A 72,089-nucleotide genomic window follows, 5' to 3' on the forward strand; every position below is an offset into this window, starting at 1 on the left:
ATCTGAAGGACAAAATAGAGCTTCACTCAACTTTGGTGTCACCCCCTCACCTACTCCCTCCAAAGAAAAGCTTATCTAACTGTACAGAAGGAAAATTGACAATCTCTCCAGGTTGACCTTTACCTTTCGACAAGTTTCTTTGTAGTGGTGGGGTGTTCCTCCAAGGTCTCAAGAGGTTGTTTTCAAGGAGGTATTAGTTGATTTTGGAGAGGCACAGAGATTTACTTTCTAACATTCCCTCTGGATTAAATGTATTCAAATGCATTATCTCCTTTGAAATATGTTTTTGAAAAGCTTTGCGGCCACCCTGCATTCATCTGTCCTGAAGCAGAAATTAAGTACACACTCCTCCATGCATTCGGAATATCTGTAGATATCCTTCTTATAAGTTCTTTGTATTATTATATTTCAAAGAATATATCAGAGTGGCTTCGCTGAGATATGTTAAAAATGATTATTCAGTTATGTTATTTAACTAGATGGTATTTTATTGAAACTTTCTAGTGGAGTTTTCAAAGAATTTCAGAGTACTTTAAAATACCTTCCACATTTGAGATAATCCTTCTTCAAAACAGAGAGCAGAGAACAAAAAGCACCTTCTTTGGATGTTCCATTTCTTGCAAATAAACGGGGCCTTTGCTTTACGCACTCTTGAGGCAGTTCTTGGAACTATGTATTCATCAGCAATTCAATAAATATCTATTAAATAGCTTCTATGTACAAAGTATTGTACTCTGCCACTACATTTTTATATTTTATTATGCTTCTTCCCTAGAAAACAAGGCCTATCTGGGTAACTTGGTATTATATATTTTATGTCAATTGTGTTGATCGGAAATCATTGAATTTTGGAGATTTATTTATCTCAACACCTTTAATTCCCTAATTTTCAGGAACTCTTTCTGAGATATATAAGTCCTTCATGTCACTTTACTACTGATACAAAAAAAAAAAAAAGTGGTTTTCTATTATATTCCTGTTAAAGTCTGACCTCCTTACCAAGACTGAAATTCCTTCAGAATCTTTTTTTCAGCCTCATGTCATTTTCCTTCCCAAACATATATGTTTGTGTGTGTATATGTGTGTATCAGATACATATACGTACACACATATATACATAAATGTATATATATCTCCATCCCTGTTCTTTGGCTTTATCTTGTTTTTATAACTAGTCATCAGGTGGGCATTACTTCTTTTAAAAGGTCTTATTTCCTTACTTGTACAACAGAGTGAGGCACTTAATCCACTGGTCTCCTCTACCAAATCTTCATTAGAAGGCTCTGGAAATCTGAAGGATAAAATAGAGCTTCACTCAACTTTGGTGTCATCCCCTCACCTACTCCCTCCAAAGAAAATCTTATCTAACTGTACAGAAGGAAAATTGACAGTCTTTCCAGGTTGACCTTTACCTTTAGACAAGTTTCCTTACAGTGGTGGGGTGTTGTTCCTCCAAGGTCCCAAGAGGTTATTTTCAAGGAGGTATTAGTTGATTTTGGAGAGGCACAGAGATTTACTTTCTAACATTCATTGCATCATTGCATCATTTTGTACATTTTTATTTATTTATTTTTATTTTTTTTAACGTTTATTTATTTTTGAGACAGAGAGAGACAGAGCATGAACGGGGGAGGGTCAGAGAGAGAGGGAGACACAGAATCTGAAACAGGATCCAGGCTCTGAGTGGTCAGCACAGAGCCTGACGCGGGGCTCGAACTCACAGACCGTGAGATCGTGACCTGAGCCGAAGTCGGACGCTCAACCGACTGAGCCACCCAGGTGTCCCTTTATTTATTTTTTTAATGCTATGTTACTTTGTGATGTCCATGAAGTTCTTGAATGTAGACGGTTTTCCTGGGGCTATTTGTAAACTGATTGGAGCTTGGCATATAGCTGCCACTCAATGCATACCGGAATGGATGAAAAAATGATGAAATGAATAGAGAAACTGAGACCTTGAAAAATCAGGTGATTTACTCAAATTCAGGGGCAAAATCAGAATTGGGATTCAAGTTTTGCTAGTTTTTGTACAGGGTTCATATTTTTACTTCCTACTACCTAAGTAATGATGGGTGGCATTTTCTAGATTCATGCAGAGTAGAAAAAAATACAGTATCCATACCTTTGGGCCAATAGCTTAAAAACGAAGATAAAAATAAGACAGATAATAAAAATGGCAATAATTTTTCCTCCCAGCAGTAATTTGACTGAGAGCCATACACCTGCTTTTGAGGCCATTCATTGGCACATTCCAGATTTCTCCCCCTTGGAGGAGAAGCTGGCTTAACTCCAGAAGAACTACTGAGGAGGGCACATTGCCCATCTAAGAACACAGTGCCACTTTACTGCAGCTTATGAATCAGGGAGGGGCCCACTTTCCTGAGGATATGGTAGTAGGGGAAGGTATGACATCAGTTACTAAAAAATAATAATAATAAAAAAAAATACCCCACTAAATCTACTGTGATTTTTTACTACTGTATAGACAATTATATGCCCATAATTGCCAAGGCTCTAGCTCTAAGCTAAAGTTTGATTAAGCAGAGAATCAGACCGAAGAAGGAAGGAAAGGAAGGAGGGAGGGCTGAAGGGGGGGGGGGGGGGAGGAAGGAACTAAAAAAGAAAGAGAAAGAAAGACTATTCACTATATTTCTGAGGGCATAACCCTATACGATCTGGAGAGAAAAGAGATGAATATGACAATAACTAAACAAAACAGGGTGTCTGTCAATATGCCATTTATTTCAAATTTATCCTGAAGAATTACTTGTCTATGGTTAGGATTTTAGAATATATACATTTGTTATATGTATATGATATACATATTATGTATTATGAAATAATCTTCATTAGAGAGGGAAGAGGTAAGATGTCAGAAACCCATGAACAAAGGCATGAAAGTGTGGTGGAGACTGGATACAGTCTGGTACTAATAATATCACTCAATATTTATTTAATCAAAAATAGAGTGATCAAGGAGAACCTGCCTAAGTCGGTATCGGCCCGGGGGAGGGAGTGGGAGGGGTGGAGCAGAGCCTAGGGATGGGTCAGGAAAGGCAGGATCCCAAGGCAGAGGTTTGGCCCCCTGTGCTGGGTACTGTTTGGGGACGCACCTGTACTCTGTATGGTACAAGTCTAGGGGCATTGCCTGCTGGTCTAGGACAGCAACAGGTGCCTCGCTGTCAGTCTCAGGGGCCGGAAAAAAAAAAGCAATGATCTAAATTTAAATTATACTTTAAATAGCCATAGCCTCAAAGTTAAGAAATAACAAGACAATTTTGTTCTGGTCTCTATGGCATAATCTTTTCTCAGTCAACTCAGTTGGATCTACTCAGTTGGATTGAGTAGATAAAGTGACCTAATTTTACCCAGTTTTTTTTTTTTTTTTTTTTGGTGGGGGGGGAATTCAATATTAAATCACTTACACACAAGACATATATTAAACTTTTATTTGTTTTTGGGGTTTTCCAAAACACATGGGGAGAATCTTCTGACACTATCATCATTACAAACCTTAGGAATGACACCTGTTTGCAACTAGTAGAACTTTATTTAATCAATAGATTAAAAAAAAAAAAAAGCTGTTTAGCGGTAATTGAATACTTAGTCGCAGACAGTAGTCTGGGCAATTTGCACATATTGTTTAAAGGTCGAAACAACCTTAAAATAGATTCTAGTATTATTTTCAGTTTATAGATTTAAAAACTGAGACATGAAGACGTGTTCTCAGAGTCACAAAGTGTGTCTTCGATGTCGTCTAGATAGGGCGATGCCAGAAGCTTGGCTCTTTGCGGACCATTAGACCATGGTCTCTTTCATCTGGTATGGTCATTGAGGACATTTTATTTTTTTTTAATTTTTTTTTCAACGTTTATTTATTTTTGGGACAGAGAGAGACAGAGCATGAACGGGGGAGGGGCAGAGAGAGAGGGAGACACAGAATCGGAAACAGGCTCCAGGCTCCGAGCCATCAGCCCAGAGCCTGACGCGGGGCTCGAACTCACGGACCGCGAGATCGTGACCTGGCTGAAGTCGGACGCTTAACCGACTGCGCCACCCAGGCGCCCCAAGGGGACATTTTAAATGAGCATTTCTGGGCATGTCTGTTGAGATTATTATTGGTGAACCTTTACACCCATACAAATAGCTTTCAGATAATTAAGAATACTTGCATTATGCTTTGCTTCCAAAGGGAAACTTTGAACAAAGAAATTCAAAAAACTAGAATCATTAGCTATTATACCATTCATTCAACTTCATGCCAACTATTCTCTACCTCTATGTGGAGTAAAAAATACTGTGACTTTAAATATCATTTCCTAAATACTAATCTAAAGCAGAATCTTGTACCTTTTCAAGCATCTATAGTGTGATGTATCCTGTGGGGTTATTCTGAAGTTGGAGTGGGAAAATATTTTTTGCAAAATAGCGAAATGTATTTATATTAGTTTTGATGGTGGCAAAATTCTTTGAGTTTATCAAACAAAAACTTTCAAGGATAAAAAGATATCCCTTAAGTCCTGTCCAGGGTAAATGCAAAGTGAGACAAAAAAAACCTAAATTGCTCTGCATAATAAAAGATGCATCCATAGCATTTTCTTGTCACAAAAAAGAGGTGTGGTAAATGGCCTGGCAAGGAAAGAAGCTGGATCTGGATGTGCATCATTAAGAACAGGGGAGGAATGACGAACAATGTAGGATGGGGTTTTGTGGAGGGAAGAGCATTCCAGTAACAAAAGCAGCAGGTTTATTTTCGGTCAAAATTGTCTACAATTCAATTTTATTTATTTATTTATTTATTTATTTAGGTAATAAGCGATAAAGAAAAGTTTCCTAGTGTAGCAGGAAATGTTTACCTCAATACCTAGGGACTGCTGTCTCACCATTTTGAAGAACGATGTGGACACAAAATGAACAGCAGGCAAAAGTTTGTTAGAGTCAAGATCAGAAAGGAATAATAGTATGAAAGCTCTCTTTACAGAGGGGGGGCATTTGAAAGTGAATGCCCTTGACAGTAGGCAAGGGTCCCTGTTTTATAAGGTTCTAGTCAGCCCCCTTTCCTTCCCCCTGGTTCCTTCTCAGAGGTTTTACCCTTATTGGCTTGATTGCTCTAGATGTTGGATTGTCCATTCCTGCTTGGCTTGATTCCATTGTATGAGGAGGTTAGTTAGGTATTTGGTCAAATTCCTGAGGGAAGCCTGAGGGGGAATATGTGGTGTCTGTCACATTCTTAAGAGGAACCTTATGTCTGAGGGGGTTTGCTGTGGTGAGACACTCCCCGCACTGTTCCAAAATATGTGTTTTTCCACATCCAGGGACCTCAGGTCCTAATCTTTCCCTCTCTGCCTACTGAATCCTATCTTTTCCTATCATATTGGCACTCCCCAAATTTAGTCAAAGGTTTGTATACACACAGTCCTATCTTGTTCATATTTTGTATGGGCCCAACAGGGCAAGCATGATGCAGAATACAGCCAACATTCTCAGAAGGCCAGACCAAAAGCGAGATGGAGAATTCCCTGGAAGCAGAATTCCGGTTCAGAGGTTACAAAATGGAATGGATGTTCCTGTTCCTTTTCCGAGACAACTCCATGCCAGGTTTCTGGGCCTCTGAGGGACTACAGAGGGAAGAGAAATGTTACTAAGTTTTGCCCTCAGCATTGATGAGGGAGCATAAGGCAAGCTGAGGGCAAAGTATAGGCTAACAGCATCCCCCTTCCCCCAAGTGGGACATTTATGATATTCCTTGGACACTCCTGGCTAGCCCAAAATAGGAAAGGACAAAAAAACAGATGGTTCAACTGGTAAGAGTCTCCACCAGTTTGCAAGAAAAAGGCAAATCCATCAGTGGCCTAAAGTACAGGAACTCCCTACTGTCTTAATGCTAATGTTTTGCTAGAGGGAAAAACAGCCTTAGCTTGTCAATAGCTAGGCCTTCAGGAAGTCTTTAGTAGGTAAAAGTCTCTTTGGAAACTTCCTCTTGACTTTCTCTCCACTCTCAAAAAAAAGTCCACATCCCTCCCCCACCCCTTGTAGTGCAGCTCTTCCTGCCCACAGGTCCTGTCCCTGTGCTTTAAGAATTTCACCTTTTTGCACCAAAGATGTCTTCGAGAATTCTTTCTTGGCCATCAGCTCTGAACCCCATGAACCCACCATCACCCCAAAACTTCCTCAGTACCACATTTTTAAGGGTTTTCTATGGTTCCCTGTATAGAATGGGTACTTAAAAGAGACAGTCCATCTTTCTTCTCTTTCACAAGGATAGGGAAGCAAAAATTTCACTATTTGTCCATCCTTTTCTCTTGTTACCTTTTTTGGTTTTGTTGAAATTTAATGCTAGGCAAAGCTGGCAGAAAGAAGGATTTTTCCTTGGTGAACACTGGATGTTTAAATCCATGGTCAGGAATGGCCTAAGTTGTCACTACTCCCCGTATCATGGAATTTCCCAAATTGACCATTATCTCCTCCTATTAACTTTAAATCCTCAGGCAAGAAACACTGCTGAAGAATAAGTCAGTTGCAAATCTCACTGCACAGTTCTTCAAGAGTCATGTCTTCACTCACCTACCGAAGCAGTGTGCCAGGTTATCTGCCCAACTTTGGGCACGACATCTGAAGGCACAGGAGAGGGCTGGGACAAGGTCTTTGGTTTTGCCAGGGTCATAGACCCAGTGGCGGGGGTAAGAGTAGAAACAGCATATTCATGATGGGGACGCTATGCCATAGATTTCTTGTTTTATGTTATACTATATAATATTGTATGCTATATAATTTATATAATGGTACTACAATGGTAAACTCACTATTATTTTGTCATTTATTCATTCAAGAAACATTTATTGAATAAACTCCATGTCCCAGGTACTTTTCTAGTACTTGGCAATGTGACACACACCCAACATGTAAACACACACACACACACACACACACACACACACATACACACACACACAGAATTCCTGCCTTCAGAGAGGTTACATTGTACTTGAGGGATAATAAATATAAAAGTAGATGGTAGTGCTGATATTAGGTAGATAGATAGATAGATAGATAGACAGATAGAATGATGGATAGCTAGGAAGTCTCAGGTAGTTTTTAGTTTACAAAGAAATTTAGGTGACAGAAATTAGGTCAGGGTGAGAAATTCAGGAAGCTCTCCTGAGAAGGTAATGTTTCAGCTGAGAACTAAGAAATGTGAGTCAGGCACCTTTGATATCTGGCCAAAGAGGGATCAGGCTGTGTAGTGACCCTGTTCCTCTGTTTCCTGATATATGTGTAAACATATGTGCATACTTTATGCATAGGCACGTATATTTAGTATGTATGGAACACACAGACACAAATGTATAAATGCTTGTGTGTGTAAATTTTAAAGTGGTAAAATCTCCATAAGGACTTAACTGTTAATTGATTCATGATCATTTCCAAAGTGAAGATTAAAGACTAATTCAAGTTTGAGATGAATATAAAATACAGCATAGCATATTGTTTTTCATCTTAACAAAGAGCATATTTCATATTAGAACTTAATCATAGTATAAGTCTCCTTAATATGCATAAAAACTTATAGTAACAACGAGTTTAAAAGCAGATGAATTGTGGATGAATTCAATTGTTGAATGCAAAATTCCAAGTGAGGATTACATTCATGTTTTTTTTTTTTTTTGCATTTATTTCATTAAAATTTCTTCAAACTGGACTTGTTCTTATTTTCTAAAAATCATGTTCCCACTTCACCAATAGAATTAATGTATATGATTTTTGTCTTTGTAACAAAGTTACAGAAATTAGTCCATTAAACTAATTGCTTAAATTTATATTGAATACACTATGTGTCTAAGCTTTATATACATAACAACAGCAATGGGCCATCAAATGAGAAAAAGTCGTCCAATATAAAGTAGTTTGTATAGAAAAGAGGATAAAGCAAACAGATAAAGCATCTGAAAATGACTCTATGCAGCTTTGAGTGTGAGGACAGGAGAACCATAGACATGACTGCTGTGAGTCTGATATAAACTGGGAAATTTATAATTCGTGTATAATTCGAAGAAAGCACTGGAGAATTTTTCACCTTTTAGCTGCAGATGACATTGAGGGAAGGATGGATAAGTACTGATTTAGCTTTGGTCAAGATGTTTGTCTGCCTGGATATATTACTACATGTGAGACATCTCTCTCTCTCTCTTTCTCTGTCTCTCACTCAGAGAAAAAGTGTGTACATATGCATGTCAAGAGGGCAGGGCAGAGGGAGGGGAGAGAGAGAATCTTAAGTAGGCTCCATGCTCAGCCGTGTAGACTGACCGATATTGGGCTCCCACAACCATGAAATCATGACCTGAACCGAAATCAAGAGTGGGACACTCAACCAACTGAGCCACCTAGGTGCCCAAAATTTCTATCTTACTCTTAAAAAAAAATGAGTGAGGAGAAACTTTTGGAAAAAGTCTATTCCAGAAATTTCCATTAGCACACACAAAAAAATTGGTATCATCAATATCAAGATTGGAAATTATTTAAAAGTTCATTTCCATCCACAAATGGATATCCAAAGGAAATATTAACTTTTATAAAGGAGGGACATTCATAACCTTTCAGAGACAATTAGGCAGGCAAACTTAAATTCACTTCATTACTTCAATCTCAAACTCTATTAATTGTGGATTCTTCAGTAAAATAGTAGCTGTAATATCAAAATATATATTTATCATAATGAATATAAAGGATTTTAGTAATTTTAACTATATTAAAATATTTTTTAGACACTTTGACAGTCAATTATTTTCCTTATTAAAAAAATACGTTTAACCCAAAACCGGTAAAGCTTATAGCAAATTCTCAGTCTTCTGCACTGGTAGAGAGGTGTAAATAATTCTGCTAATTGACTATGTGCTTGGATGATTTTTTTTTTTAATATAGGCAAGATGCTTATTGAAACACATATACAGAGTTCATTTGATTTTAAATCATACAATTCTATACAATTTAAAATGTTCCAAATGAATATTGAGGTGATTTCTGCAGTTAAAATATTTAGATTTTTCTGGGGTACCCGCCTTTTAGAACTTCAATGCAAATATAAGGCTTTTGGCTCCATAGTTCTATATGTATCTTCAGTAAGACAAAATTTAACCCAAGATATTAACTGTTCACGTGAGTTAATACTTGATTATTCCTTTGTAATTTGAGGTTCTTTTCAGTTGGTGATGTAGATCCAACCATTCTGCATGTAGCATCACAAAGTACTACCTGCAAAATGCCAGGGAGTCAAGGCAAACTTTTGAATATGAGATCTTTTGAAAATGTGTTAGAAAGAATTAAAAGATTCAAAACAAGTTCAAGCAAGCAGAGCTCAGGTGTTCTCACAATATGATGACGTCTCTGAGAGACTGGAATCCCTGCCAGTTTTCACTCTTTATTTCATTATTTCAGCAATAGGTTTATTGTCCTCACCAAACTTACAAGCAAAATGATTGAGTGCTTCAGATAATGCACTTCCTGATTTGACACGGGTTTATAGAAATATCAGAATCTTTTCTTCTCGCTCAAAGCTAGTTATCGGAACTCTCAGCATTCTGTCTGATAGACAAATCATAATAGGTTAAGAATGTTAGATAGACAAAATCATAATAGGTTAAGTCTTAGTTGAAGCAAAAATAAATTATGTATTTATGGGGAAGCTAAAGAAACTGCTTTTATGTTTTAAATATACCTTTACATAGTGTGATTCAAAAAAAATATTTATTGAAAATCAAGTGGGACCTATAAATTTTGCTAGGTGCTGGTATTTTAAAGATGAATTAAGACAATGCTTCCTACTCTCAAGATGCTTCAGTTCCAGCCGGGGTTACTTACAGTAAGCCCGCACTCTAATACGGTATATATAGGAGTCTCACCGTGGCTTACTATTTAGCTCTCTGAGAAGTACAGTCCCAAAAGCATTCTCTAATGTCCCAATTAACACATACATACTTCACAGAGTTGCTTTGGGGTATGTTTAAATTCTGAAAGAGGAATACTATGATCTCTAATGAAACTGTCAAACTTGTTTGACTGTATTTTTTTAGATGTATGTGCCTTTGAAGAAGCTAATTAAATCAGTTAAAAATTAAAAATTGGATCATTAAGGCTCAACAAAAAATATTTTTTTGTAAACTCTAATGAAAAGTGTGTGTCTCCCACAAGCTTTGGAGAAGTAATAATTAGCATCTCCCTTAGGGAGCACAAAAAAGTTTCTTTAAAAGAAAAAAAAAGTATTTTGAAAACATGAGGATGTTTATTGGAGTTAATTTATTTAGTATGAATATCAATCTGTACCTCTTACTTATTCTTACATTTAAAACACAGACAATATTCGGGTTAGAAACATTAGGGAGTTCATCCTGTTTCCATTATTTGGAGAGAAGACTTTGTGTTTTATTTTGTGAATCATTAACAGGTTTGGTGAAACATAAACAGCTTTTGCTATGTTTACAACAAAACTTTGCAGAGAGCAACTCTATGGTACATCCGGGACCCTGGGTGGGGGAGGGGTCCCCAAGGGACAAGGGATACGAAGGTGTAGGACAAGAGGAACAGGAGTTCTCCCTGAGGGGAGTTTGGGATTCCCTCGGCTCTCTCCTGTCTTTCAGGGAGCTAAAATCCTTTCTTTTTTTCCCCTTACCATCCATGAGAACCTCATAAGCAAGAGGGTGGTAGCTCCAAAATAAATAACTTAAAATACAAACACTAAGGTAGGAAGGCATCCAGATCCTTGGGCTCCTTCAGCAGTTTCAGGGAAGAGGGATCATCCCTGGTAGGGAATGAGTTCCCTCCCTGCCATTCAGAAGGAAAACTCAGGAATTCTCTACCTTTCCGCTTTTGTTTTGTTTGTTTGTTTTTTAACAAAAACTTAACACAGTGACTAGGCAGGGCAGAATCGTGGGTACCCGGGAGGGGAGTTTCTGGTATAGGATGGGGAGGAACAGAGCTGTTCCAACTCCTACAAAGCCTCATGCGTTGTGAAATTGTCTCATCTCTCTTCGGGCCTCTTCCAACATCAGCGTGAGCCTATTGGGCAGGTTGCAAATAGGAGAAGTGTGACTTTGGGTAGCATCCCTCTTCCTGCTGCTCCCATTCAGAGCTTATGGCTGGGCATGTCGCCCAGCCTGTCCCCAACTCCCCTAGGAAAGGAGAAAGGGAGCAAGTAGGCACTAGAATCCTTTCTCCCTCACCTCCCCACTCCAGACTGGAGAGGGAGACTCAACGGGTCACTAGCACTCCAGAGGTGTTCCAAAATAGTTCTGGCGATCAGTGGCCTTTGCGGTGGGCATCTGTGCCCACTGCTGCCTCAGCTTTTCCATGCTGCTGACCAGTTTGTTAAACGTGGACTTACACTTCTCATTGAAGGTCACTATATCCAGGCGGTCCTTGCCCAGAGCAGTCATTGTCAGGAATAAGATCTCATGAGAGATGTCCCTCTGTAGGTGCAGCCAGCCGGAAGTGGCTCCAGAGTTTCCAGCAGGAGCCTACAGTCTTATGTGTCTCATGGAGACTGACATGGCACAGGACTGACTCCAGCAACTCCAGGCTAAGGGATGCAGGTTCTGGGCCCGGCTGTACCAACTCCTAGGAGATCTGACTGCGGCCCCTCCAGATTACAGAGATAAGTGGGCAGCTACCGGCATCAGGGATCAGGATATCCCACAGCAGCCACACCTGCACAGACTCCGGATCAGGTATTAGCCAAGGAGATGGGACCTGGGGGACAGGGGGTTTGGGGGGGGGACCAGGGGCCTATCGCAGGGAGCCAGCAGCAGGTATGTCAAAACACTGGGCAGGCACAGTCGCCGGAAATAGCACAGAAGTTTCCAGAAGGTGATGGGGTGGGCGACAGGCAGTTCAGGCAATGCCAGCCACTCACTGCCCTCATTCTCTACCAGTGGCTCCAGCTCCCTACACAGCACCAGGGGTTCAGGTATACCCAGGTCCCGCCCCACCAGGAGGTGCCCCCCATGTGCCCATTGCAGCGCTGAGGTTCACTGAGGGCAAGGCAGAGCACAGGGCCTCTGTACCCAGGGACAAGTGCGTCTTTGAGGACGCTGGCAGCAGCAGGGGCAGGCTTGGAGCTGGGGTCAGCAATCAAGGGGTCTGGGCACCGAGCAGGGGCACAGAAGGGCAGGCACAGAAGGAGAGACATCTCTTAGCTCTTCAAAGAATTATCTATGTGGATAGCTGATCGTGTTCTGGAGAGAGTAAAATACTAGTTTTATTCGGAACTGGGCAACTTGTGTACATTTAAATGCACTAAGAAGATTATAAGATGAGATATTAGTGGTCATATTAAGATCGTTCTGGACTAGAGGAGCCAGGAATCTCCTAATTGTGGCTTTAATCCAATCACACCTCTTTCCTGACATTCCGAGGAGATGTCTGTGCAAAGAAGCACAAGAAATAGACAGAGGAAACTGTGCTCCATTAATAGGTTCACAGCACTGGCCAACTAGACTGGACCAAAGTGAAAGTGCTCTGCCTGCACTCAAGGTTCTAACTAGAAAGAGTAATTGAAAGTGACACATTGCAGTAGAGGAAAAAATATTAACCAGAAGGACAGGGAAAGGATGCACAGATGCCTAATGCAATTTCCCCTCCATCAGGTCTACTCAGGCTGGGGCTGAGGAAGATGGAGATGCCCAAAAGGAAGACAAAGACTGTGGATTTGACTCCAGGAATCAGGAGCTACTCCGTCTTCTTTCTCCAAGCTTATGGAGGGGACAAAAGACGAGGTACAAAGCCTCATGCATTGTGAAATTGTTAAGAGTCTAGACAAGAACAAAAAACTAGTTGTTGACACCACTTAACACAAAGGGTCCCCCATGTTAAGCAAGTGATGTGCAGGCAAGAATAACAAAAGACGGAATGAAACGGGTCTTCCGTCGAATCCAATGTGGCTTGATTCTCATGCTGTTCCCCACGTACATACAAGCTTGAAATTAAGAAAACCTGAACAGAAAAGGAACATAGTCAATGATGTTGTGATAATGTTGCACGGTGACAGATGGTAGCCGCATTTATGGGGAGCATAAGGTATAAACGTGTCGAATCACACGTGAAACTAATATCACGTTGTGTGTCAACGATATTCCAATCAACAAAATTAAAAGAAAGAAAGAGAAAATCTGATTAAAAAATGGAATCTTTGTCTGTAACGTCCTTTGAGAGTGTTACACTGTGTTAACTTTAAATCATCACTTATGTCACATAGATCCTAAGCAAATTTTACCGATGCTTCTATTTTGCTCTAGAGATTATCATTTTCACTAGCAGAGAATATATTTGATGGCCCGATTGTATAGTTTACTCAATTAAATTAACATTTATTGTGCCTAGTACAATGAAGAAAACAGGAGTATTAATATCGTTTTCGTGGAGCTTACCAGGGAGGAAGTAACTCAGACACATATACATATGTATATATGTATATGTGATATACGTAGTAACATAACTATAGTTATATTAGTAATTATAGTAATAGTAGTAATATAACTGTATAATTAAAACTAAGGTTAAAATGAAAGAGTTGTCAAATTTGGCATCTTTCCTTTTCTCTCTCTCTTTCTTTCTCTGATCTGACCTGCCTTCTTAGGGAAGGACCTGGAAAGCTGGAGACAGCAAGGCTCTTCTCAGGAGCCTGTGTGAGAAGCAGCAGAAACGTGAACAAGTCTTGGGCAGCTGTGCTCACTGGGGGCAAGGGAAACAAAAGCCTGTCCTGTCTTCCCGATTAAGGATATTTGGGATCCAAGAGAAACTGACACATTAAGGACACTTCCTACTTCTCCTATTATTCTTTTCTCAGTTTGCAGGTTTCTGAATAAATCCAGGTATCTTTTTGCCGTATATTTCACCTCCCCTTTTGATCTTTAGTTCAACATGTTGCCATTAAAAATTCCTGGTATTTGGTGTAAATACTCTAAAGATGACCCCCTTTTTGCTTAGATCCACCATACATGATTGCTCTCTCCTCAGGAATTGATACCTTTTTATAAAACATGAACTGTTGTGGGGCACCTCGGTGGCTGAGTCATTTAAGTGTTCGACTCTCGGTTTCGGCTCAGGTCATGACCTCATGGTTCATGAGTCTGAGCCCCACATCAAGCTCCTCTCTGGGCGTAGAGCCTGCTTGGGATTCTCTCGGTACCTTTCTCTCTCTACTCCTGCCCAACTATCTCTCTCTCTCTCAAAATAAATAAATAAACATTAAAAACAAAACAAAACAAAACATAGGGGGACTGGGTGGCTTAGTCAGTTAAACATCCGGCTTTGGCTCAGGTCATGATCTCACGGTCCGTGAGTACAAGCCCCAAATCGGGCTCTCTGACTTCAGCACAAAGCCTGCTTTGGATCTTTTATCCCCCTCCCTTTCTGCCCCTCCCCCATTGGATCTCTGGATGTCTCTCTCTCTTTCTGTCAAAATAAATAAATAAATTAAAAAAAAAAGAAACAAACAAAAAAACCATGAACTGTTGTTTCTGGAACATTTACCTATTGGCCATTGGGAATAAACCTGTAAAACTTGACTGCAGAGCTTACTGTCCTAAATACAAGCCCTGTGCCTACTGGCTCCTTCATCTTCCTGGGAAATTTACCCAGTGCTTCCATTTGGCTTTGTATCTACACTGGTCAATATACAAATGGTTTGCTTTGATGTGAATGGACTGGATTCTAACTTACGATCAGCGGGACGGATCAACTCCCACCCAAATTTTCTGTCATTTGTTTCATTTATGTCTAATTAATCAGAGCCAGGTTCTTAAGCCCTGAATATCTCAGTTTTTTTTTTTTAAACATGTTTCCTTGCTCTGTTTACATAAACAACTCAAAAGATGACTTTCCTTTTAGCTCTTCAGTATGCTTCTTTAAATTTTTTATTTATTTTTTTACCTTTATTTATTTTTGACAGGAAGAGAGAGACAGAGCGCAAGTGGGGGAGGGGCAGAGACAGAAGGAGACACAGAATCCGAAGCGGGCTCCAGGCTCTGAGCTGTGGGCACAGATCCCGACACAGGGCTCGAACTCACAAACCACGAGATAATGACCAGAGCCGAAGTCAGAGGCTTAACTGACTGAGCCACCCAGGCACCCCTCTTCATTATGCTTCTTTGAAACTTTGTAGACATTTAAGATCATTTTTTTAATTTTTATGTTTCTTCTAATTTTCTCAATACTCTTTCTCTGAGCATACATGCTTCATATTCATTATTTTATTTTGAGTAAAGCACTAACAGATGCTAAATTGCTATATTTTAACATTCCTTTTCTAACCTCTCTTCCTATTACCTGCACCCTAATGCCCTATACCTGAGATACCTTGAGATAGGTAGTTGTCCACCAACATTTATTAACTTCTTCCATAGTACAGATTTATCACTCAAAATACGGTTGGTTTTCCAGCCACGCAATGTATTTCTTAGTCCTTACTCCGTCTTGGTTTAACCATGTGACCAGGTGCTGAATGAATGAACATATAGATAGGTATCCCCTTTCTGGCTCAAGCCTTTGAAACAGAAATCTGCCCTCTCCGTGCTTTCGTACTACTTCTACTAGCTGTGTAAATGATAAATAAGATTATTTTGGGGATATTATATATTATAGATACTATTATTATCACCACACACTTGCCTTGAAGAACGATGCAAATCTTTTTGGCCTGAATAACTTTGATGTTTTTCTTTTGATAAATCTTTTGTGGCCTTTTCTATATTAGGTTGGATGTTCCTGCTATGTGTTCCTCTAGTCTGTGTTACAGCAGGTATCACATTCTTCATTAAGCCAGACTTCCTTGTTTTACTTTAACTTCTGCAGGTAGACTGTGTTTGTATTTGCTCACAAAATAGGAACAGTTAGTTTCTGCCTTGTTTCAGATAACGTCACCAGTACCTAGCCTTGTGACTTGGAACATATAAAATGCTAAATAAATATGTACTCAAACGATAAATGATTGAACACAAAGGATTGGAAAGTCACATTAAGATTCAAGGGCTCCAGTGACACCTTAGGAAGTCAACAGATACACTAATTTGAAAAGTGTTTTCTCCTGGTTTATTTATTTAATTTCTTTTTAAATAAGGTCTTTCAACTTCATCAAAAGTATTTCCATTTGCAAGTTTATGTGAGTTTTTTTTAATTCAATGATATATTTTTAGAATGTGAATACAGTCAATAATATGCATAACACGATGTGAGAATTAAAAGAAAACAAACGTAATGAATGACCGTGCTAATTTTTCTTACTTGCTACAAAATGGTAGTCAATATTTGTGTCATGCACATCAATATGCCTCATATACCAATTTAGCATTGATATATGTTAAATATAAATCAATATTAAAAGTGTTAGTGGCTGTGCATATCTGCATTCAGTATGATTAATTTCCAAAAGAAAAAAAAATTATCAGCAGCCGAAACACTTCAAAAGTGTAGTTCAGAAATGCAAAGAAGCTTTTACTATATTAACCAACCATGTGAAAGTAGCATCTTTGAACTATAGATATTTTTGCTTAATATGACAGCTAACTAAGCTTTTTTTAAGTACAATTTTTCTACAGAAACTGAAAAGCTTTTCCAACTCATTTATAGATTGGACATTTTTATATATTCAAAGGGAGATGATGCTCGCTTCCTTACCTCTTCAATTTTAGGTACTTGTACTCCTAAATAAAATGGATTTTATTCAGGTTAATCGCCTTTAGCCAGATCTGAACTGTTTCCTGTTAAATTCTTTTGCTCTAAGGCTTAAACTACTTCTTAGATGTCCCCTTTCATAATTAAGATAAAATCCTCAATTAAAATCCCTTCTGAAAGAGTTCTGGTTTATTGTTACACTGCCAAGACTATAGAATGTAACCTAATTCACTTTTAGATCTCTAGACTTTATGGTGTAACTGAAAAATGTGCAGTAATTCACGTTCATCTGAGTACATTTACCAGTTACAAGTTGAACATTTCTTTGAGATTTAATAAGTGTGTCCTTTCTTTTAAGCCTCTTACTTCCAAGTTGTTAATCATTTTCTAGTTTTCCTAACTTATGAATTCTAAAAGCATCAACAATTTACCATTAATTCTCTTGAGGTTTTTATTTTTGAATTATCCTTAAGAAGAAAAGAAGATAGATTCGATTAGATTTTGTATCCAAGCTCTGTCCGACATATCTGGTCAGCCTTTGAAATAAATGACATCACTCTTGATTCTTACTGCTCGGTACAACTAAATAGAAATATAGAACTCTAAGTATCACTTTTGTAATCAAACACTTACTCGTGTTTCTCATGCTTGTACACATGTATCTGAGTTTATCCTATTACCAATGAACGCTTTCTTCATTTGTGGCAAGTTTATTTGTTGAGCTTTGAAAGCAAGGCATAGGGACATAAATCATTAGTTATGATTCAGAGAGATCTAAACAAGAGAATCCTTTTGAAAATTAAATTATAATATTGTCCTTATGATATTTGTCTCAGTACTTTGGAATATCTAAAAGTTGTAGAAGAGTTTACAAAGTGTCAATAGTACAAACATTAAGATAAATCCAGACAATACGTAATCCCAACAGTAAAACTAAATCAAAATGAAATAGAAGGCAATTTTTACCAACAAATGTAAACTGACTTTGTAAAAGCTCAGGGTGTTAATTATCTTACTTTTCTTTGCATATTTCCTTCATAATAGAAAAAACAATGTTTTAATTTTATCCTTTTGGAGTATTGTATTGTGTCTGTAAACAGCATGCATGAAGTGATTAACAGTATTTTTGAACAAAAGGAAAAAGCATACAAGTCTGTATATGCTGTTGAAGTGTTATTCTCTCTATCTAATCATGTGTAGATGGCTTTTCCACCATCTTACCTCTTCTTTCTTATTTAACTATTTTTGGTCTTTTCCAATATCTTGAGAATCAATATGGAGTTTTCATTATTTCACTTTTCCAATAGTGAATCTGTTTTTTGTTTTTGTTTTTTCTCTAAGGATCTGTGTGGTTCTGTGCATGAAGATAAAATAGATTACATATGCATTGGTTTAATAAATAAACTGCTTATCCAAAAGTAATCCAGAGAATACCATGTAACAAAATATGGTAAGGGAAGGCCATTGTTATAGATTAGGCTTCCCGAGCAACAGTCTTGGAAATGGAGGTTAGTATGGCGGAATTTAGTTGGTGTAGAAGTTGAGAAGAAGTTGGCCTATGACAGTCATTACAAAAAAAAAAGAAGAAAAGAAAAAAAAAAAGAAAAAGAAAACACTTTAGTTTATCCAATGGGATATGCTAAAGAGGAAATGACCCTTCAGAAGTTTTCTAAGTTGGCAAAGAAGCCTTGTCTTTATACCCAAGCTTCTGTCTGTCATTAGTTGACCTTTCCAGGAACCAGTTTGTCCTTCCTAAGGTGATCATTTTCAGGAGAGGCAATTGCCAAAGTGAGCTCCCAGGGAAAAAGTGTCAGCCGACAGTCCTTCCCAGGAACTGAGGGAATAAATCCTCTAAAACTGAAGATGATATCTGGGCAGCACAGCATCCACAATAGACAGTATGCATAAACTGATCGTCTTGACATAAAACTGAAAGTTATTTAATCTTCACATATAACTAAAATCATAAACTCAAAGTTTACAGTTATTCATATTTAAAGACAGTATTGTCACCTAAACAGATTTTATGTTTCTCCCCTTCTTCCATTTTTTCCTGGACCCAACTCTCCCTTATCAGTAATTTCTCTCTCTCTCTCTCTCTCTCTCTCTCTCTCTCTCTCTTTCCCTCTCTCCCTCTCTTTCTCTCCATCTTTCTGATAGATATCTACTTTCATCACATTGCGTCTCTGAATTCATAATCCCTCCTCCTTCACACTTCAACTATCTTTTCTTCAAGGTCTTGATTTCAATTAGCAGCCTTGGAGTAAATAATTCTGAAAGGTATGTAATATAAAGAAAGGTATGCAATATAATGTGTACATCTTCCACAACAGTAATTGAAAACAACTCTCACAAAACGGTTTCCCCTTAAAATGAATATGGTGCATCTCTATTTGTGCCACCTGAACTCCTCTGTCTATCTTATCCTTTACATCTTCTGATTGAAAAGACATCCCAGTAGTGATTATTTTCCTAATCTCACATGCATCTCATAACCTCTGATTTTACAGACATGTGGGATGAATGAGCTTAAGTCACTTTTCCGAGGCTGCAAAACTAGTTACTGATCTTTTTACTGTATCGTGATTTTTAGTTAGTATCCCCATGGCTCTCACAGCGGCTAGAGCATAAGCAGTATTTGAGAACTATTTACTGTTGAAAGTAGAGAGAGAGACAGACAGACAGACAGACAGAAAATAAACAAAACATGACTTTCGGTAATGGAATGCCAGGCAACAAAATCAGTAGAAAAGGGGGCTATTCTGTGGTCAAGATTTTAGAACGCGTATACTATTATAACATTCACAATGTATAAACACCTACGCCAACGTATATGTAAAAGTTATGCAGTAGTCGCCGCTTACCCGTGCTTTGTGTCACTCTGCTCAGTCCTGGTCAGAAGCAGATGACCCTCCTTCTGTTGTATGGTCAGAAGGTCAGGAGTAGCTAGATGTTACCTCCTAATGCCTACGCCATTGACTCACCTCATCTCCTCATGTAGGCATTGTATCATCTCACGTGATCACAAGAAGAGGAGTGAGTACAGTACGAGAAGGTATTTTGAGCAAGAAAGACCTTACGCACATGACTTTTATTACAGCATATTATTACAATTGATTGCTTATTAGTTATTGCTGTTAATATCTCACTGTGCCTTGTTTACAAATTCAACTTTTACACATATAAATTAAACATATGTAGGGTTGTGTGTATAGCAATACACATGGAATGGATCATGTTTGGTACCATCCCCAGTTTCGGGCCTTCATTAGGGGTATTAGAACATACCCTGCAACAGCAAGGGGGGACTACTATATATTCTGGATCATAAGTACCCTTAGCAGCTGTCAAGAACTTGTAAGGAAGTTAATTGGGCTCCTGGCCATCACAATATTAAGCTTAAGTTGATTTTAAGACAAATAAAACAAGTAAATTAGGTAGCAAGTGGGAAACATTTACTGATTTTACCTTTCCCTTTTGAGTTATTGTTCTAGGAAAGTGAGAAACAGAGGGTATCTCTGGTCGTGTAAACAGGACTAGGTGATTTTGATAATGACTCTGGTAATCTCCCAACATCGGTTTGCCTTAGAACTATATCCGTCAGGTCTTGAAATACCTCTGAGGTTCAGTTTCTTCCAGCAGGAAACTGAAGGACTTTCTCTATGGTCTCTGAGGTTTTTCCCAAGTACTACAACTCCAATTTAATTTCTCTCAATCTATGAATACCCCTTGCACATTTCCACGTGCATCAATTGTCATATATGTGTCTTGCTTTCTTTATACATGCTTTTAAGTTTGCCAGTTTTTCATACAGTATTTTCTACAACCTTTCACATTTCCTCTGGGCAGATTTGATCATACATGAAACCTATTGGTAACTAAAATAGCAGAATTCTGCTTTTGAGACTACCTGTATGTTTAGCTTCTGAAATTTTAAAATATGTTGATGATAAGATGTTGAGTCAAACTCTGCAAATAATATTATATAAGTCATATATATTGTGTTAACTTTCTATAATCAATAAAACAAAACTAAACTATTCTGAGTACCAAAACACTCTGATTCTTTTTTTAGGAATTCACATAAATATGCACCTGGATAGATATCTTACAAAATAAAGATTTTGCTATTCTTATGACATAGATATGGACTTTTAGTTAGGGTGGCCTTTACTGATTTTCCTAAAATTGCCAGCATAAGACTTTTTTTTCGGTGTTTATTCATTTTTGAGAGAGACAGAGAGACAGAGCGCAAGCAGGAGAGGGGCAGAGCGAGAGGGAAACACAGACTCTGAAGCAGGCTCCAGGGTCTGACCTGTCAGCACAGAGCCCAACGCGAGGCTTGAACCCACGAACCATGAGATCATGATGTGAGGTGAAGTCAAATGCTTAACCGAATGAGTCACCCAGGCATCCTAAATGAACAAGATTTTATTGTTCCATCGGCTAAATCATTACTTTTATAACCCCATATCCCTATTACTTTTTGCCTTTAATTCTCTGTAGGCTAATCAGATATCGCAACTTATTATTCTAGTATATAATGCCGAAGCAAACATTTATCTTCCACTTATCCACCATATTGTACATTTAATTCTCGATTTAAAAGTAAACACTAGGATAAATAGACTTTGCAAAGCTTTTCTGATTGCTTAAGTTAGTTCTGGGTTTCAGTCTTTGGATATTTTCCCGTTGTTGCTATGATCCTTCAGAATTTTTTCTGCTCAGTCCAATGAGGTTTCCAGTTTGAGAACTAGTGTTAAGTTCTGGAACCAGATCCCAGAGAGTGAAGAAAGGGCACTTATTGTTACAGAGCAGAAAGCCTTGAAATGTTCCGCAGTCTTACATGCTTGCTATGCTAGCAAATGTTCATCTTCCAGGGTGCACGTTTTGGCATAGTTATGCTAAAAATATGAAGTGCTTCTGAATAAATCTATGATATATTCTTTAAGGAATAATTCTCCCAAAGTAGCCCATGAGGAGAAGTACAACAAACAAACAAGACACTCACTGAAAAGGATGGTCTGAAATGTAGCTCGAAATTGTTGTACTGCAGAGAGTTTATAATTAATTCTCCAGATTACTGCTATGATTATTCAAGTTGTAACATATTCTAGCAAAAGTCCTTCCAGTATAATTATAAGATATTTGAAAATAAGTGTCTGTTGTATTTTTTAAACTCTAAAATTTTGTTAATTTTGTGGTACAAAATCATGCAAGTGATATTACCATTTATTGAATAGGCTCCCACTGCTTTCCAAAACTTAAATACTTTCAAATCGTTCAAATCTTTCAACCCATTACAAATCTCCCAACTTGCTCTTTTTTGTAGAAGGAGGGAAAGTAAAGATCAAGAATATAGAAACTTCTATAGACTTGATAGTGTCTTACAACAGATTGAGTCCTTCTCTGAGTTACAATGTTTATCTTCCTTTGTATGATTTTTGTGGTTTAGAAAAGACACCTGAACTTTGAAGTCAGATGGACTTGGCTTTAAATCTCAAATCCTAACAGTGTAACTTCAGAAAAGGTGTCAGTTTCCCTCATGTGTATAAAGGGGAATACTTGGACCTCTCCCATAATACGGCTCTGACCAATACCTGAATTCATGCTCAGGGAGCATACTTGCTTCCTGGTACATCTCAGGAAATGTTAGTTTTCTTTTTCATTAAGTGGAAGAGGAAGCTATGTCTGAGATTTGTGATCTAAACTCTGAGGTTTGTGAAAAAAAAAAAAAAGTCTTAAATCTTACCAAATAGTTCAGACACAAGTTTTGAAGAAAAAAAATAAAAAGTGGACTTCACACCCAGCACTGAGCCCAATGTGGGACTTGAACTCACGACCCTGAGATCAAGACCTGAGCTAAGATCAAGAGTATGCTTAATCGACTGAGCCACCCAGGTGCCCCAGTTGTGAAATTCTTTAATAAGAATAAGAAGCATACATTAAATACTTACTATTTTCCAGGCACCACAGAATCGGAGATGAGTGCAAAATCCTTTCCCTCAAGTATTTCAGAGTCTGTTAGGGAAGATTATATATACGCATATTTTCTAATATATATAACATACTATATATATCCAATTATAATATGTGTTGTGTTAGAGATAAACTCTAATTAAAATACACCTTATCTTTTAGGTTCACTTGTTCATTCTAGTTTTATTAGTATTGACAGGTATCTTAGATTCCATGTATCTAAAGGATAAAGGATACCTCTTCTTGGTAATTAATGATTTTCCATCTTTACTGAGAGTTATCACAAAGACCTGAGATTACTGATTTGCAGACCATACACCTATCACGGGGGGGGCAGAAGTGTATGTTAACATTGATTTCCTTATTATTGGAATTTTCTTTTGTTTGTAATTGAATTGTATTTTTGTCAAAGAAAAATACGTGAACGTTTGAGATATTTTCTCCTTAATATCTCCCAGCTCAACCTAATCTCACCCTGGACAACAAAGTTCATTTCCTTTGGTTGTTGCTAATTACTTTCAAATAACATCTCTGCTTTGATTTTTGAAATCAACTATTTAGATCTTCCTATTTATTTATTTCATCACCTACTAATGTATGACATAGCTATCTTACATTATCACTCTCCTCTCTTTTCTTAAGTTTGATTGATTTATTTATTTTGAGAGAGAGAGAGAGGGGGGTCAGGGGACAGAGAGAGAGGGAGAGAGAGAATCCTAAGTAGGCTCCACATTGTCAGCATGGAGCCCATGTGGGGCTCGATCTCATGAACCATGAGATGGTGACCTGAGCTGAAACCTAGAGTCAGACGCTTAACAGACCGAAACACTCATGCACCCCTATCTCTCTTCTTTTGTCATGTCTTCAAATGTTGACATATCCTAATTTGAATTTAATATACATTCATTCTTACCATGCTGTGAGTTCAAATAATCTTTGATGTTTCCACTACATAATATTTTTTGTGTATGGTGTTATGATTTGCTTTTTAAGATCATTGGTTTGAAAAAAATAAAATCATTTGCTTGAATTCAAAAGAATTATTCCTTGTTTCAGTAAACGAATTTATGTATTCAATTATATTTCTGTATTCAATATTTAATTTTCAATTATTGAATATATGAGATAATCTATGTATTTATTCATTTATTAATGCTTGTTTTGTCTTCCTGTGGGTTTTCTCTCACCATATTCTAGTCTCCTGGTTTAATCTGAACTATATGGACTTAAATGCAAATTTTACATTCTGGACTTTCTTGCCTTTTAGTGTAGGAAATCTTGGTACCTAGATCCTTTTCTTTCTTTCTTTCTTTCTTTCTTTCTTTCTTTCTTTCTTTCTTTCTTTCTTTCTTTTCTTTCTTTCTTTCTTTCTTTCTTTCTTTCTTTCTTTCTTCTTCCTTTCCTTTCCTTTCCTTTCCTTTCCTTTCCTTTCCTTTCCTTCCCTAAGAATGGGTATATGATGTTAGATAATTTGTGAGCCCTTGTGTATTTGAACATATTATACTCTCTGAATTTGTGATTAAGAGTTTGGCAAGGTATAGAATGCTAGAGTGACAATGTTTTCCTTTTAATTAAAGAGGCATTGCTCCATCATCTCCTAGATCCACTGCTGTTGTTGAAAAGTCTAACTTCTGCTCTCCAATTTTCACTTCATAATTTATTTATTCTTACCAGAATAATTTTTGGTCTTCTATTTATCACTTGTTTTCTGAAATCTTACAATCTGATAAGTAGGCTTGAGCTTTGATTCCTTGTCAATTTGTCTAGCTCCATGAAGGAAAAAGTCATGTTTGTTAATTAGTATTAGTGTGTCAATTACACGATAAATAGCTTGTCTGTGTTAACAGCTACAGCAAATCTCAGGATCAGAGCCATGAGCATTAACTTCCATTAAGTGATACTAGCTTTCTTTTCATGGTCCTATCATCAAGTTTCCCTTTTAGATATATTTATGTTAAGTCAAAAAGTGGTCCATCAAAAATATTCAGGATGAAAAAAGGTAGCGAGCATGTATGGCCAAAATTACAAAGTGGTTCATGGATTTGGCAAAACATAAAAAATAGATATCACAGTGACAAGGCACAGTGAGAAGTAGTGTTCCACTCCATTGCTTCTCTCCCTTTGTGCATAGGCCTAATATTTCCAGTGCTTAAGGACTATAAGATTTCCCAAACAACTTTGATTTTGTGTAACAGGTGCACTGTGATTCAGTCTCAGTATTTTTGTTTGAGTTTCACACCACAGAAATGTAAAATGCAACTGGCTCAGCACCCTTTTGCAGCAGTGACACTGTGACTTTGAGAATAGCTTCCAGTTAGTTCTGTTTGTTTTTATTACCTAGTCAAAGGACCCCAGAGAGATGGCTTTTATTTGATATTACCTGACCAAATATTTATAAAATGGTGACCTAAGTTGCACTGTTACGGCTCTTGATATCATGTTCCCAGGGTACAGATTTTGATCGGTGTGATTTACTCAAAGCCTTTCTGGTGGCTGGGAGAGATAACGATGACACAACCAAGTGGCTAATGATTCATCATCTGCTTTCTGGCCGGGCTCTCCATTATTGCTCTTTATAGGAATGTGAACCCAAGATTGATTTTATGTGAGCGTCGATCGCCCATCAGAGGTTTTCCATGCCTGTGTGCTTTTAAAAGGAAAACTGTAGTCACCTGTTTCTCAAATTCTTTGTTTTCTTTGGTTCAACTCATTGAATTAGTGATATATCCCAAATTCCACTTACAGGAACAAAAGACTACTCTTTCTATTGTAGTCATATCAAAGCTTTAGGCTGTTAACTAGAAGTCTTAAGATCTTTTAATAACCTCGTAGTTCTACCATACAAGATACCCTCTTTTGAAATTTAGCTCCTGATCTGCCATTTTCTAGTATATAGAGTCTCCCATAGCTGCTTCATAAAGAATGAAAGTGCTTCAGCTCCAAAAGGGGAAAAACTGGGGTGTGTGCATACATGGGTTGTACATCCTCATACATATATGAGACAAATACAGAAATAGTGAAAATTAGCAGATAAACTTTCTGTAATAAATCTTAGCAAGACATACTATTTTAAAGAATAAAATTTCCAGAACTGTAATGAATAATTGATTTTGCATTAAAAAAATACAGTAGTTTTATTTATTTATTTTTTATTTATGTTCCAATAGTTTTAAATAATAGCTTGTAATCAGCATTTTTGGTTCAGATACACTTTAATCATTACTGGAGTATCACATTTTGGTGTCAGGACAACTTAATATCCATCCATGCTTCCCCATAAGCCAGGGAGCACATATGTTTTAAAACAGTGCATGCAAACTTTATCTGGACAGTGTCCTGTTTGTTTCTTTTTTAATATATATATATACATATTTTTTAATTTATTTATTTATTTAGTTATTTTGAGAGAGAGAGAGAGAGAGAGAGAGAGAGAGAGAGAGAGAGAGAATCCCAAGCAGGTTCTTCAGTGTCAGCCTAGAGCCTAACGTGGGTCTCAAACCCAGGAACCATGAGTTTATGACCCAAGCAGAAATGAAGTCGGATGCTTAACCTACTGAGCCACTCAGGTGCCCCAGGACTGTGTCTTGTTATAATAATCGTTTTCACCCAGCAAATGGTGGGAAAACACATATTCTTCCTAAATTGCTCTAAATTTAACTTAAATGAAAAATGAAACAATGTTCTCTTTATTTCTCCTTATCAGATATATTGTGGCTTGCATTTAAAAACAGAACATTTAGGGGGGGCCTGGGTGGCTCAGTCGATTAAGCACACTTCGGCTAAGGTCATGATCTTGTGGTTTGTGAGTTTGAGCCCTGCATCAGGCTCTGTGCTGACAGCTCGGAGCCTGGAGCTTACTTTGGATTCTGTGTCCCATTCTCTCTCTGGCCCTTCCCCTCTTGAGTGCTTTCTCTCTCTGTCTCTGTCTCTCTCTCTCTCTCTCTCTCTCAAAAATAAATAAACATTAAAAAAATTTAAAAACAGACATTTAGAAAAATCAAAATAAAAAATAACAAAGTAAAAACAGAACATTTAGGAGTGAGACTATCATAGAATTCATCATAATTGTTTTTTATCATTTTGAGCTAATTTTTGAAATCTCTTTGTTATACCTTTAAAAAGAACCAAAGCCTCCAATCAGATCATTCCAGATATTGAATGCTTCTTCTATCTCTCATTTTGCTAATCTCTGAGTTTAAGAATAATAAATTTTAACTGGAGATCAAAGGAAACAATTAACCTTGAAAAGAAGCACATAGCACTCTAATTAATGGAAATATTTTTCACATTTTATTCACATGAATAAGATGACCTTAAAACACATCCTGGTTACCACTCTACAATAATAAGAGTTCTATTAAATGACTGTAGGCCACTAAGAAAATCAATTAAATGATCAAAACCTTGTTAGTGGAGAAGTTCCTAATACTAGATTCTGCACATTGTCACATTGATATATGCGGGTTGTGTAAGTTGAAAGACAATAATGTTTTGTTTTTGTTTTTTTTAATACGAAGTTTAATCCTCTGTGGGCCAATGGATGGTGTTATTAGAAGAACTGAAATACATAGTATTAAAGACTTAGTATTTTAAAGGCTGATAGTGTTTTTTTGGGTTGATTTATTTATTTTGAGAGAGAGAGAGAGAGAGATGGAGAGAAGTCATCCCAAGCTGGCTTTACACTGACAGTGCAGAACTTGATGTGGGGCTCAATCCCACAAACCACAAGATCATGACATGAGCCAAAATCAAGAGACAGATGCTCAATGAACCAATCCACCCAGGCACCCCAAAGGCTGACAGTTTCTGATTAAACAATGCTGCTCTTGTAAGTGATGTATCCCAGGAATCTACTCCCAAAGCCAAGAGCACACTGCATACACTGTAGGTTTGCTAACTGGGGAATAAATTGCGTGCACACACACACACACACACACACACACACAAATTAAGAAAAAGATGAGAGAGACCCAACAGCAAAACGCTGCTTTTTAAAAAATTCAGGTTATTTTATTTCCTTTTTTTACATGCTCCCATTTGTTTTTCTATTTGCTTATTTTGTGTTTGATTTTATTATTATTATTATTATTATTATTGTAGCAATAGTATCAAATTTCAGGGACCTAGACACACAAGTTACTTATTAAAATATTATTTATTCTTGACCTGGGGATAGCACCCTCATCCATCATTATAACAAGTATCACACCGAAATTGTCACCAGTCGGACTAGTTGTTCTCCAGCCTTAGTGTGCATAAGGATCGCCTGAAGGACCTGTTAAAACAAAAAATGCTGGGCCAACCCTCAGAGTTTCTGATTCAGTAAATCTTGACTATTTGGATTCCTCTTCATTTCCCAAGTGATACGATTGCTACTAGTCTAGGGATCACACTATGGACGACAGTGACCCCAACATCTTCCTATTCTATCTGCTAGTTGCCTCTGCCTGAAATGCCCATTCCTCTTCCCTTTATCCTTCTAGCTAGTATCTACCCAATATCCAAAATTCCACTGAGAAGTTGCCTCTTATGGGAAAACTTCCCAAAACATCCCCAGTTTAGATTTGGAACCTGTATCTGTCAGGTGCAAACTACACAGTAATTTGAAAATAAGAAGTTTAATATAAAGAATAGTACTCATAACAAGAGACTGAAAGTAATGAGGCCTTGTCAGTAAGAGTTAAAAGAGAATTCTAGATAATAGAGGCATAGCTGGTACAAGGAGCAGCCACTGCCCCAAGTTCTGTGATCTAGACCTTGCTAGAGAGGAAATGAACACGGCTCACTGAAAGGCAGAGAAGCCCCACTGGCATTGCACCAATGGGACTTGCTGTAAGTCTGCCTTCTAAAGTAGCAGGAGAAGGAGCCCCTGGGAAGCATGTTCATTTCTGTGGACCACAGAATCTAGGTGCTGAAGAAGGTACATGCTCTAAGAGCTCAGTGCCGGAAAAGTTCCCCACTGTAAGATGAGGCACTGGGTATATTTAAGGAATGTGCTGAAAGGAGCACACTGGAGGGGTCCCCTGGTGGCTCGGTTAAGCGTCAGACTCTTGGTTTCGGCACAGGTCATGATCACGGGGTCATGGGTTCAAGTCCCACATCAGGCTCCGTACTGAGCGTGGAGCCTGCTTGGGATTCTTTCTGTCTCTCTGCCCCTCTCTTGTTCTTGCTCTATCTCAAAATAAATAAATCAACTAAATAATGATAATAGTAATAGTAATAATAATAATAATAATAATAATTAAAGGAGCACAGTGGAATAAGCATGGAAAACCTCTTCATCTTACAAATGTCTTGAGCACCCAGCACTGACAAAGAGCAATGTCATGCTATCTGGGAAAGAAAAAAAAGTGTTTAAAAGGCCCATGTTAATTTTCCCAGAGAAGGCAATAAAGAATGGTTCTTGGAGAACCAATAAGCTGGTTATTGACACTGATCCTGCTATTTGATTCTGGGGATACAGTGTGTACTCAAAAAAATACATGTCGAACTGAACTCCCATGGTGATTGTGCCTACTTCACTGATACACTTAACGGTTCATTTAATAGATATTATTGAATCTATAATTCCACGTACCATATTATATTATTGTCTTAACCCCAATGCTCACTAAGTACCTGGAAAATTTTAGGAGCTAAGGAAATATTTATAGAATGCATGACTCCCACGTAACAGAAGTCAAATGCCAAATCAAATATGTTGAAATGACTTCAGATGTTCATATTCTCTTTCAGAGAGAGGTCATACATACAAGTATAAATAGATTAAAAACTTCTGTAAGTAGTCATGTTTTTAGGACTTTGTGCTGTAAGATTTAGATATTGAGATTACTTTAAGAACCATCCAAGAAATACTAACTCGTGAAAAAAATCATAAATTGATATGGTTTGATATGATGTATAAATCCTTTAAGTGGAAAAAAAAAAACCTAGTCATCTATTAATTCAAAACAAACAAATACCAAAAGCCAACATCCTAAGAAGGACTGAACACTGCACCATTTCCTAATTCTTAAATGTTACTGCTGTATCTTGTACATGAAAATATGATATGGTTATGGCATTCCGAAGAATGAGAAGGATCTTGTAATTCAATCTTCAGCAAAAAAAGTAAAAGTCAGCATTAAAAAGAGGATGGCTGCAGGGTGCCTTGGTGGCTCAGTCAGTTAAGTGTCCGACTTTTGGGTTCAGCCCAGGTCATGAACTCATGGTTCATGAGATTGAGCCCCGCATTGGACTCAATGCTGACACCACAGGGTCTCCTTGGGATTGTCTCTCTCTCTCTCTCTCTGCCCCTCCCCTGCTCATGCTCTCTCTCTCTCTCTCTCAAATAAGTAAGTAAACTTGAAAAAAAAAAACAAAACAAAACAGAAGACAGCTGCTGTGTTATTTGATTGCAGATAAATTCAGATAGAGAACGAGAAAATCTTGTATGTCATTAGTAGAATGAAATAAATAAAAGCGTAATGATATTTTTTACTATATCTGTTTGTGTATTTTATGCACTACATGTAATATATATGCTACATAGTGGCGCACATATTAATGTATTTGCAACCTCCAAGAGAAATAGGCGATCATATAATAACCATTTTGCAGATGATACCACTGAGGAATCTAGAGATTGATCCCTTGCTTGGGGGCACTCTACTAGGAAGTCTAGGTATTTAAACCTAGGCAGGTACTTTGATGGCCTTCTCTCTTAAACACTACATCTCTACTCCAGGCCATAAGCTAAACAGAGATGCTACAGGCCTGCATAGGGACGTACTGTCTCGTGTCCAAAGGGACTGAACTGTTACCGTCTTTTGGTGCGCTAGAGCATTTCAAATCCAGCTCAAATTCTCCTTTTCACCCTTCCTTTCCAGAACCCTTATATAAACTCGGCCCTTCTGCCAACCTTGTCTTCGTATCATTTTTCTCAGCACATTTTGTCCTTTCCTTGAAAAAGATCATTGCTGACCCTTCATGTCCATTGTTACCATCACGTGTGTTTTTTCCATCATCACTAGCTACCAAAAGCTTTCCCACTCTCCACACTGCCTCAATCTCCCATCCACTTGCCTAATAGACATGTAATAGCTGTATCACAGCCAACTCATATATCAGACACAATTTAAACTCCCTGTCTCTCTCCTTTAGCCCAATGGCCCACAAGCCATTCTCCTTCCATTATATTCCTTCCTGATGTTACTCAGGGTCCCTCGTTTACTTCGTCATTAAAAGTACTGTAGAGAATGTAAGAGGAGGATTAATCAAGAATTGAAGTAATTAGTCTAGTTCTTATATGCTAACCCCACTGTGGCGACTGTTTTAATTCAGTCTCTTTTCTTTTCCCACCATGGTTTCTGCCACACTCTTAACCTGCTTCTGTCTTACAGGCCTCAATCGAGACAGATCTTCTGGAAGCATTAAAATATACAAAGGCTCTTTGATATTTCAGTGGAATTTATAATTCCTAATAAGGCACACAAAACCCTGGGCATAATTTCCGTTTCATCTTGCACTAATCCTCAGTATTCTTTGCTCTGAATTATGAAACCATAATTCATAATGCAACTTTGCAAAGGTGCTCTGCCCTTTCTCCTTGATGTCTGAGCACTGACTATTAAATTTACTTAAATGTCTTCTCTCTCTCTCTCTCTCTCTCTCTCTCTCTTTTTCTAGGTCTTACAAATTCATTCAAAGTCAGCTAATTTGGAAAGCCTGTCTTCAGCATTTGTGAAAATAAGATATAAGCCTATCCTTTCTATTCTATACCTTTTTATATTTACATCCATTAATGCGCTTCCAGATTTTAAAATGCATTTAAAACCAATGCATTAAAATGACATTTTTCCCACATTTACTTTCATCTTCACCTTAAAAGTAATCTATATTAAATTGTTGCAAATTCTGAAATTACAGAGGGTGAGAGTAAGAAAAATATTTTATATCATCAATATAATGAAGCATAGCTGTTTTCATTCTATGCTAATGGTTACACAATTATTCAAAAATATTTTACTTGAAGCCTGTTAGAATAATCTAATGAATGTATGATGCCCCTGGCATTGAGTCTAGAGTCTCTGTTTCTGAGATTAATAATAATGATAGCAAAATAATTTTTTGTTGAGCATTCACTTTAGGCATGTAACTCTAGGGAAAGTCGAAACTAGTACTATTCTTTCACACATTTTCTGAAGAAACTGATATCAGTGATTAAATAGCACAAGCCAGGTCACACAGACCAGCAAGTGGGATGTCAGGAGAGACATTTTTTTTTTTCCAGGGAAGATGTGTCTTTTTAACATGAAGCTCACAGACACCATTGCTTCTCTGCCTCCAATATGCTCTGCAAAATGCTGATAATCTGCTTTACTTGTTAGTCTCGGGAAAATGTCTGGTGTGTGTGCCTGTCCCTGCAGCTTTTCCTGACCTGTGTGCCCTGTCCTTCTCTTTTTTCTCTCTTCTGTCTAGAATCCTCTTTCACGCCGCAGTGATGAAAGCCATGATCTGTTTAACTGCCTCTAGGGAATAGAGATACTTGTGGGTTTGTCTTCAACAGGAAAACACAAATAAACAAGATAACATGAGAGTAAGGACACTTCGTGGAGTTATATGGAATTATATGACGGTTCCTTGACTACGAAATACTAGTTTTTGGTCTTGTTTTTGTTTTTTCCGTTGTTGTTTTTATTGTGAAATAACCAATGATTTCTAAACAGCACATGACACTCTATTTTTTTTTTTATTTCTTTTCCCTTGTCCTACTAAGTTGCTGCCTTTTTGAGCCTTTATTGTATTTTCAGAACGGACAAAAAAAGGTAAGCACATAGAACAGTCAAGAATTGCTTATACGAATCAAGTGATCAGTGAACAAAGGGCTGGGTCCTATTATGAAAGAAAACACATGCCTTAACCACTCAGAGCCATTCGTTTTGCATGATCCAACACTGGCCGGCTGTGCACAAAAGGTATCCTGTTGTGCACGGTCTCCAAAGTTCAACACTTGGGATAAATATTTCCTTTCTTCACCGTTCCTGTATAAAAGGTAAGCCCTCCCGAATTGAAACACCATACTGACAACTCCCAAGGTGTCAAGTTCTGTTCTCGGAAACAGTAGTAAAGAGCCTCAGCAAAACAGGCCCCCAATATCTGAGTCTCTCTATCTGAGCGCTAATTCACAAAGACATTACAGAGCTCTAACCTATAAATGAAGTTTATGGAAAACACAGAATAATCTCTAAAATGTAGATATACTTAGCTGACAGAAATATGTGAAACCTGTTAGTTACCTGTTAGTTACCTGTTAGTTAAAACCTGTTAGTTTACTGTAAGTATTAGAGGTTCCTATTCATTTATTGAAAGCAAGGCTTCTCATTCTCAGCAATGCTGATATTTTGGGCTGGATAATTACCCATTGGTAATTATTTTTTGTCGTTGTCCTGTATGTTGTGTGATGGTTAGCAGCATCGCCGGCCTTTTTCTACTAAATGCCAGGAGCAACCCTTCTCGAGCCGTGACAAACAAAAATGTTTCTGAACATTGCCAAGTGTTCCTGGAGCAGCAAACCCTCACACTCCAGGTCGTCAAAATCGCCCAAAGTTCTTGCAGAAACAGACTGCTGGGCGCCATTTTCAGAAGTTCTGATTCGGTAGATCTGGGTTGGAGCTCAAATATTTGCATTTCCAACAACTTCCCATTTGATCTCGGTGATGAAACAGCTGGCTGGTTAAAGGCCCCCACTGTGAGAGCCACCACTCCAAAGGGCAATGCATTGTGGCAAAATAATCTGTAAACTCAAAGAAAGATTTGCCAATTTTCTGGCCTGATTATTTACGTCTGTTTTGGTTGGTTTGGTCTTTACAAAAGAGAAGTGATATGGAATCCAAACCACTGTAAGTCAGTCTTTAAAATTAAACCACTTATAGTCCCACATTCTATTAACTCATGCTACTTTTCTCATCTATAATCACGGAAGCACATGCATGGAAATGAAACTGAACTAAACCATTTTCTAAGGCTTAAGTAAAATAAAATTGTTATTCTGCTACAACCATTCAACAATTGTATATTTAGTTCTTAAAGTTTTTTTTTTTTTTTTAAATTTTAAGTTTATTTTTGAGAAAGACAGAGGCAGGGAGCAGAGAGAAGGAGACAGAGGATCCGAAGTGGGCTCTGAGCTGACAGCAGAGAACCCGATGCGGGACTCGAACCCACCAACTGTGAGATCATGACCTGAGCCGAAGTTGGGTGTTTAACTGGCTAAGCCACCCAGGCGCCCCTTTAGTTCTTAATTTGAACTGAACATAAGCAAGTATATGCCATGGTTACCAAGTGAGCATGGAAAAATAAAGCAAAGGGGTATTCACCATACGAGCTTATGCTGAGTATGTATGCAACCATGACTTACCCTGTTTGAATAATTGAAATATAATGTATCCCAAGTATAAATTATTCTATAACACCTAAAAAGTACAAGAGAAGCAAACATCTGAATAGCTTAGGCTAATTGGAGGTATAGAGAATGTTGCTAAAAGATTTCAGCTATCCACTTACACGCTGTGATTTTTTTTTCTCAATTTGTCTTTGTAATCTCATGTTAAAATTTAGAATGAAAAAAAAAAAAATAGAATAGAGCCAGTGTTACATTTGTAAGGGTAAGGAAATTTAAGGTCGTTTTATTTTACCTTTTAGCTAGTTATATCTGGTGGCAAATATTCACAAAGTTTGACATATTCCTAAATTGGTAGCCAAAGGGTGAAAAATACATATATTTAACCAATTATTTTATTGTATTTCTTATCAAAATAATATACCATAGGCTAATATAGTATATATGCCAAACTTATATATAAAACTGTGATCATTTCATGTTTTCCTATTTTTCCTTTTTTCTTAGAAATCTGATCCAATGTATTCCTTGTACAAAAGTACAAACTAATGTTATATTACCTCAAACAATAGCGTTACCTGTTTTACTAATACAAAAACAAATTTTCCATGGTTCAAAAACATTTGGAAAGCACTGTGTTAAATACAAGCCAACAGTTTTCCTTAAAGCATGACTTATCTGAATTATAAGATGTGGAATTGTTTGTATATCACCACTCTTATGGTGGCTTAGATTACAAAATATTGTCTGAATGTATTTGACCACGGTTTTCTTTCTTTAGGAGCAACTCCTGGGACCAAGAGTCTTTAGGATACTATTTGAGAAAGAGAACTTTATAGTATTTAAATCATGTTACATAATCACCCTTTAGTCAAGGCAAGAGCTACTGTCTCTATAGTAAATACAAGAACACCAAAGGGCAAAATTTCAAATGACATATACAAAGCTACCGGGTAGAAATTTGTGACATCAGTGCTAGAGTTCAGGCAGACTAGAGTTCAGGCTCTTCAGCCCCGTCTTAGTCTTCCTGCTATGCTCTTGATTGTAAAACAAGACTCCCATGTCCACTAGTATTCAGACAGCATCACCCCTACATACACATGCGACTTGGCAATAAGTGCACGAATGTTGTCTGAGTAAAGTACAACAATTGTATACTTAGGAGATATGAGATCTAATGTGTAGTAAGGAGGTCTCATCAGAGCATATTACTCAATAGGAGTATATTTTATTAAGAGCTGAAAGAAACTGATTCGATTTGACGTGACTAATGTGTCTGCTCTGGATTCTACCATGGCAAAAAAGATTTGCTTTGGCCTTGAAGAAAGTGCCTTTTGGGGGTGCCTGAGTGGCTCAGTTGGTTGAGTGTCAGACTGTTTGCTTTTGGCTCAGGTCATGATCCAAGGGTACTGGGATTGAGCCCCACATCAGGCTCCGTGCTTAGCATGGAGCCTGTTCAGGATTCTCTTTCTCTCTCTCTCTCTCTCTCTTTCTCTCTCTACCCATCTCCCCCACTCACACTCTTTCTCATTCTATATAAATAACAAAAATCAAAAAAGAAAGGATTTTTTCTTAAATGCAGGGAGCTAAACCATCTTCACTTCATACAGAAGAATATTAAATAGTACTATATGCTTAAATGACACTGTCATTTTGAGGTGAAAATATTTAATAATACAAAATCATTAGGAAGATGATATGAATGTTGTCTTTCTAAGTACAGTGTAGGCACTTTGTGGGCATGCACTGTCTTTCTCTTATTTATAATGTGTTGAATTAGTACTACATGATAACCCAAATGTTGGAATTGAATGATCAAAGATGTAAATGCCTTTGGTGAACTAAATCACAATTTTCTCCAGTCCTTTTGCAACTATGGAAAACGTCATTGATGAAGTGACTCCTCCTTTCTCCTCATTCGTTAAGCTGATATTTATTAATAGCGTCCATGATGTGGCAGCAAATAAAGACCACGTCCTTCTTCTCCTAGAACTTGCTTTCTGTGCATGTGTTAATAAAATGATTGAACTAATAAACAACACATAACACTCAAGCTATGCTAGCTTAGCTGCAAGGATGTTGGTCTCTAATCCTAAGAGTTTTGGGTGGCCATGGAAATATTTAACAAAGCAAATGTCATGAGGGAATTTGAACTTTGAAGACAATTCTTGTTGCAGTGCAAGGGAGGAGTGCTAAAGTGTTTTCTGAGAGATCAGTTGGAGGAGTTGGCAGTGACCATGCGGATGGGAAAAGAAAATAACAGTATTTGAGGAATAAAATTAATGGCACACACCGTGTGATAGAATACGGGCACTGGAGAAGAAGGGAGCTTATCAAGGACACTTTAGCCTTTTAGCTCCTATAAAGTGTTTTTCTCGCCTATGACATTATTTCAGAGAGGACAGATCATTTGTGTTTTTAATGAAATCTGTGTTATGATTTTCTGGTAACTAAAGTTCCTACTACTTTTTAATAACAGAAGTCTAGGATTTTGCAATGTGAAGGATACTCCAATTAGTGGAATTACATGACAAAGAGACAGTCATAGGGCTGAGTGAATTCTAGTAGGAGAAGATCCTGGGGTTAAAATCCACCATGTTAAGTAACGTGATAGGAAGGAAAAGCTTACATATTATATTCGGGAATTTTTTGGTCTGTTTAGCCTATCCTGGCTTCCCCATTGCCAGTGGTACTCTGCCCTGTCAGTGAAAAGGTATTTTCTGAACAATGAAGATGAGTTTATGGTAACCGGGGTTAAACTAATGGAAAGCATTGAATTGATCAGCAGGAAACGCCAGAAAGGTTAAAATCGCCTCCATTTTTATGTTGCTGTATGGTAGTGAGTGATGTTAATTGAATTCCCCTTGTGAGATTCTAAGAGATTTTTCCACAGGATCCTGTGCTGTATAAAAAGGAAACAATGGCTTGTGGTAAAGTTAATTCAAGCTGAGATACATTAACTGCACCACATTATCGGTTGCTAAGAGTGCTATTAACACACATCACCCACTGTGTAGATTTGTGAATTAGGAGGTTTCCTTGTTAATGGAAATGAGACACTTGCCTTGAAAACATCAAGCACCGCGGACGTTGCGACTGTTTTAAGAAGCACAGAAAGGGAAGAACACATTTATTCCGTTTGTGATGTGGCTCCTCTCCCTTTTGAACCAGCACTGGTTTTACTACTGCTTTGTTTCTCTTCGGACTGCTTGCTGTTGCTGTTTTGTTGTTTGTTGTTGTTGTTTGTATGTATGTATGTATGTATGTATTTACTGGTGGTCGGGGGATCATTTTGATTAGACTCACACCATGAAAACACTTACATTCAAGTGTGCTAACCCTTTCTGAATTTTCCAAAATAAAAGCTGCTTGTTACTAAACACAACAGAAACAAACTAGATAAGGAGTTAAGAAATTCAAGTTCAGATCCCAGCTCTGGCTCTGCCTACCCATGTGCCTGTGAGAGTGAGGGAGAGGAAAGCAGCACTAGGCAGGCACCTGAGTGATTCAGTCAGTTGAGCAACCGACTCTCGATTTCGGCTCAGATCATGATCCCCAGGTGATGGGATTGCTCCCCCCCCCCCCCCGGAACTGAGCATGGCGCCTGCTTGAGATTCTCTCTCTTCCTCTGCACCCATCCCCCACGCACACTCTCCCTCTCCCTAAAATAAAAATAATAATAATAATAATAATAAAAGAAGAAGACGAAGCAGTATTTATGGAATGCCTGTAACATACCAGGCATTAGCTTTGTTTATGTCTTTTCCTTTAAATTAATTCTTTTTCTTTTTAAATCCTGTGACCTATATTTTTCTCTCTCTTTAAGACTCAAGAATCTGTGACTCAGAAAAAGGCAGATCCTGGGGCACCTGGGTGGCTCAGTCATTTAAGCGTCCAACTTCGGCTCAGGTCATGATCTCACAGTCTGAGAGTTCGAGCCCTGCATCATCAGGCTCTGTGCTGACAGCTCAGAGTCTGGAGCCTGCTTCAGATTCTGTGTCTCCCTCTCTCTCTGGGCCTCCCCTGTTCATGCTCTGTCTCTCTCTGTCTCAAAATAAATAAAAACATTAATTTTTTTTTTAAAAGAAAAAGGCAGATCCTTAACTGATCTATACAAGAGGAGCATTATGGGCTAGGTGAATTCTGTGCCTTCTCTACTTGTGACTCTGCACACAGAAAAACACAGACACCTGCACCCAAACAGTTCTTGTTTTTTGAAATAATTTGAAAGGTGATACTTTTTATCATTGTCTTCTTGCAGTGACCTGACATGAAATAAATACTTCAGTATTTGTTATTTGTTTAATTAACCCCCTCCTTATAAACTCAGGCTACAGCCTCGATGTTATTCTACCAGATCTTCCTTACCCTTCATCAAACTCCAAAAAATAAAGCACTTAAAAGCAATAATTCAAAAAGGATGTTACTGACATTTTCACACTACATTTGCTTTATTCCAAAAGTGGACCCAGGGTATGAATATAAATGTAATTCTTCACCAATTACATGGAAACAAATGACAGTACAATTACATGATTAAAAATGAATTTTATTTATGCCTTTCCATGCATGAAATCTACATACTTCCTCTCTGGTTTATAAACAGGCTCCAAAATACTCTTACAAGTGTATAATAACTTTCACTGGTGACTTTCTCATATAATTGCAACTATGTGTGAAAAAAATTATCTTCTAGTACTCTCAGCTAGAAATGGAGGAGGAGCGACACGAAAGAAATTCGGAAGGTGTGCTTTAAACTCTGTAAGTGGTTATGTCAGCTACATAGATTACGAAGCCACTGGTACAACAGGAATACCTGTTTGGTTTATTCATTGATTCGAATCAAGTATGATAGAGGGAATCCTGGTTCACAAATACACTGTGGAGAATACTTTGCACTATTATTAATCAAACGCGGGGGACAGATTTCAATATAAAAATTTTCTGTGATGTGCATAAACATGTTACTTAAAGGAAATACTTTTTGGTAGGTAAGTAGAAATAAACAAAAACTTCTCTGGGAAATTTGCCTGAGAGAAAGAATCGTAATAATGGTTAATAAAACAAGAAGAAATCAAATGGACAGGAAACGCAGACTGCATAGAATTCTGAGCATTCCGACATGTTCTACCCCACTTCTTGCACCAAAGAGACAGCTAGCTGCTCCCTACAACCTGTTTTCTTTTCTTTATGAGCATAGAGATAAACACATAGTTTTCAGTTTCTCTTGGTCTTGGGTTTGACATGATAGCTGGTAGAATGTGAACAGAGTCATACATGTCCTCTCAAGACTTCCAGGACAGGTTCTTAATCCCTTCCAACTCCCCACCATCCCTGCTATCACTTTCACCTTGTCTTCTGTGCTGGGTCCCATTGACTCTTTTGCTTTTTCTTCTTTGCTAGCTGGACATTAGGACATCCAAGTTTGGGTGGGATTAGAAGCCATGTGTTGAAGAAGGCAGAACTCTACCACCTGGCTCTCTAAATAACAAAGCGTGTAGACCCACACATCAGGAGCGCCTGGGTGGCTCAGTTGATGAAGTGTCCAACTCTTGATTTTGGCTCAACTCATGATCCGGTGTTGTGAGATCCAGCCCTGTTTTGGGCTCCGTTCTGAAGCATGGAGCCTGCTTAAGATTCTCTGTCTCGGGGCGCCTGGGTAGCTCAGTGGGTTAAGCATCCTACTTCGTCTCAGGTCATGATCTCACGGTTCATGAGTTCAAGCCCCACATCATGCTGACAGCACAGATTCTGTGTCTCCCTTTCTCTCTGCCTCTCCCTGCTCATGCTTTCTCTCTCTCTCTCTCAAAAATAAATAACATTAAAAAAAAGATTATATTTCTCCCTCTGCCCCTCTGCCCCAGCTCTCTCTCTCTCTCTTTTTCTCTCAAAAGAAAAAGAAGAGAGCCGCACATCAGCCAATCGAGAAATTATTTTGGATTGCCTATGTGAGAAATAGCCTTTTATTTTACTTAAGTCATTGTGATTTGGGGCTTCTAATTTCAAGTAGTTAGCCTATCTTAATAATTAGCATAGTTCAGTTTCTTAATCATAATCCAGAGGATACACATAAAAACAAAGTCTAACATTAGAACATCAAAAGATAACAATGAATAAGCAACTACATATATACATGCACAATGCATAAATGAACATAATTGTTAATATAATTATAAAATAAATACAAGGTCTATACGGATTTCTCTAAGTCTCTGCCCAATGACCAGATCTAAAAGATGTATCAAAAGGATAGTAGATTGGGGCGCCTGGGTGGCTCAGTCGGTTGAGTGTCCGACTTTGGCTCAGGTCATGATCTCAAGGCTCTTGAGTTCCAGCCTCTCGTTGGGCTCTTTGCTGACGGCTCAGAGCCTGGAGCCTGCTTCCGATTCTGTGTCTCCTTCTTTCTCTGCCCCTAACCCACTTGCATTCTTTGCCTCTCTCAAAACTAAATAAACATTAAAAATAAAAATTAAAAAAAAAGGATGGTAGATTGCTTAAAAAGTACAGAGTACGTGGATGTTCAAAAATTACCTAGTCAGAAAACGAATCGAATGAACAATGTCACAGTCATCCACTTTCTCCTTATTGGCATTCATTGAAGAGCAAATTATCCCAGAGCAACCCACACTGAAAGGACTTTGTTTAAAAACCAGGTGTTTGGTCTAGTCCGTGTGATTCAAGAGAAAATAATACAGCAAGTGATGTGTTTTTTTTTTTTCTTACCCTTGAACATGTTTGGTCTCTTTTACTGCTTATTATCACTTGCACCCAAATTGGTTAAGGAGGAGAATCTGAAAATCAGCACTTACCGATATCGATCCACGAAATTGTTATTAGTCCCATCACCTTTACTACCTTGCCTGAATGACCACTCAGTGTCAGTCATGTTTTGACTACACCACTTCAGGGCCTGGATTCTAATTTGAAAAATGGACCAAGCATTGGCAGCTGCAGACGCTGGACTGCATTTGCTGAGTGCTGGCCGCAGAGAGAGGCCTGGAGATGGCATTTTCCAGACCACGGTCAGTCCATTTGTTGCTATGAAGAAAACGTCTCTGGTATTAAGAACCCTGTATTGCAAAAAGCTGAAAAACATTCATTAACTAAAATCAATGCTTTCCTTTTCTTCCAAACAACACTGTTTGCTTTGGGGAAGAGCTGAAATTTTCTGCTGCTCACTAAAATGTGTCTCTATCCTTTGTCAAAGATAAACATTTTATGAAAGGCCTTGCTTTAGCTATCATTTTAACCGCCGTTTCCTAAGAGACACATGAATCTCAAACAAAGATATGTTTTATATTCCATTAAAACTATTCATTTTGACTGACTAGTATTAGGATATATTTTTTTTTTTTTATGTATCAAAGTTTTATAGTCTCTCTGGGTCGCCTTTTTGTTCTAATTGTATTGCTAGTGTGATTGTTTCTATATAGTGTTTAACATTTTTGTTGAACACCTATTATATGCAAGACACGGCAGGAGGTGCTGGGGATATAAAGATAATATGACACAAACCAGTCTCTTATGACAATAAACATAAAGAACACAAGCATAAATAAACACAAGGCCAGAGGTGTGACAGTGTCCCTTAGAGCAGGGTCTTGTACGTGACAGCCAGCCTCAGGTTTAAAATGAGGGTCACTCTACTATGAATTGTGATGTGTTTATGCCCTAGAGGCCTTCTTGGACACTGAGAGTCTCATCTGATTCTAGAAAAAGGATATCTAAAGGAGTGGAACGTCGGTAATAAAGACAACATTTTCAATTGTTGTATGTAAAATTTTAATCACCCATGAAATATTTTCATTGTAATCTGTTAGACTAATAACTTAAAAATTGAGATTTCATTAAATGTCATCGGCTTCTCTTATGATCACCTACTTGTTTGTTTTCTGATTGTGAACGATAATCAAAGGCCGAGACATTTTTTCATTGTCCCGAATAATCAAAAAATTTTTTTTTGACACAGGTTAAAGATGAGGCTGCAAAATTGTTTTTAGGGCTTCTAAGCCTATTTCCAAGATATTTGCGATACCATTTGTCAGTTACATATCTGCATTATAAATGAGCAAATCTTTATAAAAGTTACTATTCTTTTTGCTTAAACCCCAAAATATATAAACCCCAAAAATATATAAAAAACAATCAATTATTTTATAAATGTAAAACTCAGATAATTAAAGTAATGTTTATTTAAGGGAATATAAGAAAAATCTATGGGACTTACAAAAAGCGTGGATTCCATTCCTGGATTTTGGTCTCGTGTTTGTCACTAACATGATAGACCAGTTAGTAAGGCATTTATTTTAAGATGTCCACATTGGTAAATGAGGGAGTTAGATTTTATTCTTTGGCTATTTCCACTGATAAAATTCTGTGATTCAAAATACCTTCCCGGAGAGTTCTAAGATATTTACTGCCAGTTTGAACTTGGGTCTCCTTTCCCAGAGCCAGCATACCCGATATGGCTTTCTTTTTGTAAATGCAACTCCAGGGGGTGGAATTAAAGGTATCACCAGGATTCTACATCTTCAGAAACTGAAGTAAAGATTTTTGTTCTCTTTAAAGCTTGTCTGCCTCTAACATACCATTTCCAGGATTTCTTTTTTGACGGTTCCAGAAAATAGGTAAGAACTATTTCTCTTCTCCAGATCTGAGGTAGTTAGAATTAATTGTGGAATCACATCCTTTCTTTGGATGCCACACAAAGTTTTATTTTAAGACTATACTGGAGACTGTCCCATGGTTACATTTTGAACACGGCAATGAAATTTGAGTTACAGGACTTGCTAGCTGAAAAAACATGATTATTGGAAAGAGCATGGGTTTGGAGTAAGACAGATATAGGTTCAGATCGGTGTTTGTTGTTGTTGTTGTTTGTTTTGTTTTGTTTTGTTTTTTGTTTGTTTTTCTTACTACTTACTGGATGTCTGTTTAAATGATATGAGGTCTGATCACTGGAAATAAGTCTGATACAGATATTGTAAGAATTACTAAGGCAGAATATTACAAGGATGCTTCTTCATCCTTACTGTTTATCTTCTTTCCTTTCTCTTATGTTCTCAGTCCGCTCATTTCCAGGGGAAAACATTGTGTGTTATTAAATATAACCTGTAAATGTTACTAGGTGCTAGAGGATAGGGCTACAATACAATTTCTCACCACTCCACCTGTCTGAATTTTATGTCGAAGGAAGTATATAGATGAAGAAAAAAATGCCAATTAATGAAAATAAATCCAGTTAACTACAGATTGGGAAGTTTTTAATACCCCACAATGAGAGGATTGGTTAGTAAATATACAAAAGCACCGTTAGCAGTTCAGGAAAGTTGAGCAAGTGTTCTATTTAGTTTTCTCTCAATTTATTATTTTTTAAAATTGTTTCATATTTATTTTTCAGAAAGAGAGAGAGAGGGAGAGACAGTGCGAGAGAGTGGGGAAGGGACAGAGAGAGAGGGAGACACAGAAGCTGAAGCAGGTTCCAGGCTCTGAGCTGTCAGCACAGAGCCTGTCCCAGGACTTGAACTCATCAACTATGAACTCATGACCCGAGCCGAAGTTGGACACTTAACTGACTGAGCTACCCAGGCATCCCATTCTCTCCATTTATGATTGCCAGCTGTATCGAACTTTTTACCTCTTTACAAATATGTGGTGGGGTCGAAGGGGCTGTAAAGGACAGAGAAAGGATTAGAGAGCTTTTGTGTTAGCGATTCCTCCTATGAAAGAAACATACCCAATGACATGTTCTGCTCCTTTACGTTAACAACTTGGGCCTTTGATAGGAGTTAGGAAGAAAAAGGATTGCTTCTCTATTTTTTCCAAAGCAACTATTTAGGAAAAGGAGGGCGGGAATTAGCCACTCACTCTATTTGTTCACTTTTGAAAAAGTCCAACACTGATAATCATATCTTATATTTCAGGAGTCAAGAAAGCATGCATACACTTCTGTTATAGAGAAGTTATATTGCAAAAGATCTGATAATAGAAATTTAACTTTTGTCCTTTGAGAATCCAAAATGCAGCAGACCATAATCAATTGCAAAGAAGCAGACTGAATGCCTTTAGGAATGAGAGAGAGTCCACTCTTATAGATCTCTGTCATCTGCTCCCCTACATGGGTGCTGACAGGTCACCTTGCTTGGTTTTTCTTTAACTGTGATAGTCATGAATCTTGTTTCTGAAATTATGCAATTAATGTGATGTAGGATTTAGTATATTTGCTAGGGAACTCCATTTACTGAGAATAGTTAAAAAGCAAAAACTTCTTGGTTTCACATTTTAATAACTTCAAGTTATTATTATTAGGGATGAGAATTGGAGAGGGACATAGGGTCCTAAGTCATCTACCGTATAACATTTGCTATGATTGCATTAATAGAGTAGGGTTCTCAATGAGTTCACCTGTGGTGCACAGAAATAGTTTGACATTATGAACTCTGTCTTCTGTTTTATTAATTTAATTGTATTGTATTTAATTAATTTAATTTAATTTATATTATTATTGTTACTATTATTATTATTATTATTATTATTATTTTGCAACAAGGCAAAATGATTTAGTAATTAATAGTCAGGCTCTGAAACCAGAATACCAGGGGTCCCCAAATTTTACTATTCACTGACTTTTTGACAATGATCAAGTTACTTCACCTTGCATTACCTGTGATTTTCACCTTAAACTGTGATAATAAGAGTCTTGCAAGGATTATGCATGTAAAGTTCTAGGAATAATGCCTGGGAATATAATGCACTATGTAAGTATGGTAATTTTATTATTAACGGAATCACTTTGAAATTCACTCTTAATGAATCCCATTGATACATTTTTTCCCAGTAGAAAATAAACGTTAAAAGGGCAATTTTTTTTTTGTCTGTGCTGCTATATCCTCAGAGTTTAGAAGTCCCTAACACGTGTTTAAAAATATGCTAAATAAGGCAAATGAAAAAGTGAGTTAATTTTTTAAAGCTCTGGGGAATTATTGCTTATATAATAATAATAATTTAATAACCATAACACAATTGCTTATTGGTCAATTTCTATGTGCCAGTCTTTGACTACATTGTTTAATAGAAATCCCTCAGGAAACTTGAAAGTGGTTATTACTATTGTCCCCATTTTAGAAACAAGGAGTTTGATGTTTAGAAAGATGAAGTATAAACTGTTCAAGATTGCTTACTCATTATTGGATATAGGATTTATGCCCAAGTCAAGTAGGACTTACATACAAAATATGATTTTATTCTTATTGGCCAGGGAGTATTAACATTTTCAGATTTGTACAGAAATTTTACGTTGTAAATTACAATAGCCGAGTTGAATTTAGTAATTAGATGTTGTCATTTTAAAGTAGAAAGTTTCAAATGTTTTCATAAATGAAACTTTTGGGTTTATCACAGCATGCACAGCAAAGGGGACTCAAGATGGCATTACAGGAATGAGAAACTCCTTAAACTTTAAAAAAGGGAGTTTCATTGATTTTTGTCCTGGCTGAAGGCTGTTTTGAAATAAGTTGGTATGTAGCTCATAAAACACATAATAAAAAACAACCAAGCAGTCAGGAGGCCAAGTTTGAAATTATTTAGCAGTCAGAATTTTCCAGGAGAAAAAAATATATCTTCTTCCACATAAAATAGGGGATAGAAATTAATCATTTTATGCCTGATTAAAAAAACAAACCAAATAATATCCATTTACTTACAGATCTAATTGATGGTTACGTATCAAAACAAAGAAAGAAAAATGAAACACTTTTCTGATTTTTGCAAGATTGAGAATTAAGCCCCAAATAAAATATGTGAGATTCTGGAGTTAAATTTATAATAATATATTTATCAAAAGTTTTTATTTACTTAGTCCCATAGAAAAAGCCTCTATAAGATGATAAACATTAGACAGGAAGGTTTAAATTCAATGAAAAGCAGCCATATTCAGATGTACGTAAGTGGGTTTTTCCCTAATGCACTGTACCAGAAACCTTTCAGTGAATTTCAGATTAACAAGAATGATTTGTAAAGGAACCTTAGAAGTTATACAGTTAGGAGGATGTTAAACATTTTTAATCAATTACATGATGACATTAAAAATAACAGCAAACATTCTATGAAGTCACAGAGATTTGTGAAAATATCTAAGAAAAATGGTAACAGAATAAAAAATGCTGTCCACTCAGCATTCAGCAATATTTATGGACTACCATGCACCAGCCAGTATGGTAGTGTATGATTTATAATGACTTTAATTCTAGAGTTTATAATCTAGTCAAGATTAGATGATTTTGCCAATGATTCAAGATAAAGAGGAGAGGAACAATGATAAACAGTAAGTTTAATAGTGAGAGCAAATTCCTAATTTTTTAAAAAAAATTGTTTATTTGCCTGGCACACGTCTTTACTTTCCTTACGATTATAGTGCTATCTGTTCAAGGCTATGAGGCAAATCTGAGTGAGAAGAAATGAACTAATTCATCAACTGTATTCTCATACAAATTTTAAATGCCAAGGAGTCAACAATTGAAACAAAATACTTAAAATATGACATCATCCATGAAACAATTTCAGTGAGTTGAAGCAGAGCTCTGAGCAGCACATATTCAAAAATGGTGTTAGGCACAAAACACCCCAAAATCGTATCTGCTATAAATATTGGGACAATGTAATTATTTCTACAAGTTTCATTCAAAATGAAATCAAGATTTACTATATTCTAGTAGTTAAACTAGCGGTATCTAAAAATATAATCAGGAGTAAAAAAAAAATCCTGCCCTGCACATGCTCAGATTTCATTCAGAGCATTAAAATTTTGTAGATGATAGATATAGATAAAGATAAATAGACAGATGATAGACAGATAGACAGATGATAGATAGATAGATAATAGTGACAGACAGATACAGTACAATTAAGTATACAGGACTCAGAGAAAAATAAGTGTTTAATTGTGCTTGGAGAGGACAGGGAAGATTTCCTAAGCAGTTACTATTTTTTTCCTGAGTTTCAAAGGAAAGGAAACTTTTCAGATAAGTGCAGTAAGAAAGGTGGACTTCCCAGCAAAAGGAACAGTCTACAAAAATGTGTATCAAGCCTAAGGATTATATATAGGTTCAGAGAAGCAGGAATCCTGGAATATATGGGAAATTTGCAGTAACTGAAATTTGAAAATGAGAAGTGGTAGGTCTCAGAGAGCCTTGTTCTCACATTTATAGAGTTTGGATGATAGGGAGCTTGTCTGATTGAGACTGGATTTTTAGGATGATCACTGTAGCACCCATGTAGAGAGTGGTAGGTAAGAGAGAAGAATCTAGAGCCAGAGATCCTGTAACAAGGCCATTAAAATGGTTCAAGGAAAAATCTATACAGGCATGAAATAAAGCAGTGACAGTAGGGAATAGGTGAAGGTGAGGGATTAAAGTAATTAAGAAGTTAGACCTGAAAGTGTCATTTTGTCCCATTAGATGCGGGGGCTAAATAAAAACAAAGAACCCATGCAATGACTCTAAAATCCTCTCCCTCCCCATTAAATTTCGGGTAGTTTCAGAATTTCTGGTAGTTCTCTCAAATACTCTGAAACTCAAACCCAATGTACCGGTCAGGGTTCAACCAAAGAAACAAAACCAGTAGGAGATTATCCCTATGCCCAGCTCTATCTTTATCCCTATCCTTATCTCTATTCCCTCTCTCTATTCCTATCCCTATTTCTAACTCTATCCCTATCCTTATGCCTATATCTATCTCTGTCTTTACCATCTATTTCTATCCCAATCTCTATCTCTATCCCTATCTATATGTCTGTCATCTCTCTCTATATAGATAGAATATAGATAGATAGATAGATGCATATATATATATATATATATATATCCATATATCCATATCTATATGTATCTATATCTGTATCTATCTATTGCAATGCACTAGCTTTCACAAGTCCATGTGTCAGCTGTCAGGAAGGGCCAACTAAACTCTTGGTAATTGCTGAAGCTACAGATTATGACACTCTCTCTTGCTTGAAGTCATGTGATTATTGATTTTAATCGCATCTACAAAATAGCTTCATGGAAACATGAGATTGATGTTATATTAAATAACGAGGAACATAAACCCATTGACGTCATCAAAGAAGACCATCACATGCAAATACAGACTTCAGCTTAAAAAATTTCCATTCTGGGGCGCCTGGGTGGCGCAGTCGGTTAAGCGTCCGACTTCAGCCAGGTCACGATCTCGCGGTCCGTGAGTTCGAGCCCCGCGTCGGGCTCTGGGCTGATGGCTCAGAGCCTGGAGCCTGTTTCTGATTCTGTGTCTCTCTCTCTCTCTCTGCCCCTCCCCTGTTCATGCTCTGTCTCTCTCTGTCCCAAAAATAAATAAACGTTGAAAAAAAAAATTTAAAAAAAAAAATTTCCATTCTGAAATGATTTCCTAGATTTCTTGCTTAGAAAATTAGAATGATTGCTCAGTAATTAATCAAAATAGGAGAAAGGAAGAAAAGGGGAATAAGTAGATTTTTGGTAAAGAGGAAGAGTTGTATGTTGGATTGCTGATTGTGATGTCACCATGGAGGACTAAAAGATTAAAATATGTTCAATATTTGAAATGAACTTAAGATTTGATGACCTACTTTTGCAACAGACTAATAGAAGGGAAAGAACTTAGCACACTTTCCTTAAAGTAGTGTTGTATAGTAGACAGGTGATAATGGAAACCCTGGTTTTAGTCCTTGATAGGACACCATGTGTCTGGGAAAGATACATAAACCTCTCTGGATGTCACTGTCTTTGTAAATTAAGAGAGACAGACTATATTGTTATGTCTTCTATTGTATTAAATGATTAATGCATTAAAGTGTTATTTCCTAAGTGGGATTAAAATAATTTTCTTCAGATTTATTATTAACCAATTCTTCACAAAGATCCCACAATCAATAGTGGATAAAATATGGATAAAATAGAGAAAGGGATGCCTATATAAGAGAAACAGAGAAAGGTGAAGGGAAGGGGCTTTCTCTGACTGATCTAATGACTCAACCAGTTTTTTTCTTTCTTCTTTTTGAATTCTATTTCATTGAGTAAGATTGGAACTCAACAGACTCAAAATTTTGAAGCTATATGCTTCTAGAAATATTCCTTACTGGTCTTCCATACTTCTTTTTTTCGCCCAAATTGGATTTAACTTAAAAAAAATAAGAAGGGGAAGATAAAAAAAAAAAATGGACATACAAGAGAAGGAGAGAGAGAGAGAGTGAGGACAAGGAAAATGTAAAAGTGAAGGAGGAGGAACTCATAGTTACACATAGTTACTACGAGAAGCCAAATCAACACTGGTAAGTTTTTGGTTAACTTTGCCTTTGACATGCAAAACAAAAGAAAGCAAAAACATTTAAAATCACTGTTATAATAAAATATCACATCTCATTGAAATCTTCTCTGTACAAAATTTCCTAGATCGACGGATTGTTGTTTGACAAAATGTGTGTTGGCTCTGAGCAGCTGAATTCCAGTTCCATTCTCTAACGCTACCCCCAAGATGGCAGTTTGATACAAATTCTGGTGGGTTTGGTGCATAAAATACATTGCTCCTGGTTTTGTAAGTCTCTAAGTACTGACAACTTTCATCGTATCGGCAAGAGACCTGTCCTGGTCAGCCATGTCACAATAGGTCAACTGCATATTTGAAGTGAAATAAACCAAAGGGCTATTACTCAACAAGTATATTTTCTGTGTCTCTGTACACGTTGTGTTATTTTGCATTGTGATTCTTCATCATGTTGTAGCGATACTTGTGACATTTACAATGAGGTTTAGTAAGTAAAAAGAAAATTTTCACCTTAGTATAAAGAACAAATGTGAGCTAACTTTTCTAGGTTCAATTTTGCTCAAGAATGGACAAACTCATTAGACAGTAACTTAATTATCTTCCAAGTACATTTTAATGACACTTACTGAACTATTGTTTTCCAAGTGGCCCAAGCAGCTCCCTCATATTTTGTTTGACAATAACCAAAACGCTTTTTGCAAATAATACTTTTCACAATCATATCAACACACTTGATCGCAGGGAGTATTAGGAGCAGGATAAAGTAGAAAAATATTTTTTGAATTTTATTAAGATATTTACTTGTTTATACTGGCTTTCCATCTAGGCTTACTTTTTTTTTTAAGCATTTAAAAATACAGCCTATGAATTGGAATGATTTTTTGAGTACTACTTTAACTTCTTTGCTTAATGAAGGAAATCAAAGATTAGAATGGTCCAAAATGATGCACATTGTAAAAATGATGTTTATTTCATTATGGAACGTATTTCTGTTTTCATATATTACCATCATTACCTAAATGAATGGGCATTCATTCGCAACCTTGAAAATAATGAGGCCCCTTGATCCTTCATCTCCGATTTGCTCTAGGCTGTCATTCAGATTGATTGTAAACAGAATTGGTGATGATATTATCAAAGATTTTACTTGCTCTTAGGGACTGATAATTTCTCCGTGATCATCTTTTTTGAGGCTATTCAAAGCTTAAGTGCTTAATCACATTGGCACCTTAATCATATATAAGGCACTTTAAGATTTAATAAAACGAAACTTATCTTAGAGATGAACATGAAAGCAGATTCGTTTTCTGAAATAATATTAAACTAGACCACATCTTCTATGTATTATCAACTTCTTTTACCACTATCTCTGGTCACACCTTAAACAATAATATTCATACAGTTAATATTCACCTGATTATTTGTGCAGCAAAGCATAAGTCAAATCACAAAAATGCAAAAACAGGGACCTCTGGGTGGTTCAGACGGTTGAGCATCCGACTTCGGCTTTGGTCATGATCTCCCGGTTCTTGGGTTCAAGCCCCACATTGGGCTCTGTGCTGACAGCTCAGAGCCTGGAGCCTGCTTCAGATTCTGTGGCTCCCTCTCTCCCTCCCTCTCTCCGTTCTCACTCTGTCTCTCTCTCTCTCTGTCTCTCTCTCTCTCTCCAAAAGTAAATAAACATAAATTAAACAAACAAACAAAAAAAAACAAAATCAAAATAACAAACTAGAAAATCTGCTGTTTATGATACCCACACACTCAGGTAAATACAGGATGTAGGCAGTCCTAAAACCACCATAGAGAATGAGCAAGCTATGACTGAAACGCAGGATAGAAAAGGAACTATATATTGTATATATCACATGTTTGGGAGTTGTAGTGGAGACACCCACTGATTAAAAATCTCTTTTCTATCAACAAATCAAGATATCTACAATTTTTCCTTGTTTTCTTTTAGTTAAGACATGACACCATCCATAGTCTACTATATAATTTATTGCTTCTGGAAGATAAAAGCTAGCCTCAATTAATTTCCTTGATGGTTTGCACAGGTATTTAATAACTTTGCATGATAATCATTTTATATATGGTTGGATTTTCTTATTCTTTTGCATCCTATACTATATACCATATAATAGATACAAACCAAGATAAATTATCTTCAAATGTAGAAATAGAACTTCTGACATAAAGATGTCCTTTTTTCTCCTCTATGAAAGGTGAAGTAGGCTCTGCTATGATTGAGTTTCCTTTCACCTATTTTTCTTTTTCTCTTTTTTTTTCTCTTATTCTCTGAACTAGAGAGTCAATATTTGGACCTTGGGCCATATGGAGTCTATTTGGCCACAGATGGTAACTAAATCTAATTATTATAAATGTGCAATAAAGGTGAAAAACTGGCTCAGAAAGAGACTTGATGACATATTCTAGTTGGGTGGGTGTGTTGGGGATGGTGGTGGTGTAGAGGGTTGCATGTCATCAAGTAGTTGAATTCTGCTACTTGGCAATGAGAAAGAATGAAATCTGGCCATTGGCGCAACGTGGATGGAACTGGAGAGTATTATGCTAAGTGAAATCAGTCAGGCAGAGAAAGACAGATACCATATGTTTTCACTCATAGGTGGATCGTGAGAAACTTAACAGAAGACCACGGGGGAGGGGAAGAAAAAAAAAGTTACAGAGAGGGAGGGAGGCAAACCATAAGAGACTTTTAAATACTGAGAATAAACTAAGGGTTGATGGGGGGTGGGGGAGAGGGGAAAGGTGGTGATGGGCATTGAGGAGGGCACCTGTTGGGAGGAGCACTGGGTATTGTATGGAAACCAATCTGACGATAAATTATATTTAAAAAAAGTAGTTGAATTCCTAGAAATGATAAAATGAACCTGTGGAGTATGAATGTTTTTTTGAGAATATACTTATCTATATATGTCTTCTTATTTCTATATTTCTATCATTCATCTATCTATCTATCTATCTGATCTATCTATTCATCCATCTATTCATCCATCCATCCATCCATCAGTCCATCTATCTACCTATCTTCTGTCTATCTAAAATTAGTTTAGATGCACTTGGCCAAAGTACAGCATGAACAGTGTGACTCTCACTATGTTAACCCAATGTAGATTGGCTGTGTTTTTCACAGACTGCTCCAGCCAAAAGATATACAACTGTCAATGATCACGTATTGTAGTGTAAAGCCATGACAGTTTTATTTTTTTTTCTTTTTTGTAATGCAACTGCCTCACTCAAGCTTCCATTGCCAAGACATCCATTTTAAAGAGGCATCCCACATTACCAGTCACGTGACTAGATACAGAGCCAGGCCACCTTTGCCCACAGAGGCTCCTTTGCTTTCGTGATCTTGTTTGATTTCAATAACTGACCTTTTGAGCCACTTCCCTTTTCTCTTCCCCCTTTAAATTCCAGCTCTTTTGTTCTAAAATTCACCAATGAATAGCCAAAGTAATGTTGTAAAGGAAAACCAAAGCTGGAGGCATCACAATTCCACACTTTAGCCTGTACTACAAAGTTGTAATCATCAAGACAGTATGGTATTGGCACAAAAACAGACACATAGACCAATGCAATAGAATAGAGAACCCAGAAATGGGCCTACAAATATGTGGCCAACCAACCTTTGACAAAGCAAGAAAGAGTATCCAATGGAAAAAAAAAAGATGGACTCTTTAGCAAATGGTGCTGGGAGAACTGGCAGCAACATGTAGAAAAATGAAACTGGACCACTTTCTTACACCATACACAAGAATAAATTTAAAATGGATGAAAGGCCTAAATGTGAGACACGAAACCATCAAAATCCTAACAGAGAACATAGGCACCAACCTCTTTGACCTCAGCCGCAGCAATTTGTTGCTCAACACATTTCCAAAATCAAGGGGAAAAAAAATAATAGTGAACTATTGGGACCTCATCAAGATAAAAAGCTTCTGCACAGCAAAGGTAACAATCAACAAAACTAAAAGGGAACCAATGTAATGGGCGAAGATATTTGCAAATGACATTTCTGTTAAAGCATTAGTATCAAAATCTATAAAGAACTTACCAAACTCAGCACCCAAAAAACAAATAATGCAGTGAAGAAATGGACAGAAGACCTGAATAGACGTTTTTCCAAAGAAGACATCCAGATGGCTAACAGACACATGAAAAAACGCTCAACATCACTCCTCATCAGGGAAATACAAATCAAAACCACACTGAGACATCACCTTACACCAGTAAAGTGGCTAAAATTAACAACTCAGGAAACAACAGATGTTGGCGAGGATGTAGAGAAAGGGGAACCCTCTTGCACTGCTGGTGAGAATGCAAACTGGTATAACCAATCTGAAAAACAGTGTGGAGGCTACTCAAAAAATTAAAACTAGAATTACCCGACAACCCAACAATAGCACTACTAGGAATTTATCCAAAGGATACGAGAGTGCTGATTCATAGGGGCACCTGTACCCCAATGTGTATGGCAGTGCTATCACAGTAGCCACATATTGAAAAAGCTTCATTGTCCATTAACTGATAAATGGGTAAAGAAGAGGTTGTAATATATCCAATGTGATACTACTCAGCAATGAGAAAGAATGAAATCTTGCCTTTTGCAGCATCATGGATGGAACTGGAGGGTATTATGCAAAGTGAAAATAGGTAGTCAGAGAAAGACAGATATCGTATGTTTTCATGCACATGTGGAATTTGAGAAACTTAACAGAAGACCATTGGGGAAGAGAAGGGGCAAAATAGTTTCAGAGAGAGAGGCAAACAATAAGAGACTCTTAAATACAGAGAAAAAACTGAGGGTTGTTGGGGGGCAGGGCAGGGGAAAATGGGTGATGAGCATTGAGGAGGGCACTTGTTGGGATGAGCACTGGGTGTTGTATGTAAGCAATGAATCATGGGAATCTACTCCCAAAGACAAGGCTACGCCGTGTACACAGTATGTTAGCTAACTTGACAATAAATTATTTTTAAAAAATAATTAATTAATTACTTAACCAATGAAGAGTGAGTGCACAGAACCTTAGGTTTCCACACTTGACCCCAATAAAAGAACATTTGACCCACACTCTCTCTTTACTCATGACCTATGTGGCCCAAGGTGTGCTGCATAATTTTCACATCTTGTACTTAACAGACATTTATATTTTCAAAGTTTTCTGATGATTGTTGCTGAAAAGCAGTTTTTCTATCATAACACTAACCACAAGGGTGGGTCCAAATGCAACAGCGATTGTTGATAGGCTGAGACCATCACAAAACAAATATTCAAAGACTGTAGAGGAGGAAGCGCCACAGATTCTCTGGGTCAGGGTTTCTCAACAGTTTGCACATAGAAAATATATACATATATAGAAAATTATAGAGTTTACTTGGCACAATGGGGTGGACTGGATTTGGGAACATTTATTTATAAAATAAGGCTTGTAACAAAGATTCATTTCATTTTCTACTAAAACAAATCCAGTTTTAATAAACACATTAAATATTTAGTTTGTTGCAAGTTTTTAAATAAAATACTCTTAAATTTTTAATGAGAAAAGTTGTGCTTACATCGGTGAATATGACCTTTTTTTATACTTCAAGTAGTTATTCACAATACCTGCTTAAGATTCTTAATGACCATCTCTTGAAAACTTTCAAAGGTACCCTTCACAATAACAACAGTAAAAACAGGAAACGAAACAAAACCAAAAAACAAAAAATGGATTACCAAATTGATGATAGTTTTAAAAGAGATCTTTGCAATCATGTAGAGGTTTATATTTTAGAATTTTTCATTCAGATAATCTAATAATTCCTTTGCTTTCGTTGGCAGATGAAATGTTAAATGTTTTGGTGCCTGCAAGAATAGGTTGGAAACAGATTTGGCATTTCCGTGGCAAGGTGAAGCTGTAAGTCCAGAATGGGCATGAATTGTTAGGATAGTCATTAGGCCATAGCTTGGCTGTCAGTAAAAGAGCCTTGGAGACAAGGAGACAGAACCATCTAATAAATGTGAATTCAGCCATACAGGTGAACTAGCTGGACTTTTGTCTGCCAGGAGTCACAGCATAATCTCTTTACCCCAGACTATGGCTGGTTATTCTTCATCCTATAGAACATTCCCCTATAGTATCTGCACCAAGGGAAAGTCCAGCAGCTCTACAGAGACCTTGTCCATTGGTGGACAGAGGCACAAAATAAGGCTAGTTGTTAAAGTAGATCCCCATATTCAGCACAACACCGTTCTCCCTGCCTGTGGGGACAGCATGGAGAACCCTCAGACCTCTCTCAGTTAAGGACACCTTGAGGAGTAGCCTAGGAAGTCAAATTTTGGAATTATGCTTATAACCCATTCAGAACAAACTTGAGTAAAATAGTTCCCTGAATTGGAAGCACTATCTTATCAAGTAGCTGTCATGGGAAAATACACTCTGGAAAAAAATCAACCAGATCATTGTTAGCATAAACTACTATTTATATTATTTTTATGTTATGTTCTGTTATGTCATGTTATAGCTACTATTTTTAAATGCCAGGCACAAGACACCACTGAAAGAAAATTCTACTGTGGCAAAATGGGGTATACATTTTACAATTGGTCTGGGAGTGAGGAGTCATATTTCAACTGATTTCAGAAATTGTTTAGTCAAAGATAGCTCCTGGAGAACAAAAGAAAAAAAGAAAAAGTATTGTTGTGGATTAGCAGCCAGGGTTTGGGCAAGTTGGATCTTCCTGAGTGGTGTGGGAGGAAGATGTAGGACGGAAAGTCATGCGTAAGAAGGGATAGAGAGAAACTGGTATGGGAGAAATGGGCATGTGAGGATCACCATTGAAAATTCTCAGTCTGGGGACACCCGGGGGGCTCAGTTCATTGAGTGTCCGACTCCTGATTTCAACTCGGGTCATGATCTCCCAGCGAGATCGAGTCCCACGTCGGGTTCTGCACTGACAGTGCAGAGTCTGCTTGGGATTCTATCTCTCCACTGTCTGCCCCTCCCTCACTCGCGAGCTCTCTCTCTCGCTCTCTCTCTCAAAATAAATAAATAAACGTTAAAAAAATTCTCAGTATTTAAAGGTTTCTTATAATACCTCTGCGAATGTGTGAAAATCTATGTCCAAAGCCTTCACTTTTCTAGCCCTCTTAAATGTATAATATTAGTGTTAGTGGAAATAATTCAACCTTTAGAGTCAATTGAATCTTAATGCTGAATTTTAATTCTGTCTCTATCACTTGTGAAAATATATTATTGGACTAGTAGGCTTCGGGGTTCTCATTTTAAAAATTGCTCCTATGGGTCGCTGCAAAGGAAAACTTTTTTTTTTTTTTTCCTTTTCTATGTAGGGAAAGAAAACTTTTTTTTTCCTACAGTGTCTTTCTTCCCCGTGTGTCTCCTTTACTTTCCACATAAAACACTTCATTTCTGATCATCAAATATGTACATGTTCTCCCCCATGCTAAACAATTCTCTTCAACACCAGCTGGCTCCCCTACAATTTAACACAGGTCTGACACCACCTACGAGAGATAGCATCAGATCCACAGGTTAGTCTCACAAGGCTCCTCCCCACTATACTTTAGATGCCAATTGTATAAAGTAACTCCTAACGTTATTCAGAACTTCCATCTGATTTGTCTACAAACCAGAGGTTCCTACGATCCCCTCCTCAGATTTGACAAATTTGATAGAGCCACTCACAGAGCTTACAGAAATGCTTACTTATATTTACCAGTTTATTAAAGGATATGATAAAAATAGAGATGAACAGCCAAGTGAAGACGTACATAGGGCAAGACCTAGAAGGGCTCTGAGCACAGAAGCTTCTGTCCTCACCGAGTTGGGATGCGTCATTGTCCCTGTGTTGATATGTTTGTCCACACGGAAGTTCTCTGAATCCCATACTACTGGGATTTTATGGAGGCTTCCTCACATATGCATGATAAATCATTAAATCCATTTCCAGGCCCTGTGACCTTCTGGAAGATGGGAAATGGGACTGAAAATTCCAAGCTCTTAGTCATGCTTGGTCTTTCTGGTGAACCACCTCCATCTGGGAGCCATCCAGAAGTGTACTCAAAGTCACCTCAGTATAACTAAAGATACTCCTAGTCTCTTATCACTTAGGTGTATACAAGGGTTGTAGGAGCCCTGTGTTAAGAATGGGGTCAAAGACAAACATTTGAACAAAAGGTGCTATGAGGCTCTTGTCATTTAAGAGTTTTTAAGAGTTTCAGGACCACTGTGCCAGGAACTGGGAGCAGAGACCTACATATATATATATATATATATATATATATATATATATATATAAAATTATTTCACAGCCACTCTTCAGATTGGAAGAGTAATATGCCTAAAATACAGACTCTTGCTTCTGGTTTAGAATAGGCATCCCAAAATGTAGACTTATTCCTCTCTGTTTTCCCTTCCTCTCTCTTCTTATTCCTTTGATTGGGTGAGATCTTACCAGCTAACAAGAAAAAGACTAATTTTAAGGAATCCATAAAAGCATAAAACACCCTCAAAGCATAGTCATACTTGTATCTTTAAATTTTTCATCTTTTCTTGCCATTGACCCTTTAGTAAAATTACATGTTGTTGTTTTCATGATGCGTAGAATTATTTTTTAACAGAAAAATAAAATATCTATGGAGAGAGCCCAAATATCCATCAAATGATGAATGGATAAAGAAGATGTGGTTATATGTATATGGAATATTGCTCAGTCATCAAAAAGAATGAAATCTTGCCATTTACAATGATGTGGCTGGAGCTAGAATGTATGATGCTAAGTGAAATAAGTCAGAGAATGACAAGTACCATATGATTTCACTTATATGAAAAAGTAGATGGGGGTGCTTGGGTGGCTCAGTCTGTTGAGCATCTGACTTCAGCTTAGGTCACGATCTCGCAGTTTGTGAATTCATGTCCTGCATTGGACTCACTGCTGTCAGCATGGAGGCCCCTTTGGATCCTCATCCCCCTCTCTCTCTGCCCTTCCCCCACTCTCTCTCTCTCTCTTTCTCTCAGAAATAAATAAACATTAAAAAAGAAAAAGAAACAAAGCAGATGAACGTATGGGAACAGGGTGGGGCAGGGGGAGAAGAGAGGGAAACAAACCACAAGAGACTATTAACAATAGAGAACAAACTGAGGGTTGATACAGGAAGGTAGGAGGGAGATGGGCTAGATGGGTCATGAGTATTAAGGAAGGCTCTTGTGATGAGCACGGGGTGTTGTATGTAAGTGATGAATCACTGAATCCTACTCCTGAAACCAATATTTCAGTGTATGTTAACTAACTCAAATTTAAATAAAATAAAATAAAATAAAATAAAATAAAATAAAATACTTGTGAGATTTAATTGGGAATGAAGGATCCATTCATCTATTCAATAGTTAACATATGAAACACCTGCTAGATTCCAGGCAATGTCCTAGTAGTTGGGGCTAATCTGTAAACCTAACCATGTACTTTAACCATGTGAAATTTTCATTTTAGGGGAGAGGCATACCATAAACACAAAAGTGTTTTATCATATATGAACATATAGTGATAAGTGGTATGAAGGAAATGAATCGGTGCAAAAGGTAGAGAGTGACAGATCTGGAGAGGGCAGGACTGCTGTTTTAGAAAAAGTAAACTGGAAAGCGATCTTTGGATGATATTTGAGCCCAGACATGATGAAGTGATATAAGATGGTAGGATGAGGTCAGAGAGGCAGCAGTGAATGAAAAACGATATTTTTCTCTCTACCCTCTTAAATTCATTGGTTTGGGCTTGTGAATTAAACTGAAAAGAGACAGATTAACAATAGGGAAAGAAAAAAACTGTTAATCACATACAATTGTAATTCACAAAGAAAATGTAGCTCAGGAAGGTGGTTGGATAATTAAGGCTAATATACCAGCTTAAGCTAAACAAAAGAAAAGAGATTTGGGGATTCTGGGCAGAGGAGGCAAGTTATTGGAAAGTGATGGTGAAAAATATGGTAAACTATAATTGTTCAGTAAATTATGCTATGCTATGTTATGTTATATTATGTTATGTTATAAGTTTTAAATCAGTGCCTTCCCGTTAATAAAAAACATTTTTCTCTTCTTGGAATGGGAGTGACACATACCTTTACAAATAGAAATTTCCTTTATAAATGTAAATTCTCATTACAAAAGACAAACTCATGCCCTTTTTTAGAGATTTTCCAGGTCTGCTGGTTATCAGTGACATTTGGCTCAAAATATTCCATACGGCAAAGAGGCATATTTGGTGGTGACACACTTTGATCATTGTAATATTACATTGCAAAGACTCCTGTCCATGATTTGTTTATGTTTTGCATAATAAATCCTACCTGTAGAATTCAGTTTTATAGATGTTACCCAATACGCAAATAGATCAAATTTTATTATTTTCGGATAGGATTTCTGCAAGATGATGAGCTAAGCTTATAAATCTTACTTTATTAGGCCTTATTTTATATAAAATGAGACTGAATAGGGAAACAAAAACCTAAAATAATTGATGAAATAACAGAACTCTTCAGTACGGTAGGGTAACAACAACAACAACAAAAGATTAGTCACTAAAAAGCAAAAATGCCTTGCTATGAGATAATATGAAATATTTTAGGATAAGGCAGCTGACCAATTTTCTTACTTCTCACTTTATCTCTCCAATCAGCTAGTACTCAAATGTCCTGAATATGTGAAAGCATCAATTCCTCCCAGATCTCTTTCCATTGTGCAGCTCAGCAGGTATCTTTTTAAAGGCAAAATGTTCAGAGTTATCATTAACAACAGTAGAGATCTGTGGCCAGGGTGAGTGCTTCCTTTGTTCCCTCTGGAACTTTCTCTGACAGATTTTCAATTCTCACTAGTAAAATTGAATCTATCTTTTCCAACTGTTCATCATTGTGTAATTGCATTCCTATTTGGGTAATTATCTCCTTAATGAGAAAATTATGATTCTTCTCAATTTCTGCTATATTTCTGAAAACCAATTTATTTAGTTCAGTAATAGTAAAGGTCAACTACCTAGAAATATTTACCCTTTTTAAGTCTTAGAACAGTTTCCGACTAATTCACATGATTTTTAACTGAACTCATCTTACTCTAGGAAGACTTAGTGTGATCATCCTGATCAAATAAATGCTTATTGTTCTTTTTTTCAAATTCTCAGGAAAGAGTTTCCTTTGGATAGTCATCAAACAAGTAATTTATTTCCTACGTTTCTTGTTTTTAAAGACTAGTTTCTGTTTTGACACAGAAATTAAGCATTCTTTTTTTTAGTAATTTGGTAACTTTGGGGTTAGAAATTGGATGTAGAGCTGCTGTGTTCCTGCATTGCTTTATTTGGAGTTGCAGTTGGGGACCTACCCATTTCTCCGATAGGTGAATAGGATATAATTTTATGTGCTCTCAGAATTTCAAAAAATTTTGTATAGTTCTTGAACACATGGAAAGTAGTTATGTTAATAGTGAAAAATATTTACAATATACCATAGTAACAGATTTCAAATGATGCCCTGTGCTTCTTCATCAGAGTGATTAGTTAAAACCAGTCAAATTCTTTTGAAACATGGTTTAAAAGTTTTCGGATATGCACAAAATATGGTTAAACGTTTAAAAAATTTTTTTTAACTTTTTTAATGTTTATCTTTGAGAGAGAGAGACAGACAGAGACAGAGATGGAGACAGAGTGCGAGTGGGAGAGGAGCAGAGAGAGACACACACATACACAGATTCCGAAGCAGGCTCCAGACTCTGAGCTGACAGCACAGAGCCTGAGGTGGGCCTCAAACCCAGGAACCGTGAGATTGTGACCTGAGCCGAAGTTGAAGGCTTAACTGACTGAGCCACCTTGGTGCCCCCACGTTTTGTTTTGAATGGCACAACACTAAAATACAAGTTTCAATTTCAAATATTATCCAGGATAAATACTAATATCTACATAAAATATATGTGATCTTAATTTTTTTTGTAACATAAAATCATAAAAATTAACTTGATATGTCATTTAAAGGGTCACATATAGGGGCGCCTGGGTGGCGCAGTCGGTTAAGCGTCAGACTTCAGCCAGGTCACGATCTCGCGGTCCGTGAGTTCGAGCCCCGCGTCGGGCTCTGGGCTGATGGCTCAGAGCCTGGAGCCTGTTTCCGATTCTGTGTCTCCCTCTCTCTCTGCCCGTCCCCCGTTCATGCTCTGTCTCTCTCTGTCCCAAAAATAAATAAAACGTTGAAAAAAAAAATTAAAAAAAAAATAAAAAAAAAATAAAGGGTCACATATAATGTATTTTAGAGCAATAAAGTCATCAGTCTGACTCCAATTCCTACCAATTTGTAGCTTAATAATTTTGGGTGAATTATACAACTTCTCTGAGGGTTGGGTTTTACATTGGTAAAACAGAGGTTATGATATCTGACTCATAGGATTGTTATAAAAACAAAATGTGCTAAATACATCCAAGCTGAGCACAGGGCCTGAGAAACAGTGAATATGCAATACATTATATTTTTGTTCATTTGTCTATTCAACATATACTTCGTGAGCATTTCCATCTTTTAATAGGTTTTAGGAAAAAAAAATAGTGAATATATACATTACAGTAATGAGATGAGGATGAAAGGAATTGACAGGGATATTGCAGGGCTGGAAATTGAGCTTTCAATATGGTGGACACAGAAACCTCACTAAGAAGATGAGATTTGAGCAAGGACCAAAATCTGATGATGATACAAATCATGAGACCAAATGCAGAGTGTGAAATCCAAGCAGAGGGAAAAGACAAGTACAAGGGCTTTGAGGAGAGAATGTGCTCAATGTATTGAAGGGGCAAGAATAGGTCACTGGGTAGTGGAGACTGAGTGCAAGAAGGAAGAAGGAAAACAGTAGAAAGTAATGCTTATTGAACACTGACCACGTGTCAGGAGTATTGTAAGTGCTTTGTCTTTAACTGATTTAATGGTTAAAAAAAAACCCACAAAAAATAATGTAGATATTACTACCCCAAAAGAGGTAGTAGATATTACTACCCCAAAAGAGGTGTGCAGAGATTGAATAACACCTGCTAAGTTACGGGTCCACGATTTGAACCTAAGAAATGAAGTCCCTGAGACCATGCTCTGAACCACTGCATGGTAGGAGATGGAACTAGGATGGCTGGCCAGGTGAAGGAAGGGCCATTGCATGTACTTAAGGCATTTATTTGAGATGAGAAGCCACTGGATGATTTTGAGACAGGAGTGTCATAATTTGCTTTTCGTTGTAACAGGATCTCTGTGCCTATGTTGTTAAGAACGACTATGAGGGCAAAGGAAAAGCAGGGATAATAGCTAAGAATCATTTGTAGTAATGAAAGGGCACAATTGTGGTAGCTAAGGCCAGAGTGAAAAAGTGTTTAGAATCTGCATATATTGTGACATTAAAGTCAATACTATTGGCCAAAAGGATAAATGTGGGGTATGATGCATTCAAAGATAACTGTTTTCTGTCACATCTAGGAGAAGGAAGTTGTCATTCGTTGAGATGGGAGAACGAGATCTAGGGGTGTAGGTGAAGAGCTTAGATTCGAACATTGATACATTTCAGTTTTTTATTAGACATCTAAGGGGAAATTGTTGAATGTATTGTGGGATGCACAGTCTGGATTCTTTAGCACATAGATAATACTAAAAGCCATGAAACTGAATGAAATTACAACAAGAGTGAGAGTGGATCAAAAAAATCTAAGTCCAAGGATATTTCTGTAGGGACTGAAGGCAGGCCACTCAAGGATGGGCCACTTTGTATGAAGATGATTTTGAGCTGAAGGCCATTGAGACCCCACATGGCCTGTTACCCCTCCATTAACTACATAGACAAATCTAGGTTGGAGGCTTTTTTCCCTGAGTAAGGGTTACTACAAGAGATAAACTTGATCTGAGTGATCCATTTGTATCCTAGGGCAGACATCTAATCGCCAAAGATCTGCTCTTCTTATTGTGTATGAATCACATTCCTTCCTTCTGAAGTCTCCCAACCCTGCCCCCTCTCCTTAGTTCAGGATGGCATAACTACCTCATTTTGCCTGACTGCCTTTGGAATTTCCATGTCTGTGTGGCTTCCCTAAATATGCACTAGATTTTCTAATGTTAATCCCTCTTTCATCAATTTGGTTCTTAGTCTATCTGGAAGGACCCTAAAAGGGACCTGGTATTCTTGTTCCCTGACACTTCCGACATTTAACAGAAAGGAGATAAGAAGAAAGTAGGAGAAGGCATGAGAGAGACAAGCTAGCAAAATAGAAAGTAAACAAGGAGTTTGTGGTATCATGCATACCAAATGGAGAGTTCCTAGGAGAGTGATTGCGTTAAAGGATACTGAAAAGTGACCTAAGATGAGCAAGTTAAACTGGCCATTAAATTTAGTAAAATGAATTATTCATAAGCTTGAGAATAGTAGCTTTGACGGAATGTTGAAGGTAAATAAAAATAGATAAATGATAGGTAGATAGATAGATAGAAATGTACTGAATCCTATTTTAAGAAGCTTTACAGTAATGAGGAACAAAAATGGTGTAACTCGTGCCACATATGGAATCAAGAGGGGTTCTTCATTTTAAACATGGTATATATAAATATACTTTATATTTTTATGTATGTATTTTACATACGTATATTAAATATATTTTATGGTGATGTGGATGGGCCAATGAAAAAGGAGAGAAATGATAACGCAGCAGAGAAAGGGAAAATTCCTAGAGAGGTAGCCTTAGTTAGGCAAAAGCCGACGAGGCCTAATGTACTCATGGATGAGTTGGGTTTGTAATCACAGAGAACTCATATACAATAAAATGGGAAGAAATAATCTATGGAGTCTAATGCAGGAAAATGAGTAGATGTGATGGTGTGGATATGTGGAATGATGTTCTGATTGCTTTTATTTATTCAGCAGCATAAAAGAAACGAACAAAAAAGTCAGAAAGGAAAAAAAGAACTGTTGTGGGAGTTAGGTTTCAGAGACAGCGAGACTGCAAGGGGAGGAGACGATGGTGGAGAATGGAATATCTAAAATTGAGATTGTGGAAAAGTGCAGTTATCTATAATGACAAGGTTTGATCAGGACCATGAAGTCACTTAAGCCAAGGTAGAGTGAATGGCACAAGAAAGAACTCGAGAGACAACAGTATTAAAATGACCATAAGTCTAGATATTGAAAACAGCTGGAACTGTGACAGATGCAGTGTCAGAGGCAGGAACATTAATCCAGGAGATAAACTTTCAAAGAAAAAAAGGAGTAGCTCAGGGGTTGCTGAATGATTTCAACAAGGTGCGAATAATTACTATTGCATTATGTGTTTAAGCTTCATAGTTAAGTTAACTTATCCCCTTCAAATTTCACAAACCATGGTGTTCTTGATAATGTATCTTTGACTTCTTTCCGGAAGCTGAGCATTAAGGATATTCCATAACAGAGGGATCGACCACACTTATTCGTATTATTACAACTGTGGATAATGACAAATGTTGAATTTTGGAGACGTGGCAATTTGCTGAAATAACAAATATTTTTCTAGCTGGTGTTCTGAGTGTTTTTTTTTAGCCCAAAGCAAATGCCACTGTCTGCAAGCAAAAGGGAATCATTTGTATCACAGCAGGAAACAGAGAAGATAACAAAAGAACAGTGTGAACCACCTCCTTTGCTATGATCACTCTTCTTTCACAACTGAGCTCAGTAATTAAAGAGAGCTTGGTTTATTTATTGGATGCCTTGAAAAAGCAATTCAAGAAAAAAAAATTGTAGCTGAAGGGAAAAAATAGATTTTTTTTCCTGTAACCTAAAATATTAGCTACTTGAAACAGCATTGTAATTGAATAATTTTGGAGAGGTGCAGAACATTCATTTTTATGGCAGCTTTCCGGTAACTCTTTTTCAGGAAAATGCCAGCATTTTTCATTGAAACATGCTTACATTATCTTTCACCTGCGTTTTGAAACACCTACAGAAGCAATGGGTTTCATTTTCCTCTCGAGAGCTGGGAACCATCTCTCTGAGCATACCTCGAGAGGGAAAATTGGAAATGTGAGTGTGGACCTGGTTTGAGGGAAAGTCTAGAAATGTATGTCTGAGGTAAATTTAAATACACACAATTGGGGTGCACAGTGTAGAATGTTCCTCCATTCCTAAGGAGTAATGTACTGACAACAGTCTCTCAAATCATCTTATGGAATTCCTGGCCTTCAACTATTGCTTCTTCTGCAACCTATGAAAGGGCTCTCAGTTTAGGCTACCACGTATCTAAGAACACCATTAGAAATTTTAGATATTGAACAAAGCAACATATAAGTTGGAGAGAGAACTAGGTAGTTTATTTATTTCTTGAATGAATAAATGAAAATACAGGCAGAGAAGAAGAAGCATCCAGTAAATATACGTCTTTAGAAAAAGGAGACCTGAGTGACACTATATACCCCAAGAGAGTCCCTACTATTGGACTCATATTATAGGAATAGAAAGAGATCATTTGAGATTGAATTTGAGGCTGCTCCCAGGAAGGGGCGGAGGAACAGGAAATAGTTGTATAATAGTATGATAAACAAGAGGTTTATTTGTTGGAAAGTTTAATCAGCTATTAAATATAAACATTACAAGAGCAAACATTAGGATAATGTATGTGACTGCCCTTTATAATCTAGCTCCATGCCTAAGGTTAAACGGAGTCAGCATTTTGGTGTATGTTCTTTTAAGATTGTACCTGAAAAATGGGTTTTTAATTTTAAATCAGTTAATACATGTAAAATGTGTAACATACATGAAGCATAACCGTATCATTAACAATGGAACAATTGCAAAATTACATAAACTTCTAAAATTCCCTGTCTGTCCCCTAATAGCCTTAGCTCTTGTCCAAAGATACCATTGAATACTGATTTACACTTATTTAAAAAATCACTTTCTTGCTTTTCTTTACATTTTTACCGGATATGTATGTATCCATAAACAACATATTTAAAATTTTTGTCCTCCTATAACTTGCTTTTAACTTGTAATTATTCTAATAGTTGTCTGTGTTAATGTGTGCAGCTGTTACTTCTCCCTTTAAAAATACTGACTAATTAAAAAAATTTTTGAATATGCTGCAGTGTATTTATCCATTCTCTTGTTGGATATTTGGTTAGCTTTTTATTTTTTTGCTATTATAAACATTCCACCTTAATCATTATTTTTTTTTCTTTTCTTTTTGAGAGAAGGAAAGGGAGAGAGTACAAGCAGGAGGGGAGCAAAGAGGGAGAGGGAGAAAGAAAATCTCAACCAGGCTACATGCCCAGCACAGAGCCCAACGTGGGGCTCAATATCATGACCATGAGATCATGACCTGAGTTGAAATCAAGAGCTGGAGGCTTGATTTCACCACCCAGGGGCTCCCACCTTAAACATTCTTATGTGTGTCTTCTGGTGTACGTGGGAAAGAGTTTCTAGAAAGTATGCATAAAGTATGTACCTTCAATAATGTGGATTGATGGATTATATGATCTGGAATGTAGAACTTTACAGTAGACACCTCCTAATTTTACAAATTGTTTTTAATTTCACTCCTACTTTTATTAATATCATGTTTCCCATTATATCACATCTTTTTATTTATTTTATTTATTGATTTTTCTCCATTTTTCTTTTCTTTCTTTTTTTTTAATATAACTTATTGTCAAATTGGCTAACATACAGTGTGTAAAGTGTGCTCTTGGTTTTTGGGGCAGAGCACTGGGTGTTGTATGTAAGCGATGAACCATAGGAATCTACCCCAAATGTAACATCCTTTTAAATTTATTTTACATCATTTCATTTCATTTTTAAGCTTTTATTTTAATTCTAATCAGTTAACATACAGTGTTATATTAGTTTCAAGTGTACATTATAGTAACTCAACTTCCGTATATCACCCCGTGCTCATCATGACAAGGACACTCCTTAATCCCCATCACCTATGTAACTCATTCCTCAACCTACCTCTCCTCTGGTAACCATCAGGTGTTGGCAAGGATGTGGAAAAAAAGGAACACTTGTGCACTGTTGATGGGAACGCAAACTGGTGCAACCACTGTGGGCAACAGTATGGAAGTTTCTCAAATAGTTAAAAACAGAACACGTTGTGATTCAGGTATCACAATACTGGGTATTTACCCAAAAAATACAAAAGCAGTAATTCAAAAAGATACATGGACCCCTATGTTTATAGCAGAATTGTTTATCATAGCCAAGATGTGGAAGTAAGCCAAGTGTCCATCGATTGGTGAATGGATGTAAAAGATGTGGCACCTGTATACAATGGAATATTATTCAGCCATAAAAAATGAAGTCTTGCCATTTGCAATGACATCAATGGAGCTAGAGAGTATTATGCTAAGCAAAATAAGTCAGAGAAAGACAATTTTCATGACTTCACTTACATGTGGGATTTATATCACATTTTAAAAGCTCCAGTATGATCAGACATTTGAAATATTTGTCAATCTATTGGATGCAAGATTATTATGTCTCATTACAGTTTCAATTTTCATTTCTCTATTATTGAAGTTGTAATTATGGTTTAAAAATTTTTAATGTTTATTTTGTCTTGAGAGAGAGAGAGCCAGAGCGTGAGCTGGGGGAGGGTCAGAGAGAGAGGGAGACACAGAATCCGAAGCAGGCTCCAGGCTCTGACCTGTTAGCATAGGAGCCAGACAAGGGGCTCGAATTCACGGACCGTGAGATCATGACCTGAGGCGAAGTCAGAAACTCAACTGAATGAGCCACGCAGGCACCCCTGAAGTTGAATTTATTTTAATACCTCCTGTCATCAATGATATTTCCTCTTCTCTGCATTAGCTATTGCAATTGTCATTTTTTTATTGGCTTGTCATCTTTTTTTTCAAGAATTTTAGGAGTTATTTCTCAATTTCAATCTTTTCTGAAATATACAGAAATTATTTTTTCTAGTGTATGATTTGTTTTAATTTGGACTGAAAAACACATAGTACATGGACATATATGTTTAAAAAATAAAAATGACTCTCAAAATTTTACTAGCAGTAAGAGAACGTAAAAATGACTGGTACATTATTTTTACAAAGTAAATATATAAGCTCAAATCCTAGAATAAATAAATGGCTAACTTATAGGTTAAACCACAGTATAAACCCAAATAAAAAAAAATTGATAAATCGGTTTTTCAATCTAAAGAAAATATGTAGAACATAGTACAGAAATGGGAAAAATTAAAGAAAACAAGAGACATGGAGATTAGCTGAGTAACCACATTATAGTTTTTCTAGTTTTAGAAGAAAGAAAATAGAATGGTTAGGAAGTAATATTCAAAAGGATAGTGACTAAGCCTTTTCCAAAATTAAAGAAATGAATCTTTAAGATCTGGAATCCTGTTAGGAATGGGTAACTCACTGGCTGAGAGATCTTAATAACTCTGTGAAGTGTAAAGAAGCATCATTTTAGATCTTCCTGGAAGATTAGGCATCATTAGAGTGCTAAAGCCTTACTTTACAGGGACTCTTAGAGATATGGAGGTATATGGATAGGTGCATACAATTCTGGCATTTAGAATGAGGACCGCCTGGGGTCCGTGGGTGGCTCAGTCAGTTATGCGTCTGAATCTCAATTTCTGCTCAGGTTATGATCTCAGGGTCGTGGGATAGAGCCCCAAGTGGGTCTCTGCACTGAGCCTGGGTCCTGCTTAAGACTCTCTTTCTCTTCCCTTCTCTCGGTCCCTCTCCCTTGTTCACTCTCTCATGCTCTCTCTCCAAAAACAAAAGAAAAAAAAAAGACAAATTTTAAAAGGGAAAAAAGGAAAAAAAAAAGTTTATACTGAGGATTGCTACCTTCAAGAGTTCCATTTACATGACGGCAACTGAAATGTGTCCCTCAGAGCTACTCTGTTCCTTGGCTTACTCATGAGACATTAGGAATACCCAAGGGCATACCCTCAGGAGTTAAAAGCAGAACCAGAGATATAACATACAGTGCGATCTCATTCTGCTAAAACAAAACTGTCCTCTTCTCAAAGGCTACGCGTGTTAAATGGACATAGTTGTTAAGAGTATATGAATTAAAATCTTACACTTGGTGTGACAAGAACTAATTTTGAAAGGAAAGAATCATGATTCATCTCTACCCTTCTTACTCTTGCCTTTGTCAGTTGAAGCCTTATTTGAAACAGACTTTGCACCATAGATTTATTAAGCCTCGAGGTGCCAGATGGGAAAAATCAAGCTTATATGTGGAAAAACTATCAGGGCTATTGATTGGGTCATCTAGCCCCAGAGAATTACTAAATGTGTTATTTCTCAGCTCTGTGTCCAGGACCTGTCCCATGGAGGTGTCTCCTTTCCTTCAGAAAAGGAAGAAGTTCTGCCTGAGTTTTAGCAGACATGATATTTTGTTGTTTTTTCAATAACTGAGAAATCAAAGAGACAAATTACTAACTCAAAAAAAAAAAGAGCAATTTAATTCTGAAACTGGTGGCAGAGGTTAGAAAGGCACGGAGAAATGAACATTTTTCTTCTGACTTTGTCTGATATATCTCCATGATTGCTTTGTATAAGGTTTGGATCCCTACTCTGCTATAGATCTTGCTCACAAGATAAAAAGATAAATCATTTTTTGTCTCCATTGTAAGTCTCTGGCATGCCTATGTCTCTCAGAGCTTCTTAGACCTGATTTTTCTTCTCCAGATGTACAATAGACAATTATATAAAAAGAGACATCAATTTTATGATTTAAGGGCTTGGCTTTAGCCACTAAATACCAATGTTTTTGTTCATTTTTGGCTATTATTGATGGGAGGGGAGGAGGGGATCTTGCTTTTGTTCTTAAGCTAGTTATCTGTTCTAAATACCTTATGCAACTGAAATAACCAGAGCATTTTGTGACGTCCTCCAGACACACTTTGCCACTCAACTCTTGTATTGAAGTTCAAATTAAAACCAGTTAAATAAGAAGGGAGGGCAGAGTTTCTTTATCCTTTGTACTCGGTAACTTTGAACTTGAAACCAAATGCAGTTGCCTAGTGTATGCTTGCTGTGAGGTAACCTCAAAGGCAAAGCCGTTCAAATGACTGGTTTTCCAGGTTACTTCTTAATGGTACTGCCTAACCTTTTATACCCACGCTGTATGGCCTTTGTACAATTGGTTTAATGAGTATATCCTCTAATTGCCCCCCAAAGTGACTTTTCATCTGGAACATTAAGGATTTTAAGAGGTTAGTCAACCTTTTGAACTAAGATCTGTCCTTGAATTCAGAATGTGTATATCCTACTCTATGTATTATTTATGCACTTCTAATGAGACAATCCCTGATAGAAACCTTTGAAAAATTATTTTCATTATTGAAGAGCAAAACATGATATTTTTTCTAAGTTGTAAGTGTGTTTTCTCTATTTCTTGATGTTATTTTGCCTTTATGATCCTCACTTACTGGCTCTACAGAGCAACAAGCAGGCAGGCACATAGTGAAAAATACTCAGTTGCCGTCTGAATCCTGGAACCTGAGTCCTGGAAGGACTCACACGATGATTCCATAAATTAATAACAATACTTAAAATGCAGAAGACCAACAAAGAAAACAAATAGGATAATAACACAGTGATGAGAGTGAGGGGAAACTACTTTGGGTAGGGAATTCTTTGAAGGGCTTTTTGAGAAAATTGATGAAGAAAGTCCTAACTGTTGTGAAAGAGGTAGTCATATGAAAATCTAAGAGGAAAAGAGGGAACAATGTGGAAGAAGAATCGGAGAGGTTCAGATGACACAACATCTTGCAGACTTATGGTGAAGTGTCAAGATTTCACTGGGAAATAATAAAAGATTTTAACAAAAAGATGACTCACATTTTAGAAAGCGTGACTACTTTCTAAAGAAAGGTGGCAACTGTCAAAGAAAAAGTGGGAGATTAGTCAAAGCAGTAACAACAGATTTTATTTCAGCAACTACTGCAGTTGGAGAACAAGGCTTTCTGCAGTAAGAAAACCTAGCTCATGTCCAAATGGAGCAAAGATAGCTGGGGGTTTATAACCAACAAGCCAGAAAAGGTCAGTGGATAGAAAGGTACTAAGAGGAGACATCAAGTATAGGGAGACACTAGGTGCCTGGGTGACTCAGTTGGGTGGATGCCCAACTCTTGATTTCAGCTCAAGTCATGATCTCACAGTGCATGGGATTTTGTGCCAAGTTGGGCTCCTCTTTGAAAGCACAGAGCCTGTTTGGGATTCTCTCTATCCTCCCCTATCTGCTCCTTCCTGACTCTCTCTCTCTCTCCTTCTCTCTCTCTCAAAATAAATAAATAAGCTTTTGAAAAAAATAAAAAAAAAGAAAAAAGAAAAAGAAAGAAAGAAAGAAAGAAAGAAAGAAAGAAAGAAAGGAAGAAAAAGGAGATTCTTGATGAATTGCCCTAATGAGGTTCTTTCTAAAGGCAGGCAAAGGTCTTAGATATCAATGTGGGAGATGAAGAAACTTATCAGATATCATGAGTAATCAGATATCAAGGATGGGGGAAACTTGTCAATTCACCCTAGTAGGATTCTTTACTAAACCTGGTTCTAGCAGGGGCCAAGGATAAGACCTAGGCCAAAAGGGAGCGCAGAGGAGACTGCCTAAAATTTGGTCAAGGAGAGAATCTTTGTACTAACTCTACATAGGAAATGTATTCTGAGGGGGCTGAAGAGTCAAGGCAGAGAAACCTATCTATTATGTTACTGTAGATAAGAGATAACGGAAGCCTTAACAAAGAAAAT

This window comes from Herpailurus yagouaroundi, unplaced genomic scaffold, assembly GCF_014898765.1.
Source record: "Herpailurus yagouaroundi ecotype Mexico unplaced genomic scaffold, PumYag 28, whole genome shotgun sequence".
In the NCBI taxonomy this organism is placed as follows: domain Eukaryota; kingdom Metazoa; phylum Chordata; class Mammalia; order Carnivora; family Felidae; genus Herpailurus; species Herpailurus yagouaroundi.